The sequence below is a fragment of the Rhinoderma darwinii genome, chromosome 2 (genome assembly GCF_050947455.1).
Source record: "Rhinoderma darwinii isolate aRhiDar2 chromosome 2, aRhiDar2.hap1, whole genome shotgun sequence".
Lineage (NCBI taxonomy): Eukaryota > Metazoa > Chordata > Amphibia > Anura > Rhinodermatidae > Rhinoderma > Rhinoderma darwinii.
In genome coordinates this window covers 259,595,622-259,660,860 of record NC_134688.1, presented here as the reverse complement: position 1 = coordinate 259,660,860, position 65,239 = coordinate 259,595,622, and the positions used below count along the sequence as shown (strand labels likewise).

At 44.6% G+C, this 65,239-nt stretch overlaps 1 long non-coding RNA gene and 7 other non-coding genes across 8 annotated transcripts; all 8 read left to right on the top strand.

The window, feature by feature from the left end:
• The first annotated feature begins 39,680 nt into the window (after nt 1-39,680).
• LOC142742936 (uncharacterized) lies at nt 39,681-47,015 on the top strand. The gene is made up of 8 exons (XR_012881461.1): nt 39,681-39,820; nt 40,059-40,108; nt 41,999-42,037; nt 42,879-42,933; nt 45,029-45,061; nt 45,965-46,014; nt 46,605-46,629; nt 46,800-47,015. It is a non-coding gene; the product is annotated as an uncharacterized LOC142742936 (long non-coding RNA).
• Nucleotides 39,850-39,989, top strand: LOC142747805 (small nucleolar RNA SNORA16B/SNORA16A family). Its single transcript, XR_012882043.1, has one exon. It is a non-coding gene; the product is annotated as a small nucleolar RNA SNORA16B/SNORA16A family (small nucleolar RNA).
• LOC142747806 (small nucleolar RNA SNORA16B/SNORA16A family) lies at nt 40,148-40,278 on the top strand. The gene has a single exon (XR_012882044.1). It is a non-coding gene; the product is annotated as a small nucleolar RNA SNORA16B/SNORA16A family (small nucleolar RNA).
• Nucleotides 42,615-42,746, top strand: LOC142747823 (small nucleolar RNA SNORA44). Its single transcript, XR_012882059.1, has one exon. It is a non-coding gene; the product is annotated as a small nucleolar RNA SNORA44 (small nucleolar RNA).
• LOC142747843 (small nucleolar RNA SNORD99) lies at nt 42,993-43,061 on the top strand. The gene has a single exon (XR_012882076.1). It is a non-coding gene; the product is annotated as a small nucleolar RNA SNORD99 (small nucleolar RNA).
• LOC142747841 (small nucleolar RNA SNORD65) lies at nt 45,819-45,889 on the top strand. Its single transcript, XR_012882074.1, has one exon. It is a non-coding gene; the product is annotated as a small nucleolar RNA SNORD65 (small nucleolar RNA).
• On the top strand, nt 46,070-46,140 carry LOC142747814 (small nucleolar RNA SNORD49). The gene has a single exon (XR_012882051.1). It is a non-coding gene; the product is annotated as a small nucleolar RNA SNORD49 (small nucleolar RNA).
• Nucleotides 46,664-46,735, top strand: LOC142747842 (small nucleolar RNA SNORD99). The gene has a single exon (XR_012882075.1). It is a non-coding gene; the product is annotated as a small nucleolar RNA SNORD99 (small nucleolar RNA).
• Nucleotides 47,016-65,239: the final 18,224 nt, after the last annotated feature.

Below are 65,239 nucleotides of genomic sequence, written 5' to 3'. Positions count from 1 at the left end.
CAATGAGTTTTAGCTCAAGAACACATTTTAAGTCAGTCGATGTCAACAGCTACATTGATTTTAAGAGTGCACACTACCCCCCTTGGATTAAAAATTTACCCTTCGGGCAATTCAGAAGGGTGAGGAAAAATTGTACTAAAGATAGCAATTTCAACAAAGAATGCAACATCTTACAGAAGAGATTCAGAGAAAAAAACTTCCCCACTGACCTCGTAAAAGGGGCACGTTCCAAAGCTGCCAAGTTGTCCCAAGAGCTTTGCATCAACCATACTCACAAACAAACAGAACCTGTATGCTTCAACACTAACTTCATCACGACTTTTAATAGTGGTAACAAATCTATTAGAGCCATTTTATCCAAACATTGGAACATTCTGAAAAATGACCCCTACTTAGATAAGGAACTATCAGACAAGCCAATAATTACATTCAGATGCTCCCAAACACTTAAGAATATTCTTGCTCCAAGTAGAGTACGAAAGTTTAAGCCACCAAGTCCGAAAATGTTTCCTACTTTTTTTGATTCATTCAAATGTGGCCATTCACGCTGCCTATGTTGTAACAATATTACTCATAGAAAAGTTACTTACACATCTACAGTCACTAACAAATCTTTTCCGATTCAAATCTTTTCTCAATTGTGGCAGCTCTTACGTAGTATACCTATTAGAATGTTCATGCCACTTACAATACATTGGCAGGACGACACAATGTTTACGTACTAGAATCAATAAACACAGGTTTAACATCAATACGGGCTTTCTCAAACATAGTCTCTCTATGTAACTTTATATAAGGTCTCATTGATGGTCATCCTTTCTTTCAGCTTTTTATGAAAATTAACCTGTTTTAAAATTTCCCATCACAAATGTTTATGACGTCACGGTCACTCTTTGACCTTTCCCCTTTTGGCGGCTTTTCTTCTTCCTGTGAACCCAAATTACCAATGATATATAAGAACCCTTTTTTTTGTATGTAATGTTAACGGCCTGAGGAAGACGCTGGTACAGCGTTGAAACACGTAGCCACTATTGTTTTACAATAAACAGACACTTTTCATATTATTTTGTCTACCACCGTCAATATCTTCCAACAGCCACGCAGCAGCGCCTTGCAAGATCCTCCCTTTTCTACCTTTCTTTCCTTAGTGCCAGGAAGAAACCGAGGAGGCTCTCTTCTCCTTGTGTCAGCCTTCCGTTTCATGCGGTCCACTGCCATTAGGATGGAGGATCGAGTCTGCTGCCAGATCTGCAAAAAGTCTCTAAACGTGGAGTCAGCTGCAAGCACCTCGGAAGTATCAGGCATCGGGAGAGGAATTTGTGGGTGCTGGCCGTAGACAATGCAGAATGGTGTATTCCTAGTAGACTCGCTGGTGTGATTATTGTAGGAGAACTCCGCCCACGGAAGCAGCTGCACCCAGTCATCATGCTGCTTGGAGATGAAGTTGCGTAGGTAGTTCTCCAAAATCTGGTTGATCCTCTCGACCTGACCATTAGACTGAGGATGATAGGCTGAGGAAAAGTCCAACTTCACGCCAAGAAGTCCGCAGAGGGCTCTCCAGAACCTCGAGGTAAACTGAACCCCCCGATCAGACACAATATGCTGCGGCAAGCCGTGCAGGTGGAAGATGTGTTGGATAAATAACTTGGCCAACTGAGGAGCAGAAGGAAGACCGGTCAGAGGAACGAAGTGGGCCATCTTTGAAAATCGGTCCACCACCACCCGGACAGCACTGCATCCAGTAGAGAGAGGCAGGTCTGTGATAAAGTCCATAGCTATATGCTGCCAGGGAGCATTGGGCACAGGCAATGGCTGGAGCAGACCAGCAGGTCTGGAGTGGGTGGCCTTGTTGGCTGCACATACAGCACAGGAAGAAACAAAGTCCACAATATCCTTGGGCAGTGTGGGCCACCAGAAATTATGAGCAATCAAATCCGGGTCTTACGTAACCCCACGTGACCTGCCAGTCTAGAGGAGTGTCCCCAGCGGAGGATTCTTCCACGATCAGCCAGGCGCACAAAAGTCCTCCCTGGAGGAATGTCCCGAACTTGCAGGGGATTGACTGAGACAATGCAAGATGGATCAATAATGTTCTGTGGACTCTCTATGGTGCCTTCTGTCTCACATTCTTGTGGGCCGGGCGATAATGAAGCTCAAACTGGAACCTTGCAAAGAACAGTGACCACCTGGCCTGACGAGGGTTCAGCCGTTGGGCCGTCTGGAGGTAGGTCAGATTCTTGTGGTCCATAAAAATCAAGATCGGATGAGCTACGCCCTCTAGTAGATGTCTCCACTCCTCGAGAGCCAATTTGATGGCCAGTAACTCCCGATCCCCAATCGAGTAGTTGTGTTCTGCGGAAGAGAAGAGCTTGGAAAAGTATCCACATACCCTTGACTTGCACCAGCACCGACAGAGGTCGCTTCCACCTCCAACAAGAATTGCAGAGAGACATCCGGATGATGGAGGATAGAGGCTGACGTGAAGGCACTCTTCAGGCTATTGAATGCGGACTCTGCCTCGGGAGTCCACACCTTGGCGTTCATACCCTTCTTAGTAAGGTTAGAGATGGGAGAAGTCAGTGAGAAGTTCGGAATAAACTGCCTGTAAAAATTAGAGAATCCCAAAAAGCGCTGTATGGCCCTCAAGCCTTGAGGGCATGGCCACTCCAGGACAGACTTTACCTTTTCAGGATCCATCTCGAGACCTCGATTCGAGACGATGTAGCCCAGGAAGGGAAGAGCATCCTTGTCAAACACGCACTTCTCCAACTTGGCGTACAGACGATTCTCCCTCAACCGTAGCAGAACCTGACGGACATGTCTCTGGTGCGTCATAAGATCTGGAGAAAAAATCAATATGTCATCAAGGTAGACTACAACACAAACATAGAGGAGGTCACGGAAAATGTCATTCACAAACTCCTGGAAGACCGCGGGAGCATTACACAGGCCGAAGGGCATTACTAGATACTCATAGTGTCCATCACGGGTGTTAAATGCAGTCTTCCATTCATCACCCTGGCGAATCCGGACCCCACGCAGGTCTAGTTTAGAAAAAAAATGTGCACAACGTATACGATCAAACAGTTCAGAGATCAGTGGCAACGGATATTTATTCTTCACCGTCATCTGGTTGAGACCACGGTAGTCGATCCAAGGACGAAGAGAGCCATCTTTCTTTTTGACAAAGAAGAACCCGGCTCCTGCCGGGGAGGAAGACTATCGTATGAAGCCCCTTTCCAAGTTCTCTTTCACATAGGCGAACATGAACAGAGTCTCTGGCAAGTAGAGAGGATATACCCTACCACGGGGAAGGGATGCACCAGGAATCAGTTCAATTGGGCAGTTATACACCCAATGTGGGGGCAATGTCTCCACCTCCCTCTTGCTGAAGTCGTCCGAAAATGCAGCATAATGACTCGGCAATCCTGCCAAAGACCGAAGCAGCGAAGGCTGAACCGAACAAATCCGCACCAGGCAACGACCTTGACACTCAGGGCCCCATGGAGAACCTCTCCAGAATTCCAGTCCATAACTGGGGCATGCAGTCTGAGCCAAGGCATGCCCAGCAACACAGGGTTAACAGCTTTGGACAGGACAAAGAAAGACAGAAGTTCGGAGTGAAGGGCTCCCACTTGGTCACAGCAATAACTGGATCTGGCAGAGGTAGTCCATTCAGTGAGGAAACTGTCAACGGCCTCTCCAGAGGGGTGGTGGGCAATTGCAGAAGGTCCACCAGATCTCTGCGGATGAAATTAGCAGCGGAACCAGAGTCCAGATACGCAGAGACCTGATGCGTTCTCTCACCGGACACTATGGTTACCGGTATGGACAATTTAGAAGTCCATCTTTACCCAAGGTTGTCACTCCTAGAAACCCTAGGTTTTGGGATGTTTTGGGGGCACAGGCGCAAGATGGCCATCGAGACCGCAATAAAGATAGAGTCCAGATGTGCGTCTGCGTTGTCTCTACTCGGTGGATAACTTATATTGATCCATTATTACCGACTCCTTAGGAGGATCGACATCTGAGGACAGCAGGGGTTGCTGCAAAGTAGGGACCAGAGTAGGAAGGGCTCCCTCGCGTCGAACCTCTTGGAGGTGTTCACGGATCCGTATATCAATCCGGGCAGACAGAAGGATGAGGTCATCCAGGGTGGGCGGCAGATTCCGGGCGGCAAGTTCGTCCTTAATTCTGGAAGATAGTCCATGCCAGAATGCAGCCACCAGAGCCTCATTGTTCCATAACAGCTCTCCCGCCAGGGTGCGGAAGTGGATGGCGTACTCCCTCACGGAGGTGTCTCCTTGGCGCAGGTTAATCAAAGAGGCCGCTGCAGATGAGACCCGTCCAGGCTCCACAAACACCATGCTAAAAGTCCGAAGGAAGGCAGGGAAGTCACGGGTCTCTGGTCCCTGTATCTCCCAGATAGGGTTCGCCCATGCAAGAGCCTTTCTAGTGAGGAGAGAGATGATGAAAGTGACCCTGGCGCCATCAGATGAAAATGTCCTAGCATACAGAAAGAAGTGGATCTGGCATTGATTAAGAAAACCACGACAGGTACTTGCTTCTCCATCATAGCGGTCAGGAAGGGGCAAAGAAACATGTGGGTCAATACTGCCACGAGGTTTAGTCTGAGGATCAACATTGGCAGGAGGTGTAGTGGGGGAACAGCAGCTTGTGCCTCCTGCCGACGTGCAAGAATGTTCAACGTCTGGAGGAGTTGGTCCTTTTGAGACCGGAGGTCCAGCATATCCGCTCGCATCTCCTGTGACGTCGTCATAGTCTTGAATCGGCCAGCGGGGTCCATTGCCTGAGCGTACTGTCACGAAGGGTCTGTGGACCCACTGGGCCGTACCGCCTTGGCGGTAAGGCAGCTGGCCAACAAGGTGCAGGACAATGTCTATAGTTCGTATAGGGTACCTGTGGCAGCTCGGACAGTGGCAAGGCAGGATCGGCTTGGACTAGGCAGCAGGTAGACGTCAGGCGAGGTGAAGCAGGTCAGACGTGGAATACAGCACGACACGACTTTGGCACAACACAGTGCTAGACCAGGGTGGTATGGAAATGCAAGGAACAGGTAGAGGAACAGGAACTGGAACAGGTACAGGAACACACTAGGAGGCCATCACATAGACAAACTATAGGGAACAACAACGCTCAGGCATAGAAGCAGGGGGCTGGACCCCTCTTATAGTCCAGGGTACTCATGGGTCAAAGGTCGTCAGAATGTCCGGTGCGCGCTGCCCCTTTAAGAGCGGGATTCGGCTGAGGTGAGTGGACGCGAGCACTGGCGTCTCCTGAGGCTATCAGGGGGAGGTTGGAGCTGACGGCCCGCAGCCACGGACATTACTCCTGATATACATTTACCACAAGAACCTTACCTATCTCCAGTTGGTTTAACGGCTAAACCCCCGTCAACACAGGTGGTCGCTGTTCTTCACCCGTTTTCAATTTGTGCTCCACTACCGTCCCACTGGCAAAAAGTGAGGGCCGATGCCCTGTCTAGGTAGTTTGAAATAGAGGACAATGTGGACACCCCTCAATGTATCATGTATCCTGCATTGTCACTGGCAATCCCCTTAAAGTTAGAGACATCCCTCCGGGGAGGACTTTTGTGCGGTTGGCAGACAGGAGAAGAATTCTTTGCTGGGGACACAGCTCCAAACTGGCTGGGCATGCTTGTGTGCGTAAGACTCGAAACCTGATAGCTCGTCATTTCTGGTGGCCCACCCTGCCGAAAGATATTGTGGACTTTGTCACTTCCTGCACTGTGTGTGCTTCTAACACCGGTTGTCGTTGATGGCACATATTATCCCACTGACCGGCCTAACTTCTCCTCGACTGGCAAAGCTCTTCATCCAGCACATCTTCCGCTTGCATGGCTTGCCCCTTCATATCGTGTCTGATCGGGGGTTTCAGTTCACCTCAAAATTCTGGAGAACCCTCTGTAAACTTCTGGATGTGAAATTGGACTTTCCCTCCTTAGCCTACCATCCCCAGTCCAATGGTCAAGTCGAGAGGATTAACCAGATCATGGAGAATTATCTTCGTCACTTCATTTCCATGCAGCATGATGACTGGGTACAGCTTCTTCCATGGCTGAGTTCTCATATAACAGCCACACAAGTGAGTCCACTACTTCCACACCGTTCTACATTATCTACGGTGAACATCTACGAATCCCTCTTCCTGTTTCGGCTACATATCAGGTACTCGCAGCTGACTCTGCATTTGGGGACTTTCTACAAATCTGGCAGCAGACCCGGTCCTCTATTCTGCTGGCAGTCGATCGCATGAAGCGAAAAGCGGATACAAGAAGAAGAGAGCCGTCTTAGTTTCTTCCGGGTACCAAAGTCTGGCTGTCCTGAAGAAATATTTGCGTGAAGGTTCCTTCGTACAAATTTGCTCCCAGGTTCCTCTGTCCTTTTGAGATCCTACGACAGATTAAACCCTGTCTCCTATAAGCTTCGGCTGCCTCCTACCCTCAAAATCCCCAACTCCTTTCATGTGTCCCTCCTGAAACCTGTGGTACTGAACCGCTACAGTAAAACCCCTAGTCCTGTGGTTGCTCTCAGCCGTTCTTCCGATGTGTTCGAAGTAAAGAAAATCCTGGACTGCAAGAGGGTAGGAGGAAGGACTTTCTATTTAGTGGATTGGAGAGGGTTTTGTCCTGAGGAGAGGTCCTGGGAGCCAGAAGAAATTTTAATACCCCAACCCTCATTAAGAAATTCCTCTCTCGCTCTGGACCCAAGAAGAGGGCGCATAAGGCCTGCTACTGTAAAGGCCCCTCTCATCCTGCCAACGTCTTCCTCATGGAGACGCCAGCACATGCGGCCGTCCTGCCCTGCAGTGACCACTAGGGTGCGTGCACGAGCTCATTCCCGGCCTTAAAGGGCTGGTGCGCGCACATTTAAACAATTAAGTAATTATTCCCAGATCACCCTGGACTATAAGTAGGGCCCTGCCCTTTCATTCCTTGCCTGAGCTTTGTTTGTATTGCTGTTAGTCTTGCAAATGTCCCTTAGTCGTATCCTGTTCCCAGTGTTCCCGTGCCCTGCTACCTGTATCCCGTGCTGTATTTGTTCCTGCGCCCTCTCTAGTGTTGGAGTTGTGTTGTGGCGTCTGCTACGCCTGCTGTCTTACATCACGTCTGGTGTCATCTGTCACGCTTGGTACATCCTGCCACGTTTTGCATCACTTGTCTTGAAAGTACCATCTGTGCCTAAGCTGCTGCTACTTTCTGGACTATTGCAGGTATCCTTGTGCTTGGACTTTGTATAGACTTGGTACACTGGTGTTTGACCAGCTGCTACTCCGCTACAGTGGTGCGGCCTAGTGGGTCCACATACCCACAGATCGTGACAGTCCTCAATGCTAAGAAATACAGGCAGATACTTATCCACCATGCAATACCATCAGGGAGGCATCTGATTGGCTCCAAATTTAATCTGCAGCAGGACTACAACCCCAAACATACAGCCAATGTCATTAAGAACTATCTTCAGCGTAAAGAAGAACAAGGCGCTCAGAAAATTATGATATGTCCCCCATAGAGCCCTGATCTTAACATCATTGAGTCTGTCTGGGATTACATGGAGAGATGGAAGGATTTGAGGAAGCCTACATTAGTTCTCCAAGATGTTTGGAATAACCTCTCTGCCGAGTTCCTCCAAAAACTCTGTGCAAATGTACCTAGAAGAATTAATGCTGTTTTCAAGGCAAAGGGCGGTCACATTGATTTTGATTTCTCTTCTGGTCATTCACTTTGCATTTTCTTAATTGATAAAAACAAACTTTTTAACACTTCTATTTTTGAAAGCATTCTAACTTTGCAACATTTTTTCACAACTGCTTAAAAATTTTGGAGAGCAAGATTCTCCTCTTCTATGTGTGCTGTGTATAGAAGACATGATAGCCATTAGGATCCGTCCACTAGCTTTGAGATCACTGAGAATTAGAGAAAGAACCTGCAGAGGGGAAAACTGCAAAGTAATGCCACATACAAGTCATGTAGTTGCCAGAAATAGTATTATTCCTCATGTACACACATATTACAGCTTATTCCGAAAAGTCCCCTGAAAAAGTTAGGTACGCTCTAATATAACTTGCCTACACATAAGAAGCTACATTGCACAGATTAGGTCAATAATGATTTGGCTTCTCCCTGTTGTCGTCCACTTCTGTGAGTGACTTCACATGTAAAGTGGATTTTTATGTGTCCCAGTTTACCATCCTGACAAATACAGTTACACCCTGTGATGGATGGTCAATTTGCTTATATTCTCTCTATTAAATTACATTGTGAATTATCAAGCAGGCTGGATTCCATTCCACCTGTAATGAACCCCACCCCCCGCCCCCCGTCCCCCGCCGTCTATTTCAGAAATATATGTAATCTTTGAATGTTTCTCCTGTAACCTTGCAATTAACATTCTGGCTGAATGCCCAGACATAAAGTCATCACATTTACAACTATTTTCCTTTATCCCAGCATTCACATTTTATATGTGAATATAACTCCCAAAACTCCCACACATCTAGAAGAACAATTTATTGTATGTTTGACAAGAGAAATAGACCAGGTGTTAAGTGAGGTAAGCATCTAATGAAGAATTGTAGTTATACATTTGAAATGTATTGTATGTCTGTGATTGGCTCAATATGCAATATTCTCATTGTATGCTATTGGCTGAATCAGTGTTATTGTCACATTGCCTCTGATTGGTTAACCTCAAGCCTACACCCCTTTTGAATGATATTATTGTAATTAAATTTGGCAATAAACCTTAGAGGAGCATTTTTGAGCATACAAGCAATGTCTGTGTGTCTACTTCTCTAATATATATCAATATAAAATCTCTTGCTTAGGATCTGGATAATTTGGAACACTCGTCTAAATTTTAGTCTAATATATTTTGAGCCATGACTTCCTCCACAACCCTAAATGAACAGGTCAAAGGTAAGTCCTGCTAGGGTTTCAATGCATGAATGTCTTGATTATGTAAATATGGTGTAGGCAACATACCACAGGAAAAGCAGTCATCACTGGAGCCCTAGAAATGCCTAGAGTTTCTCCTTTAAAACTGCCCTTGAGATAACATTTTTGCACATGCATTCTTATTCCTGTAGTGATGTTCTTCCACAATTTCATTCTCTGTTTTGACTTTAAAGTGAATGACTACTCATAAAGACTATTTAAAAAAAAATCTGAATAGGTATTAAATTATGCATTGATTATTTTTATAATATAACTTTATAGGGTTCAGAGCGCCGGTTTGCTGATACAGAACTCGAAATCTAGCAAACCATAGTTTAATTATTTAAAACCACTATAGGGAGCTTACTGCAAATTACTTAAAGGCTGTGGACATCTTTGACATAGGAAAAATAATTTTTCCAGATGTTAGTGGTAACCTGGAGTTTTATTTTTTTTAAAAAGTTGCATTTAGTTTTAGGCTGCAATCTCCATTCCTTCATATGTACTCAGACCCCCTGATATGCAGTTTACAACCTGTTCCTAGTTTCAGACTTTTCTCATATGGACGTGTCTCAGTGATACATGCTGGAATTGAGAGCTGTGAATCCAGGATGCTACTGTCTTCACTATCTCTCAAGTATCAACACAGCTATATTGTTGTTCTGCTTGCTTTTTCTACAACCCATGAGGAATTTCTTCTCCCATGTGCTTACAGACACTGATGATGCCATGGGCGCTCCTCTTTCTACACTCAGCCTGTGTGATCTTCCTTCTCCCCCTGCAGACCACCTTGCTCTCCTCCCTATATTTACTCTGATACTGACAGCCCATGTGTTATTGCCTCACTGAAGACTTGGATGCTTCCCTCCCCCTCCACACATTGATTGGCCATTTACAACCCCCACCCTGATGCTATCTCTAACATTGAGAGAAATAAAGTCACTGCAAAGGCGTCCATAGCCTTTAATAATTCCTTTATCATAATCTCTCCCTAGTGGCAGCTGCTGGCAGTCAGAATTTTATCATTTCAATTCTATGATAATTCCTAGGGTTTGGAGCTCTGTATAAGAACAATGGAGCTGTATTAAGATATATTAATCAGCACAGACCTAAAAATTAAAAGGCAGTGTTAAAAGGTAGAGATTAATTTAAAGGCTATGTACACCTTTGAAATAGTTTTTTTGGCTATCAGTGTGATTGGTGCAGCTTTCAAATACTTAGTTTTAGTTACTTTTTGAAATACAGCTGCTTTGTATCCTGTATACTGAGCAGCTGTATCCAGCGCTGAAACCTGTATCGGTCCGGTCAGCGGCACTGACGGGTTCAGTGTCAGTGGGTCTGGCGTGCCTCTGATACTCAGGATCCACCTGTTATCGATTACATCTAAGTTATGAACAGACAAAACATAGACATTTTTATTTAAAAAACAAAACTGTTTCATAGGTGTACATAGCCTTTAAAGGACCAGTGTCACGAAAAAAAAAATTTTTATATCAATTTGCTTTTAGTGTTTTATTAAAAAATGTTTTATTTATTTGTGTGTTTGTGTTTTAAGTTTTTTGATTTTTTAACTTTTTCTTGTCTATGGGGGCTGCCATTTTTTTTTTCATCTCTGTATGTGTCGATTAACGACACATACAGATATGGAATACGGCACATACAGTCCCATAGTGAATGCGAACGAGGCCCGTTCCATCCACTATGCTGTACGCCGTCTGTGTGGGAACGGCGCATGCGCCGCTCCCACACAGTCCAAATTGAAGGTCTTCGGCCGAGCGACGTCTGGCGCCATTTTCTTGTGGACCGGAAGCCGCGGCCGGACAGTAAGATTACTACTTCCGGTCGCGGCTTCCGGACTTGTGCACTTGGAGCGGAGGGAACAGACGGAGCGGACGGACCGGAGGGAGCGGCGGCGGCAGGAGCAGGTAAGTTAGGTCTGTGTATGTACGTGTTTTACTGTGTGTGTACTACTGTATATAAACCTACTACACTGTGTGTTAGCTTAAAAAATGGCGACACACAGTGTAGGAGGTTTGACCGTTCAATCCCCTCCTTTCTCCTGGCACTAGCCAGGATAAGGGAGGGGGGATTCTGTGAGCTCACTAGAGCGAGTGAGTTTTCTCAAATTTTGCAGCATAAAGCAATGTGGTTGCTTTACCATATGCCAATGCTGCAATTTTGGGAATTGCTCCATCTAGTGACCAGCACTGGGAAATTTTATAAATTAGAATATAATTTATAATATTTCCTGACTCGTGAAAAAATTAAAAAAATTAGAACAATGTTTAATCACTTATACACTATCTGTTTAACTAAAAAAAAAAATTTTTCTAGCGACACATTCCCTTTAAAGGTATCTGAGGGACATATAGACTATAGTTATTGGCCCACATTTACTGCAGCAAAAAACATGCAATAAATTTCCGGTACAATTTAAGACTTTTGTCGTCACTTGCCAATTTGTAAAGTGACAAGAAAAGTTGGTGTGATCGCCGAAAAGAAAGCCTGAAAATAGCGTTGCATGGCCCATGTTTTCGGTTTTTTTCTGCCCCTCAGACCTTTTAATGAATTTGGCACAAACCACTCCAACAATCTGGCGTATCTATCTGTCTAGCCTTCTGTAGGTGGTTAGAAAGGGAAATATAAGATGTAGTTTGTGACTCTTGGAGCACATTAACACCCTAGTTGAGTTCTTATTTTTGCTACATTCCCAATTATGCATATTTTTTATCTGAAATCTGCACTGGGCTTTCCCTGGCAGTTTGCATTCCTGATGCCGTTTATGGGACCATATTCTTAAAGCTGCTTGCAGGGGTGAACACATTGCAATATAAAGCACTCAGTATCCAACCGTACTAACTGCTATACAGTTCCATATTGTGGACTGAAATGCAAACTTTGAGGGCATAAACCCTAACAGAACCCTTTAAAAATCCATAATAAATCTAAATGTATTAGCATGCGGCTTTTACATCTCACAATAAATTATGTTAAATCTCTGAAAAATCCAGAGCAATGTGGCACAATGATGTATATGCTAATAGTTTTGGCATCCCAAAATTTTATTTTTTGTTTCATTCAGGGGCGGCCTCAGCACCCGGCGAACCCGAGCAAGTGCCGGGGCCCACTACCCTCGGGGGGACCCACTCGGCTGCCGGGTGCTGACGCTGCCGTCATGGCTTTCCTCATGGCTGCTGTCCTGGCTTCCCCGGGGGTGTCCAGGGGTGGGCTGGGCCGGGGGGCATATGCCCCCACCCCGGGCCGGTCCCCCAGTAAAATATTGGTCCCCCCCATATTTTTCCCTACCCTACCCCCACCGCAGCCGTGCTATTCCTTTAGGATCTCTAATCCAGCAGACGTGCGGCGATAGGCACATCTGCTAGAACACGCCCCTCCTCTCCCCTGACGCTGCCCGCACCGCCAGAGCAGAGCAGGAGTGCCAGAGAGAAGACACTGAGGAGAGGCAGCCGGGCTGAGACTGCGGTGAGCGCTGCCTTAAAACAACTGAGCACCGCTCACTGCACTCAGCCTTCTGCCCCCCCTGCCCCTTATTAACTTAAAAAAGCAATCGCTGGCCGATGCTAGAAATTAGGGGGGATTTTGGCTGTTAGCAAGTGGAGGGGGTTGGCTGTTAGGAAGGAGGGGGTTTGGCTGTTAGCAAGGGGAGGTTGGCTGTTAGCAAGGGGGATTTTGGCTGTTAGCAAGAGGGGGGTTTGGCTGTTTGCAAGGGGGGAGTTTGGTTGTTTGCAAAAGGAGATTTTGGCTGTTTGCAAGGGAGGGGGTCTAAGCATCTCACTCACTGCAAAGGGCACTATGGGGGGATTATCTGCAAGGTGGGTGTCTGAGCATTTATGACTGCTCAGTGCTCAGGGCCCTCAGCAGTCAGTCAGACCCCACACTTGCAGTATACTTCTTCCCCATAGAGCCTTCAGCAGTTAGTCAGATGCTCAGACCCAGGGCCGGCATCAGCACCCGCTGACCTTTCGAGTTCACTCAGCCGCCCTGTGCTTCCTTATGCTGCCGTCATTGCTTCTCCAGGAGCAGCATCCCTGGCCAGAGCGTTGCCGGCACTCTTACTGGGGATTCTGCTTCATGAGGAGCCCCTAACATCACTGTCCATATATGGACTGTGACGTCAAGTGCTCCTCTGGGACCGAAATCCCCGGCCAGAGCGTTCGGCAATGCTCTGGCCGGGGATTCTGATGTTAGAGGGAGCACCAATGATGCTATCTACAGGGAGGGTTGTGTGTGGCACTATTTACAAGGAGGTGTGTGTTGCTTTATCTACAGGGGGGTGTGGCACTAGCTACAGGGGGCTGTGTGTGGCAATATCTACAGGGAGCCGTGTGTGGCAATATCTACAGGGAGCAGTGTGTTGCAATATCTACAGGGAAAAGTGTGTGGCAATATCTACAGGGACCGTATGTGGCAATATCTACAGGGAGCAGTGTGTGGTAATATCTACAGGGGGCAGTGGGTGGCGTTATCTACAGAGGGAAGTGTGTGGCCTTATCTACAGGGGGCTGGGTGTGGTATAATCTACAGGGGGCCGGGTGTGGCATTATCCACAGGGCGCTGTGTGGCATTATCTACAGAGGGCACTGTGTATGGGGGCACAAACTGGAGGCCTAACTTTTATATGGGGGCACAAACCGCCGTTTTCCTGCAGCTGTAAGTGAGTTCCCCCGCAAAGGGGCCTACTAAGTCTGTGTTGCCCAAGGGCCCACATAAACTTGGGGCTGGTCCTGGTTTCATTTATAAAAACTGTACATACCCCTCCTGTAATGACAGGGGGGTAGGGAAACAGACAGTGAGCCCTAATCTACCCACCACTCGGTCCCTGCCTACTTGCAACGACCCGCCCTAGGCGACGGGGTACAACTGGGCGACGGTCCCTACGCTCAGTAGGTGCACGACAGACAAACAGACAAGGGGACACAAGCAAAGGGAAATGGGGCAGTTGCCCACGGAAACACCGTGAGCAACAAGAGAGGTGAACGAGCCGAGTCAAACCAGGAATGTACGAGGTACCAAACGCAGAGCAGGAGAGTAGTCAGTAAGCCGGGGTCAGTATGAAGAAAGGTCAAATAGCTAGGAGCTGCAGCAAGGCCAGGAAACCACACGAGAAGAATCACAAGCAAAGGAGGAACAGGAAAGGCAGGTATAAATAGACAGAGGGCGGGAGCTAGCTCCGTCTGGCCAGGCTGCAATAGGCTCTCCCACTCCTAAGCCTGCCATCCTGAGTGGTGGAAGATGGAGTCAGTCTCAGAGACATAGAACCAGGTGCAGACTGATTACCCATGGGCGTATACACAGAAGTTGTGCCTGGCAGATCCTTTACACCTCCATTATATTTATGAATTGTGCATTGAAATTTTTATATATATATATATAAGGTGGGTGTCTGAGCAATATATATATATTTTTTTTTATCAAGTAGGCACTAACCACATCACATTTTTGCCCTACATTTAGGCCTGGTTTACACGAGCGTGTGCGTTTTGCGCACGCAAAAAACACTGCGTTTTGCGTGCGCAAAAGACACTTAACAGCTCCGTGTGTCATCAGTGTATGATGCGCGGCTGCGAGATTTTCTCGCAGCCGCCATCATTATGACACTCCGTTTGAATATTTGTAAACAGAAAAGCACGTGGTGCTTTTCTGTTTACATTCAGAGTTTGACAGCTGTTGCACGAATCACGGAGTTCGCACTGAAGTGCTTCCGTGTTACATGCGTGGTTTTCACGCACCCATTGACTTCAATGGGTGCGTGATGCGCGAACAGCGCACAAAGATAGGACATGTCGTGAGTTTTACGCAACGCACTCGCACTGCGCAAAATTCACGCACTGTCTGCACTGCCCCATAGACTAATATAGATGCGTACGACACGCGTGAAAAGCACGCGCGTCGCACGCGCGTATATTACGCTCGTGTAAATGATGCCATAGTGTGTATGCTCCATTAGACTTACAGAGGCCAAAATAATGTACTTTTGGCCTCTGTCAGGCTGATATACGTCAGTATCCTTTTTTTTCCGTTAGGTATGGAATCCAGAAAAAAAAGTACTGCACAATATACATTTATTTTAAACAGGGAACCTATGGGTGAGGTATGTCATTGTATGGCATACGTCACAGGAATCTGTTTAACCCCTTCCCGCATTTCATGTACATGCACGTCATGGAAAGTGTCACCTTCCCGCATTATGACATGTATGTACGTGATCGCGTGGGCACAGAAGCACGATCACCACGGGACCCCGGCTGTGACTGACAGCTACTACTGCAACGGCTGGGATTGAAGAAACCTTCAATCTCAGCAGTTTAACCCCTTAAATAGCGACCTCAGCATTTAAATCTTTTGACAGAAGAAGGGGGCTCCCTCTGTTACCCATCGGCGGCCCCCGAACGCGATCGTCGGCCGCCGACTGGTTGCCATGGCAGCTGGTGCCTAACAGAGGCCCCCAGGCCTGCCCTGGCTGTATGCCTATCAGGCCGACAGCCTATTTCACTGACAGGCAATAATGCTTAGGTATACTAAGTGTACCAAAACATTATATAACCGATCAGAAGATCGCAGGGTTAAGTCCCCTAGTGGGACTTAAAAAAAAAAGTTCAAAACTGTTTTTGAAATAATAAAAATAAGGTGAACAGTAAAAATAAAATAAAAAGATTTTTCCCATAAAAAGTGGTTTTAGTTAATAAAAGTGTAAGTAAAACGAAAAAAGTACACATAAATGGTAACACCGCATTTGTAACGACACGAAAATTAAAGTTAACACAATCACTTTTTTTCTTCATTCCCACCCAAAAAAATCTAATAACAGTTAATCAATAAGTCCCATGTACCCCAAAATAGTAGCGATGAAAACTACACCTCGTCCCGCAAAAATACAAGCCCTCATATTTTTATATCAATAGAAAAATAATAAAGTGACGGCTCTTGGAATGTGGTGATGCAAAAATGTATTGTTTTTATTTAAAAAAAAATTTTTTTGTGCAAACGTAAAAAACCTATACATATGTGGTATAGCTGTAATCGTACCAACCCATAGAATAAAGGTAACATGTTATTTATGCCACATAGTGAACGGCGTAAAATTAAAATGTGAAAATCAATGCTGGGATAGTGTTTTTTTTTCAATTTCCTCCACAAAAAAAGTTTATAAAAGTTAATCAATATAATACATGCACCCAAAAATGGTGTCATTGAAAAATACAACTCGTCCCGCAAAAAATAAGCCCTTGTACTGCTATGTCGATGGAAAAATAAAAAAGTTTTAACTCTTGGAATGTGAAGATGAGAAAAATAAAAAAAGAATGCTTGGTCATTAACCCCTTAAGGACGCAGCCTAGTTTGGGCCTTAAGGCTCAGAGCCCATTTTTCAAATCTGACATATTTCACTTTATGTGGTAATAACGTCGGAATGCTTAAACCTATCCAAGCGATTCTGAGATTGTTTTCTCGTGACACTTTGGGCTTCATGTTCGTGGTAAAATTTGGTCGATATATTCAGTGTTTATTGGTGAAAAATTGCAAAATTTAGAGAAAATTTTGAAAAAATTGCATTTTTCAGAATTTAAATGCATCTGCTTGTAAAACAGACGGTTATACCACCCAAAATAGTTACTAGTTCACATTTCCCATATGTCTACTTTAGATTGGCATCGTTTTTTTAACATTCTTTTATTTTTCTTGGACGTTACAAGGCTTAGAACATAAACAGCAATTTCTCATATTTTTAAGAAAATTTCAAAAGCCTTTTTTTTAAGGTACCTCTTGAGTTCTGAAGTGGCTTTGAGGGGCCTATGTATTAGAAACCCCCATAAAACACCCCATTTTAAAAACTAGACCCCTCAAAGTATTCAAAACAGCATTTAGAAAGTTTTTTAACCCTTCAGGCATTTCACAGGAATTAAAGCAATGTGGAGGTGAAATTTGCAAATTTCATTTTTCTTGCTGAATTTCAATATTATTCCATTTTTTTCTGTAACACAGAAGATTTTACCAGAGAAATACTACTAAATATGTATTGTCCAGATTCTGCAGTTTTTAGAAATGTCCCACATGTGGCTCTAGTGCGCTCGTGGAATAAAACACAAGCCTCAGAAACAAAGGAGCACCTAGTGCATTTTGAGGCCTCTTTTTTATTAGAATATATTTTAGGCAGCATGCCAGGTTTGAAGAGGTGTTGAGGTATGAAAGCAATGGAAACCCACCAGAAGTGACCCCATTTTGGAAACTAGACCCCTCAAGGAATTCATTTATGGTTGTTGTTATCATTTTGACCACACCGTTTTTTCACAGCACCTATTTGAATTGGGCTGTGAATTAAAAAAATGATATTTTTTTCCATTAAGATGTAATTTTTGTTCAAAATTTCTTATTTTCACAAGGAATAAAACACCCCATTTTGTTGCCCAATTTGTCCTGAGTGCGGCAATACCCCATTTGTGGTGATAAACTGATGTTTGGGCCCATGGCAGGACTCAGAAGGAAAGGACCACCATTTGGCCTACTGGAGCTTTTCTTGTGCTAAGTCATGTATGCAGAAGCCCCTGAGGTACCAGTACAGTTAAAACCCCCGAGAAGTGACCCCATTTTAAAAACTACACCCCTTAAGACATTCATCTAGTGGTGTAGTGAGCATTTTGACCCCACAGTTATTGTGTAAAAGGTAATGCGCAGCAGATGGTGCAAAGTGAGATTTGCAATTTCCTATGCATATATGCCATTTCAGTGTCTGATATATTGTGCCCAGCATGTGCCACTGGAGACATACACCCCATAAATTGTAATGTGGGTTCTCCCGGGTACGGCAATACCCTACATGTGGCTGTTATTAGCTGCCTGGGCACACGACAGGGCTCAGAAGGGAAGGACCACCATTTAGCCTACTGGAGCTTTTCTGGTGCTAAGTCATGTAGGCAGAACCCCTGAGGTACCAGTACAGTTGAAACCCCCGAGAAGTGACCCCATTTTAAAAACTACACCCCTTAAGACATTCATCTAGTGGTGTAGTGAGCATTTTGACCCCACAGTTATTGTGTAAAAGGTAATGCGCAGCAGATGGTGCAAAGTGAGATTTGCAATTTCCTATGCATATATGCCATTTCAGTGTCTGATATATTGTGCCCAGCATGTGCCACTGGAGACATACACCCCATAAATTGTAATGTGGGTTCTCCCGGGTACGGCAATACCCTACATGTGGCTGTTATTAGCTGCCTGGGCACACGACAGGGCTCAGAAGGGAAGGACCACCATTTAGCCTACTGGAGCTTTTCTGGTGCTAAGTCATGTAGGCAGAACCCCTGAGGTACCAGTACAGTTGAAACCCCCGAGAAGTGACCCCATTTTAAAAACTACACCCCTTAAGACATTCATCTAGTGGTGTAGTGAGCATTTTGACCCCACAGTTATTGTGTAAAAGGTAATGCGCAGCAGATGGTGCAAAGTGAGATTTGCAATTTCCTATGCATATATGCCATTTCAGTGTCTGATATATTGTGCCCAGCATGTGCCACTGGAGACATACACCCCATAAATTGTAATGTGGGTTCTCCCGGGTACGGCAATACCCTACATGTGGCTGTTATTAGCTGCCTGGGCACACGACAGGGCTCAGAAGGGAAGGACCACCATTTAGCCTACTGGAGCTTTTCTGGTGCTAAGTCATGTAGGCAGAACCCCTGAGGTACCAGTACAGTTGAAACCCCCGAGAAGTGACCCCATTTTAAAAACTACACCCCTTAAGACATTCATCTAGTGGTGTAGTGAGCATTTTGACCCCACAGTTATTGTGTAAAAGGTAATGCGCAGCAGATGGTGCAAAGTGAGATTTGCAATTTCCTATGCATATATGCCATTTCAGTGTCTGATATATTGTGCCCAGCATGTGCCACTGGAGACATACACCCCATAAATTGTAATGTGGGTTCTCCCGGGTACGGCAATACCCTACATGTGGCTGTTATTAGCTGCCTGGGCACACGACAGGGCTCAGAAGGGAAGGACCACCATTTAGCCTACTGGAGCTTTTCTGGTGCTAAGTCATGTAGGCAGAACCCCTGAGGTACCAGTACAGTTGAAACCCCCGAGAAGTGACCCCATTTTAAAAACTACACCCCTTAAGACATTCATCTAGTGGTGTAGTGAGCATTTTGACCCCACAGTTATTGTGTAAAAGGTAATGCGCAGCAGATGGTGCAAAGTGAGATTTGCAATTTCCTATGCATATATGCCATTTCAGTGTCTGATATATTGTGCCCAGCATGTGCCACTGGAGACATACACCCCATAAATTGTAATGTGGGTTCTCCCGGGTACGGCAATACCCTACATGTGGCTGTTATTAGCTGCCTGGGCACACGACAGGGCTCAGAAGGGAAGGACCACCATTTAGCCTACTGGAGCTTTTCTGGTGCTAAGTCATGTAGGCAGAACCCCTGAGGTACCAGTACAGTTGAAACCCCCGAGAAGTGACCCCATTTTAAAAACTACACCCCTTAAGACATTCATCTAGTGGTGTAGTGAGCATTTTGACCCCACAGTTATTGTGTAAAAGGTAATGCGCAGCAGATGGTGCAAAGTGAGATTTGCAATTTCCTATGCATATATGCCATTTCAGTGTCTGATATATTGTGCCCAGCATGTGCCACTGGAGACATACACCCCATAAATTGTAATGTGGGTTCTCCCGGGTACGGCAATACCCTACATGTGGCTGTTATTAGCTGCCTGGGCACACGACAGGGCTCAGAAGGGAAGGACCACCATTTAGCCTACTGGAGCTTTTCTGGTGCTAAGTCATGTAGGCAGAACCCCTGAGGTACCAGTACAGTTGAAACCCCCGAGAAGTGACCCCATTTTAAAAACTACACCCCTTAAGACATTCATCTAGTGGTGTAGTGAGCATTTTGACCCCACAGTTATTGTGTAAAAGGTAATGCGCAGCAGATGGTGCAAAGTGAGATTTGCAATTTCCTATGCATATATGCCATTTCAGTGTCTGATATATTGTGCCCAGCATGTGCCACTGGAGACATACACCCCATAAATTGTAATGTGGGTTCTCCCGGGTACGGCAATACCCTACATGTGGCTGTTATTAGCTGCCTGGGCACACGACAGGGCTCAGAAGGGAAGGACCACCATTTAGCCTACTGGAGCTTTTCTGGTGCTAAGTCATGTAGGCAGAACCCCTGAGGTACCAGTACAGTTGAAACCCCCGAGAAGTGACCCCATTTTAAAAACTACACCCCTTAAGACATTCATCTAGTGGTGTAGTGAGCATTTTGACCCCACAGTTATTGTGTAAAAGGTAATGCGCAGCAGATGGTGCAAAGTGAGATTTGCAATTTCCTATGCATATATGCCATTTCAGTGTCTGATATATTGTGCCCAGCATGTGCCACTGGAGACATACACCCCATAAATTGTAATGTGGGTTCTCCCGGGTACGGCAATACCCTACATGTGGCTGTTATTAGCTGCCTGGGCACACGACAGGGCTCAGAAGGGAAGGACCACCATTTAGCCTACTGGAGCTTTTCTGGTGCTAAGTCATGTAGGCAGAACCCCTGAGGTACCAGTACAGTTGAAACCCCCGAGAAGTGACCCCATTTTAAAAACTACACCCCTTAAGACATTCATCTAGTGGTGTAGTGAGCATTTTGACCCCACAGTTATTGTGTAAAAGGTAATGCGCAGCAGATGGTGCAAAGTGAGATTTGCAATTTCCTATGCATATATGCCATTTCAGTGTCTGATATATTGTGCCCAGCATGTGCCACTGGAGACATACACCCCATAAATTGTAATGTGGGTTCTCCCGGGTACGGCAATACCCTACATGTGGCTGTTATTAGCTGCCTGGGCACACGACAGGGCTCAGAAGGGAAGGACCACCATTTAGCCTACTGGAGCTTTTCTGGTGCTAAGTCATGTAGGCAGAACCCCTGAGGTACCAGTACAGTTGAAACCCCCGAGAAGTGACCCCATTTTAAAAACTACACCCCTTAAGACATTCATCTAGTGGTGTAGTGAGCATTTTGACCCCACAGTTATTGTGTAAAAGGTAATGCGCAGCAGATGGTGCAAAGTGAGATTTGCAATTTCCTATGCATATATGCCATTTCAGTGTCTGATATATTGTGCCCAGCATGTGCCACTGGAGACATACACCCCATAAATTGTAATGTGGGTTCTCCCGGGTACGGCAATACCCTACATGTGGCTGTTATTAGCTGCCTGGGCACACGACAGGGCTCAGAAGGGAAGGACCACCATTTAGCCTACTGGAGCTTTTCTGGTGCTAAGTCATGTAGGCAGAACCCCTGAGGTACCAGTACAGTTGAAACCCCCGAGAAGTGACCCCATTTTAAAAACTACACCCCTTAAGACATTCATCTAGTGGTGTAGTGAGCATTTTGACCCCACAGTTATTGTGTAAAAGGTAATGCGCAGCAGATGGTGCAAAGTGAGATTTGCAATTTCCTATGCATATATGCCATTTCAGTGTCTGATATATTGTGCCCAGCATGTGCCACTGGAGACATACACCCCATAAATTGTAATGTGGGTTCTCCCGGGTACGGCAATACCCTACATGTGGCTGTTATTAGCTGCCTGGGCACACGACAGGGCTCAGAAGGGAAGGACCACCATTTAGCCTACTGGAGCTTTTCTGGTGCTAAGTCATGTAGGCAGAACCCCTGAGGTACCAGTACAGTTGAAACCCCCGAGAAGTGACCCCATTTTAAAAACTACACCCCTTAAGACATTCATCTAGTGGTGTAGTGAGCATTTTGACCCCACAGTTATTGTGTAAAAGGTAATGCGCAGCAGATGGTGCAAAGTGAGATTTGCAATTTCCTATGCATATATGCCATTTCAGTGTCTGATATATTGTGCCCAGCATGTGCCACTGGAGACATACACCCCATAAATTGTAATGTGGGTTCTCCCGGGTACGGCAATACCCTACATGTGGCTGTTATTAGCTGCCTGGGCACACGACAGGGCTCAGAAGGGAAGGACCACCATTTAGCCTACTGGAGCTTTTCTGGTGCTAAGTCATGTAGGCAGAACCCCTGAGGTACCAGTACAGTTGAAACCCCCGAGAAGTGACCCCATTTTAAAAACTACACCCCTTAAGACATTCATCTAGTGGTGTAGTGAGCATTTTGACCCCACAGTTATTGTGTAAAAGGTAATGCGCAGCAGATGGTGCAAAGTGAGATTTGCAATTTCCTATGCATATATGCCATTTCAGTGTCTGATATATTGTGCCCAGCATGTGCCACTGGAGACATACACCCCATAAATTGTAATGTGGGTTCTCCCGGGTACGGCAATACCCTACATGTGGCTGTTATTAGCTGCCTGGGCACACGACAGGGCTCAGAAGGGAAGGACCACCATTTAGCCTACTGGAGCTTTTCTGGTGCTAAGTCATGTAGGCAGAACCCCTGAGGTACCAGTACAGTTGAAACCCCCGAGAAGTGACCCCATTTTAAAAACTACACCCCTTAAGACATTCATCTAGTGGTGTAGTGAGCATTTTGACCCCACAGTTATTGTGTAAAAGGTAATGCGCAGCAGATGGTGCAAAGTGAGATTTGCAATTTCCTATGCATATATGCCATTTCAGTGTCTGATATATTGTGCCCAGCATGTGCCACTGGAGACATACACCCCATAAATTGTAATGTGGGTTCTCCCGGGTACGGCAATACCCTACATGTGGCTGTTATTAGCTGCCTGGGCACACGACAGGGCTCAGAAGGGAAGGACCACCATTTAGCCTACTGGAGCTTTTCTGGTGCTAAGTCATGTAGGCAGAACCCCTGAGGTACCAGTACAGTTGAAACCCCCGAGAAGTGACCCCATTTTAAAAACTACACCCCTTAAGACATTCATCTAGAGTGTAGTGAGCATTTTGACCCAACAGTTATTGTGTAAAAGGTAATGCGCAGTAGATGGTGCAAAGTGAGATTTGCAATTTCCTATACATATATGCCATTTCAGTGTCCGATATATTGTGCCCAGCATGTGCCACCGGAGACATACACCCCATAAATTGTAATGTGGGTTCTCCCGGGTACGGCAATACCCTACATGTGGCTGTTATTTGCTGCTTGGGCACATGGCAGGGCTCAAAAGGGAAAGATGAGGGGGATAAGCTGTGCGGAGTGCATCAGGGTAAATTAAAAATCAATGGATGTATGGTAAATTTTAAAACAATCTTTCATACAGAGCCCTGGTTTTTCGGGACACGTGTCGCATTGGTATGTTGTGTCCTTCCTTATCCCCCTCTTATAGCACACTTTGCACCTCTTTTGACTTTTTCCCTTCTTGCCAGTTTGGGGAACTTCTCCTGGAAAGTGTTGCCCTGGTACGATGCGTGTGGCCTCGCTTCCAGAAGTACTGGGTGCCCCTCCTTCCTGGTCGCCAAAAATTAGGTTCTTTATAACCACCTCTTGAAATTCCAGGAAAGTTCCCCTCTGGCCTGCACATCGACGTAGCACGTACGCATTGTACAATGCCATCTGTATGATGTGCACGGCCAGCTTCTTATACCACACCCTCGATTTCCGCGTAGCGCTGTAGGGCTTCAGGACTTGATCTGACAAGTCCACCCCTCCCATGTACCTATTGTAGTCCAGGATGCAATCTGGTTTGGGGGTCTCTGTACTGGTACCTCGTACAGGTACATGGGTACTGGTGTGGCCATGTATTGTTGTCAATACAAGGACATCTCTCTTGTCCTTGTACTTGACACACAATATGTTGCTACTAGAATGTGCCCTGCTCTCACCCCTTCTGAGTGTTTGCCCAAGCAGTGTTTTAGGGAGGCCTCTAAGATTTTTTCTAGCAGTGCCGCATGCCGCAGTCCTTCTGGAAGCGAGGCACTTGAAGAGCGGGACGCTGGTATAAAAATTATCCAGGTAGAGGTGGTAACCCTGGTCCAGCAGTGGGTGCACCAAATCCCACACAATTTTTGCGTTAATTCCCAGTAAGGGGGGGCATTCTGGGGGCTGAATACTGCTGTCCTTCCCTTCATATATCCTGAATTTATATGTATACCCTGATGCACTCTCGCACAGCTTATACAACTTCACGCCATACCTTGCCCTCTTACTTGGCAGGTATTGGCGGGATTGAAGCCTCCCTTTAAAATGTACCAGGGACTCATCAATGGAAATACACTTCTCGGGGGTGTATGCTTGGGCAAACCGGGCACTGAAATGGTCTAATAGGGGTCTCAGTTTATATAAACGGTCAAAACTGGGGTCATCTCGGGGTGGGCACTGCTCATTATCGGCATAATGTAGGAAGCGAAGTATTGCCTCATAACGCATCCTGGACATGGCCATACGGTACATCGGGGTGTGGTATAGGATGTCCGTGCTCCAGTAGGTCCTAATGGATGGCTTTTTTAGAAGCCCCATGTTCAAGAGCAGTCCCCAGAACTTGCCCAACTCTGCTGCGTTTACAGGAGTCCACCTCTGGGATTGGGCATAAAATGAGTTGGGGTTCTTGGTGATATACTGTTGGGCATATAAATTAGTCTGGGTGACCATTAGCTCTATAAAGTTATCAGTGAAGAAGAACTTGAAAAAGTCCATCTCACTGAACCCTGCCGTGTTAAATTTGATGCCTGGGCTGCCCGTGTACTCAGGGATTTGGGGTTCATAATGGTCTGGTGTGGGTGTCCAAATGGGGTCACTTCGCTCAGGGGTATCACTTGTTGTGGGGTCACTTCTCTCAGGGATTTCTACTATGGTGGTGGTCCTGGGGCGTCTCCTAGGGGGTCCCTCCTCTTCATCGCTGGATGAGGAGGTAGACAAATAAAATACTGTATCGCCATCCGACGAGTCTGTGTCGGAGGCCAGAAATGCATACGCCTCTTCAGCAGTAAATGTCCGTTGGGACATGCTTGTTGTGCGAAGACAAAATTTATATACTGCAAAAAAATAAATCCCTAACTGGGAGCAATAGGATAGCACAACTAGCACAAATGTGTGTTTTGTTTTTAGAGAGCAAGTGGACTTCCCTGACACTAAAGCTAACTAGGGCGAGGGTTCCTAACACTAAACCTAACTAAATTTTATGTGGACTTCCCTAACGCTAAACCTAACTACGGCGACGATTCCCTGACACTAAACCTATCTAGATTATTTCAAGCTTCCCTGACACTAAACCTAACTACGGTGACGGGTGCCTGACACTAAACCTATCTAATTATTCCGAGCTTCCCTGACGCTAAACCTAACTACGGTGATGGATCCCTAACGCTAAGCCTATCTACGGTGACCGATTCCTGACGCTAAATTCCCTGACACTATACCTAACTACGCTTTTTGACGGTTCCCTGACACTAACTAACCCTAATACTAAACTAACCAGTTAAATTTTCAAAATTGGCTAAACTAACTATTTTTTTTTGTTTCTTTTTTTTCTTTTTATATTTTTTTTTTTGTTTTATGTTTTATATAGAAAAAAATGAAAAAAAAATCCCCAGGGACCAAGAAATGTGGTCCTGAAGACTGAAAAGTGGTCAGTGATAGGAGATCACTGACCAAAAAACGTGGGTAGAACTCAAAGAGGAAGGGAACAGGAGTGGGTAGTGGATGGGGTGGTGGGAAGCAAAAAAACCGTTGTTTTAGAAACTTTTTTTCACTTTTTTTCACTTCTTTTCTCTCTGACTCTCTGCTCACAACCGATCTCAACGCCTCGCTAACTCCAACAGGGCGTTCAGGGCGGTTGCAGCAGGATGTGAGGTCAGAGAGAGGAAGTGACGAGAATGATCGCTGCTATTGGCTAGTTACTCACTGACTAGCCAATAGCGGCGATCGGCGAGGCGGGACCATAGTAAATGGTCCCGGCCCATTATGCTGTGATAGCATGCTGTCAGAAACAGCAGCTATCACAGCTCAGGAACGCCGGGCTCGAGCACTGCTGTGCTGAATGAGACCGATCGCTGCTATTGGCTAGTTACTCACTGACTAGCCAATAGCGGCGATCGGCGAGGCGGGACCATAGTAAATGGTCCCGGCCCATTATGCTGTGATAGCATGCTGTCAGAAACAGCAGCTATCACAGCTCAGGAACGCCGGGCTCGAGCACTGCTGTGCTGAATGAGACCGATCGCTGCTATTGGCTAGTTACTCACTGACTAGCCAATAGCGGCGATCGGCGAGGCGGGACCATAGTAAATGGTCCCGTCCCATTATGCCGTGATAGCCTGCTGTCAGAAACAGCAGCTATCACAGCGCATGAACGCGCCGGGCGCGCGCACCGCTGTTCTAACTGCAAGACGTACTATTACGGCATGGAGCGCGAACGATAGAGCTGCCATGACGTAATAGTACGTCAAGGAGCGGGAAGGGGCTAATACTAAACTAACCAGTTAAATTTTCAAAATTGGCTAAACTAACAATTTTTTTTTGTTTCTTTTTTTTCTTTTTATATTTTTTTTTTTGTTTTATGTTTTATATAGAAAAAAATGAAAAAAAAATCCCCAGGGACCAAGAAATGTGGTCCTGAAGACTGAAAAGTGGTCAGTGATAGGAGATCACTGACCAAAAAACGTGGGTAGAACTCAAAGAGGAAGGGAACAGGAGTGGGTAGTGGATGGGGTGGTGGGAAGCAAAAAAAACGTTGTTTTAGAAACTTTTTTTCACTTTTTTTCACTTCTTTTCTCTCTGACTCTCTGCTCACAACCGATCTCAACGCCTCGCTAACTCCAACAGGGCGTTCAGGGCGGTTGCAGCAGGATGTGAGGTCAGAGAGAGGAAGTGACGAGAATGATCGCTGCTATTGGCTAGTTACTCACTGACTAGCCAATAGCGGCGATCGGCGAGGCGGGACCATAGTAAATGGTCCCGGCCCATTATGCTGTGATAGCATGCTGTCAGAAACAGCAGCTATCACAGCTCAGGAACGCCGGGCTCGAGCACTGCTGTGCTGAATGAGACCGATCGCTGCTATTGGCTAGTTACTCACTGACTAGCCAATAGCGGCGATCGGCGAGGCGGGACCATAGTAAATGGTCCCGGCCCATTATGCTGTGATAGCATGCTGTCAGAAACAGCAGCTATCACAGCTCAGGAACGCCGGGCTCGAGCACTGCTGTGCTGAATGAGACCGATCGCTGCTATTGGCTAGTTACTCACTGACTAGCCAATAGCGGCGATCGGCGAGGCGGGACCATAGTAAATGGTCCCGTCCCATTATGCCGTGATAGCCTGCTGTCAGAAACAGCAGCTATCACAGCGCATGAACGCGCCGGGCGCGCGCACCGCTGTTCTAACTGCAAGACGTACTATTACGGCATGGAGCGCGAACGATAGAGCTGCCATGACGTAATAGTACGTCAAGGAGCGGGAAGGGGCTAATACTAAACTAACCAGTTAAATTTTCAAAATTGGCTAAACTAACTATTTTTTTTTGTTTCTTTTTTTTCTTTTTATATTTTTTTTTTTGTTTTATGTTTTATATAGAAAAAAATGAAAAAAAAATCCCCAGGGACCAAGAAATGTGGTCCTGAAGACTGAAAAGTGGTCAGTGATAGGAGATCACTGACCAAAAAACGTGGGTAGAACTCAAAGAGGAAGGGAACAGGAGTGGGTAGTGGATGGGGTGGTGGGAAGCAAAAAAAACGTTGTTTTAGAAACTTTTTTTCACTTTTTTTCACTTCTTTTCTCTCTGACTCTCTGCTCACAACCGATCTCAACGCCTCGCTAACTCCAACAGGGCGTTCAGGGCGGTTGCAGCAGGATGTGAGGTCAGAGAGAGGAAGTGACGAGAATGATCGCTGCTATTGGCTAGTTACTCACTGACTAGCCAATAGCGGCGATCGGCGAGGCGGGACCATAGTAAATGGTCCCGGCCCATTATGCTGTGATAGCATGCTGTCAGAAACAGCAGCTATCACAGCTCAGGAACGCCGGGCTCGAGCACTGCTGTGCTGAATGAGACCGATCGCTGCTATTGGCTAGTTACTCACTGACTAGCCAATAGCGGCGATCGGCGAGGCGGGACCATAGTAAATGGTCCCGTCCCATTATGCCGTGATAGCCTGCTGTCAGAAACAGCAGCTATCACAGCGCATGAACGCGCCGGGCGCGCGCACCGCTGTTCTAACTGCAAGACGTACTATTACGGCATGGAGCGCGAACGATAGAGCTGCCATGACGTAATAGTACGTCAAGGAGCGGGAAGGGGTTAAGGCCAAAATAGGCCTGGTCGTTAAGCATTTCTGACGGAATCAATAGCGCAGTCGACTGCGTTATTGATTCCGTCGTTAAAACGGAAACCTGCCGGAATAGTGACGAACGGAAACCATTAGCAATGTTTCCGCCACCATTGATATCAATGGTGACGGAGACGGAAGCTGTGGTTTCAGTTTGACTTTCCGTTGTGGGGTTCACCCGAGGAAAACCTCCGACGGAAAGCCAACGCTGATGTGAACAGGCCCTTACTTATATTTTTCCATCACTTAAGCGGTGCGAGGGCTTATTTTTTGCGGGACGAGCTGTAGTTTTTATTAGCACCATTTTTTTGGTAAATACTATTTTTTTTATCACTTTTTATTTAATTCTTTTTAGCGCTATGGTGAGCAAAAGAAAACGATTCTGGGGTTTTACTTTTTTTTTTTTACACCGTTCACTGTGTGAGTCAAATAATTATAATTAGTAATAGTTTCAGACTTTTACAGACGCAGCGATACCATTTTTTTTAATGATTTTTTTTATTTTTACATTGTGCTTGGGGAAAATGTTTTTTTTTTTTACTTTTACATTTTTTTTACACTCCTGAATTATTATTTTTTTACACATTTCATTAGATCGCTGGTACAATGCACTGCAATACATGGATGAGTTACGGAAACAGCGTAACTCGCTGAGCTACGCTTTTTCCGTAACACCCATAGCAGTGAATGGCAGTTATAGAAGCAGCGTAGCATGCTACGCTGTTTCCGTAACTACTATTCAGTTCTATGGGAGTTACGGAAACTGTGTAGCTTAGCGAGTTACGCTGTTTCCGTAATTTGACCATGCATTGCAGTAGAACGGGGTTTAGGGGGTCCCAATCTAGAGATAGATGCAGGTCCCACTGTAGATATGTCCCACTGTGGATATATCATAAATGTCCTTTATGGGAAAACCACTATAAATGCCGTGGTCGCTATTGACCGCAGCATTTAACTAGTTAAACGGCCAGGAACAGCGCCATCGCTGTTACTGGCCGTTAGAGCAGTGTGTCAGAAGCTGACACCTGCAGTGTATGGAGCGGGCTCAGCGCGTTAGCCCGCTCCATACATCATCCCTTCCCCGCTCCATGATGTGCCGGCACATCACGGATCGGGAAGGGGTTAAGTAAGGAGCGGTCAGGGGGCCTGGCGCTGCCGGGTCCCTTGACTGCCGACTATAAGACGCAGGGACTTTTTAGCAAGATTTATTCTTTTATTTATCTGTCGATTGAGTGGTTTGAGGGCTTATTTTTTGAGTGACAAGCTGTAGTTTTTAATGGTACCATTTTAGGGTACAAGTGCGTTTTTGATCACTTTTTATTCTTTTTTTTGTGGGAGATGAGGTAACAAAAAAACAAGCGGTTCTGGCGTTTTACATTTTTTTTTTTCTTGCTGCGTTCACCGTGCAGGTTAAATAATGTTAACCCCTTCCCTCTTTAGCCACTTTTGACCTTCCTGACAGAGCCTCATTTTTCAAATCTGACATGTTTCACTTTGTGTGGTAATAACATCGGAATGCTTTCACCTATCCAAGCGATTCTGAGATTGTTTTCTCGTGACACATTGGTCTTTATGTTATTGGCAAAATTTGCTCGATACTTTCAGTATTTAATTGTGAAAAACACCAAATTGTAGCGAAAAATTGCAAAAATATGTATTTTTCTCAATTTAAATGTATCTGCTTGTAAGACAGGCAGTTATACCACACAAAATTGTTGCTAATTAATATCCCCCATATGTCTACTTTAGTTTGGCATCGTTTTTTGAACATCCTTTTATTTTTCTAGGATGTTACAAGGCTTAGAACTTTAGCAACAATTTCTCACATTTTCAAGAAAATTTCAAGAGGCTATTTTTTCAGGGGCCAGTTCAGTTGTGAAGTGGCTTTGAGGGCCTTATATATTAGAAACCCCTAATAAGTCCCCCCATTTTAAAAACTGCACCCCTCAAAGTATTCAAAACAGCATTTAGAAAATGTCTTAACTCTTTAGACGTTTCACAGGAATTAAAGCAAAGTAGAGGTGAAATTTACAAATTTGTTTTTTTTTGGCAGAAATTCTAATTTAATCTATTTTTTTGTAACACAGAAAGTTTTACCAGAAAAATGCAACTCAATAAATATCCCACATGTGGCCCTAGTGAACTGGACTGAAGCACCGGCCTCAGAAGCAAAGGAGTACCTAGTGGATTTTGAGGCCTTATTTTTATTAGAATATATATTAGGCACCATGTAGAAAAAAGAGGAGGGGAACCTCCAGCTCACCTTGTAAGTACAGGTTGGTGTACTATGGTCTCCGCACGGATCCTCGCGTCGGCACGCGTTGTGTGAGATACAGGAGGAACAGGTAGTTTGGATCCAGCGTAGCTGCAACTAAAAAGGAACTTGTTCCAAGTTTAATGAAAGTTGTTTTAAAAGAGGTCAATCGGAGTGATGTCCTCAAGTGCTGGGAGAGAAGTGAGAGGATTGAGGAAGCCTACGCGTTTCAAACGCTAGCTGTGTTCTTAGTCATGGCTGGGATAAACTGACTGACACGTCTGGTGTATTTATGTGTAACGTGTCTTAATTGCATTCCAGGTGTTGGCACTTTCTCTGGACGAGAGCCGGAAGTATGGAGATTCTACGTTCCTAAAACTTCTAGTATACGGTAAGTATGATTGTTATGGACTTTTATTAAGGAATCAAAGGTATAAGGTAGTTTAAACATAGGAGTTCTCTATCACTTTTGATTTTGTGTGTAGGGCGGGAGGAACTGCATAACAGTGTATCAGTTTGTGATTTTTGTCTCCTTGGAGATGGATGTCACTTCCAGTTTGATTTGTGTATTATTGTTTTGCGTTTCAGAGTCATGTGGGTCTGCTGGAACGCAAACCGGAAGTGGTGCCACTCGTAGACGCTGAGGCACAGACATCGCTCTACGCTGTAGCCAGGTTGTGAGTATGTTAGTTTTATTTTGATATATGTTCCTACAAGAATGTATACAAGGAAGTGTCTGTCCGATAGATGACTTTGGAAATGCAATTGTTTATAGATGTGTATAAAAATAGACACGGGTTCTAATATACTGTATTGCCCCTACAATAAAGAATAGAAAAAATGGAAAAAATAATAATAATGATAATAATAATGAATGGATTAGATTTTTACTTTCTATTATCTTGTGTTTTGTTAATAGTTATTTTTATATTTTTTTCTTAATATGTGAATTATATTTTTCCTATTTATTTTGTGAGTATCTCATGCTTCTGCTTTTTCTGGGCAATAGGTATGTTTATATTGATTGTCAGTTAGAGATTTTGATGGTTGAGCCATATGGAATTGAGAAATAAGAAAACGTTGGGATGGGTATTCGGTATGGGGAAATAACGGGGTTGTGAGCTAAAAACTTAAATCTAAGCAGAGATAATGTTACTGTCCTTAGGATCAAGGAAAAGACTGAGAAAATAATACATTTTATTTGCTAATTATTGTTGTAGTGAAAGTGAAAGTTAAAAAAGTTGGAGATCAGTTATTTAGACTGAATTGGTAATATCTTTATCAGTGGTTTGTATATGTAGATGCCTCTTGATGTAGCCTGAGGAAATGAACAGTAGAAGACATATTTGTGTACCAGGTATAGGGTTTGGAAGAATAGAGATGTGGCAATATTAACTTTGGGCTGAACCCTATCACTGAGAAGAGATCATGTTGTATTATATTATAGTTGGTTTGAGCTGATCGGGGGACAAGTGACTAGATAAGTTGGTGACTATCTTTCATCTGTTGCCATGTTTAAATTTAGGCTGGTGGTGGTCAGAAACTATCTATAGTACACCTATCTAGTATGGGGGATATTTTGTAGGGTCATTCTGAGCATGGTGCTTTTTATTGGTTAATAATGGAACATGAGTTCCTTTTTTAAGTTCAGGCCGTTGGGGACTCTAGTGTTAAGTCTATATATCCAGAAAGCCTCCCTCTGGTGGACTTTGTGTTGTAGATCACCACCTCTTTTTGGGGAATGTACTTTTTCTATAGCGTAGCAAATTAGTGATTTTATTGTTCTATTGTGACATGATATAAAGTGTTTGGCCACGGTTGATATATTACAAATATTAGGGTTCCTTATGTAGCCTAGATGTTCTAGGATACGAGTTTTGAATTTTCTGCTGGTGCAGCCTATATATTTCAAGCTGCATATGGTACATTCAATTGCATAGACTACCGAAGTAGTATTACAGTTGATGTAATTTTGTATTTTGAACATTTCAGAGTTGTTTGAGTTTGAAAAAGATTTGGTGGGCTGAACTAGAGTGTATGTTTTACAGGGGTGTTGACCACATCTGTAGAAGCCCTTACTTTCTAGCCAGGTTGTTGTGTTTTCCTCTGACACAAAGAGAGAAGGGGAGAGGATGTTACCCAATGTGGGTGCTTTTCGAGCCACTATTTTACAGCCTCCTTGTAGAATGGACCGAAGTCCATCGTCTTCCGTCAGGATAGGTAAATATTTGTTTATAATTTGTTTAATTTCCTTAAACTGGTTACTTTGTTGTAATACTAAAACTGGTATATTAGGGTCTAGTTTTTTCTTTTTGTGAGACTGTTCGAGGAGATCGGCTCTGGAAGTTCTTTGGGTGATATGATTTGCTCGGTTGAGAGACCATTTTGGGTATCCTCTATTTTTTAATCTTGATTGTATTTGTTTTTGTTCTTTTGTGTAGTGTTTTTCTGAGCTGCAGTTTCTTCTTGCTCTGTACATTTCGCCAACTGGGATGGCCATGATGGTTTTCTTTGAATGGTTACTATTGGCATGTAGTATTGTATTGGCAGTAGTAGGCTTACGAAAAGTTTTAGTTTGTATAATTGACCCTATTTTCCCCTCTAAGACTAGATCTAAAAATGTTATTGTAGTTCTGTCGTAATTATGAGTCTATCGGACAGACACTTCCTTGTATACATTCTTGTAGGAACATATATCAAAATAAAACTAACATACTCACAACCTGGCTACAGCGTAGAGCGATGTCTGTGCCTCAGCGTCTACGAGTGGCACCACTTCCGGTTTGCGTTCCAGCAGACCCACATGACTCTGAAACGCAAAACAATAATACACAAATCAAACCGGAAGTGACATCCATCTCCAAGGAGACAAAAATCACAAACTGATACACTGTTATGCAGTTCCTCCCGCCCTACACACAAAATCAAAAGTGATAGAGAACTCCTATGTTTAAACTACCTTATACCTTTGATTCCTTAATAAAAGTCCATAACAATCATACTTACCGTATACTAGAAGTTTTAGGAACGTAGAATCTCCATACTTCCGGCTCTCGTCCAGAGAAAGTGCCAACACCTGGAATGCAATTAAGACACGTTACACATAAATACACCAGACGTGTCAGTCAGTTTATCCCAGCCATGACTAAGAACGCAGCTAGCGTTTGAAACGCGTAGGCTTCCTCAATCCTCTCACTTCTCTCCCAGCACTTGAGGACATCACTCCGATTGACCTCTTTTAAAACAACTTTCATTAAACTTGGAACAAGTTCCTTTTTAGTTGCAGCTACGCTGGATCCAAACTACCTGTTCCTCCTGTATATTAGGCACCATGTCAGGTTTGAAGGGCTCTTGCGGTGCCAAAACAGTGGAAATCCCCCAAAAGTGACCCCATTTGGGAAACTACACACCTCAAGGAAATTATCTAGTGGTATAGTGAGCATTTTAACCGCACAGGTTTTTTACAGAAATTATTGGAAGTAGGCCGTGAAAATTAAAATCTACAGTTTTTTCAAAGAAAATGTAGGTTTAGCGATTTTTTTTTCTGATTTCCACAAGGACTAAAGGAGAAAAAGCACCACAAAATTTGTAAAGCAGTTTCTCCCGAGTAAAACAATACCCCATATGTGGTCATAAACGGCTGTTTGGACACACGGCAGGGCTTAAAAGGGATGGAGTGCCATTTGGCTTTCGGAGTTCAAATTTAGCAGGAGTGGTTTGCGGAGGCCATGTCACATTTACAAAGCCCCTGCGGGGACAAAACAATGAAAACGCCCAAAAAGTGATTCCATTTAGGAAACCACACCCCTTGAGGAATCCATCTAGTGGGGTAGTGAGCATTTTGACCCCACAGGTGTTTCATAGAATTTATTAGAATTGGGCAGTGAAAATAAAAACAATCCTTTTTCTTCAATAAGACGTAGCTTTAGCTCAACATTTTCATTTTGAAAAAAACAGAAACTCTTGTATAGTTTTTTACATTTTTTTTACGCTGTTCACCGCGTGCAATAAATAATATAATATTTTTATACCTCAGGTCGTTACGGTCGCGGCGATACCAAATACGTATGGTTTATTTTATTTTTTTCAATAATAAAGGACTTGATAAGGGAACAGGGTGATTGTGTTTTATTTTATTACTTGAAACTTTTATCATGTTTTCAAACTTATTTTTTTCACTATTTTTTTACACTTTTTTTAAGTCCCACTCGGGGACTTGAAGGTCCAACTGTCAGATTTTTTTTTCTAATACATTGCGCTACCTACGTAGCCGATTAGGCTTGAGCTGCAAAACAACTTAAATGCAGCGATCGCGTTTGAGCGCTGCATTTAAGGGGTTAATGGCGGGGATCGAAGCTAATTTCGGTCCCCACCATTAAAGCCGGATGTCAGCTCTAAGATACAGCTGACATCCGGCGATGATGATGATGACGATGATGGCACCGGTTCAGCTTCTGAGCTGGTGCCAAGCATTTGGCGTATGGATACAGCAAAATGCGGGAAGCACTAGCTTTCCATGCCGTTCCCATACGACAAATGTCGGGAAGGGGTTAAATTATAATAATTCAGACTTTTACAGACAGGGCCATACCAATTATGTTTATTATTTTTATTTTTTTTACAATGCTTTAGGCTACATGCACACGTTGGGTAATTTGATGCATTTTTTGTTGTGGTCTTTAAATTTTGATGTGGAAATAGGTGCGGTTTTATGCTGCATATTTTAGTGTATTTTTCTTTAAAACTAGTCAGATACAATGCGCAGGCGGAAACACAGGATCTGCACCGTGTAGATGAGATTTCTTGAAATCTTATTTACTTTGCTGGTACTATATTATGCTGCAGATTTGCCACATGAAAATACGAGCGGAAAATCCGCACATAATACGCAACGTGTGCATTCAGGCTTAGGCTGGATTCACACGAGCGTGCCGTTTTTGTGCACGCAAAAAACGCAGCGTTTTGCCTGCGCAAAAGGCACTTAACAGCTCCGTGTGACAGCCCCGTATGATGCCCGTGCAGCCGCCATCATTATGACACTCCGTTTGGATGTTTGTAAATAGAAAAGCACGTGGTGCTTTTCTGTTTTCATTCATCCTTTTCACAGCTGTTGCGCAAATCACGCTGGTCGCACAGAAGTGCTTCCGTGGGGCATGCGTGGTTTTCACGCACCCATTGACTTCAATGGGTGCATGATGCGCGAAAAACGCCCAAAGAACGGACATGTCGTGACTTTTTTTCAGCGGACTCACGCTGAGTAAAAATCACGCACATGTCTGCACGGCCCCATAGACTAATATAGGTCTGTGCGACACGCGTGAAAATCACGCGCTTTGCACTGACGTATATCCCGTTCGTCTGAATAAGCCCTTAGGGTGAAAGTACATAAAAAAACTTTATTTTACTTGTGTTTATAAGTCCCGCTAGGGGACTTGAACCAGCGATTTTGACTGCGACATCTAAGGCCTCATGCACACAATCGTAGCCATGTGCACGGCCGTGAAATTCGGGTCAGCCAGCCACGGAGTGTCACCCGCGAGTCACCTGCCAATCGCGGTCCGTGCACATGGCCGCGTGCATTATTTTCTATGAACCTGGACCGCATAACACGGCCGTAATAAGACATGCCCACTCTTTTTTGCGGTCCAGGCTCCTGGGTCATGCACAGAAGGTGGAAACCATGGTCTTGTGCATGGGCCCATTGAAATGAATGGGGCCGCAATCCACCCGTGGATTTTTGGGAGAATTGCAGCCGCAAAAGCACGTTCATGTGCATGGGGCCTATGAGATTAAACTAGAGGGATTCCGCTTGTTACAGTGAGGGCTTATTGAGATGAACGTATAATACGTCTGTGCTACGCGCGTGATTTTCACGCGCGTCGCACGGACCTATGTTAGTCAATGGGGCCGTTCAGACAGTCTGTGATTTTCACGCAGCGTGTGTCCGCTGCGTAAAACTCACGACATGTCCTATATTTGTGCGTTTTTCGCGCATCACGCACCCATTGAAGTCAATGGGTGCGTGAAAATCACGCGCAGCACACTGAAGCACTACCGTGTACCGCGCGTGATCCGCGCAACAGCAGTAAAAACTATGATTGAAATCAGAAAAGCACCACGTGCTTTTCTGTTTACAAACATAAAAACAGAGTGTCATAATGATGGCGGCTGCGCGAAAATCACGCAGCCACGTATCATATGCTGATGACACACGGAGCTTTTGCGCGTGCAAAACACCGTGTTTTTTGCGCGCGCAAAACGCACACTCGTGTGAATCTGGCCTGAAGTGTCAGCTGTATCATACAGCCGACACCCGCATAGTGTGTAGCAGGCTCAGCCTGTGAGCCGGCTCCATACTCCCCCTACCCGGCTATGACAGAAGTATATGTCAAACGTCGGGAAGGGGTGAACAGGGCCACCTCTATTAGGGAGGAGGGAGAACACATACACCTGTCCAAAGGACCGAAGAAGAAAAAGAAATGAGTTGGTTATTTTGTGTGCACCTTTTATAGGGAGCACGCAATTAATTGTTTTTAAAACAATTTGCATTATATATATATATTTTTTTTTATTTTTTTTTATTACTATTTAATTATTCAATTCTTCATTAACATTCTGCAATTTTTTTCATTATTTCATAATTTAATCATAAACAGAAACACAATTCTTTGTGGGGTGGAATTGGAAAAACATGTGATTCCTGTGTTGTTTTTTAGGTTTTTCTTTTTTGGCTTTCACCATCCAGTAAAAACAACAACTTAAGGCCTTATTCACATGAACGGTTATACGAAAATCACGCGCGTCGCACGGACCTATGTTAGTGAATGGGGCCGTTCAGACTGTCAGTGATTTTCACGCAGCGTATGTGCACTGCGTAAAACTCACGACATGTCCTATACTTGCCCATGTTTCGCGCAGCACGCACCCATTGAAGTCAATGGGTGCGTGAAGACCACGAATGGCACACGGAAGCACTTCCGGGTGCTGCGCGTGATTCGCGCAGCAGCAGTAAAAAGAATGAATGAAAACAGCAAAGCACCTCGTGCTTTTCTGTTTGTAAACATAAAACCAGAGTGTCATAATGATGCTGGCTGCGCGAAAATCACGCAGCAGCGCAGCATATGCTGATGCCACACGACCCTTTTGCGCGTGCAAAACGCAGCATTTTTTGCATGCGCGAAACGGACACGTCCGTGTGAATGAGGCCTAACTTTATTCTGCGGCTCAATGCGATTATAGTGATCCAAATCTATAAAGGTTTTTTTTTTATATTTTACTAACTTTTACAAAGAAAAAACTATTTGTTAAACATTTTTTTTTTTGTTTTACCACATTCTGAGAGCCATCAGTTTTTTCTACATCTTTTGGTCGATTGAGCGGTGTGAAGGCATATTTTTTGCGGAACAAGCTGCAGTTTTTATTGGTATTATTCTTTGGTACATACAATTTTTTGATCACTTTTCTTAAAAATTTTTTAGAGCTGGGGTGACCAAAAAAAAACAGCGATTCTGGAGTTTAAAATATTTTTTTTCTTATAGCATTCACCGTGCGAGTTAAATAATGTTATATTGTAAGGGTATGTTCACACGGCCTATTTACGGACGTAAATCGGGCGTTTTTGCCCCGAATTACGCCCGAAAATAGCGCCTCAATAGCGCTGACAAACATCTGCCCATTGAAAGCAATGGGCAGACGTTTGTCTGTTCACACGAGGCGTATATTTACGCGCCGCTGTCAAATGACGGCGCGCAAATAGACGCCCGCGTCAAAGAAGTGACCTGTCACTTCTTTGGCCGTAATTGGAGCCGCTATTCATTGACTCCAATGAATAGCAGCGCTAATTACGGCCGTAATTGACGCGGCGTTCAAGCGCCTGCACATGCCGGTACGGCTGAAATTACGGGGATGTTTTCAGGCTGAAACATCCCCGTAAATTCAGCCGTTACGGACCCCCGCCGTGTGAACATACCCTAATAGTTCAGACTTTTACAGATTCAGCGATACCAATTTTGTTTTATTTTTTACATTACTTTAGAGGAAAAATGGGAAAAAGTTTTTATTTTTTGAACTTTTAATATTTATTTATTTTTTATTTCACTACTAAAAACTTTATTAAACTTTTTTTTTCACATCTTATTAGCTCCCCTAGGGGACTTGAACCAGCGATCGTCAGTACAATACACTGCAATACTAATGTATTGAGGTATATTGTCATTTTACAGGCTTCTGTTATTGTGTCGCAGAGGGGGGGGGGGGATATGGGCTGCCCCCTCATTCTAACGCCTTAGATTACACGATCGCCCGCGGCATCTAATGGTTTAGAAAGAGGGGGCAACCCCCTTTGACAACTCAGCGATTGCGCTGTTCCTGGCCGCTAGTCCTGGGAGTCAGCTATAATACATAGCTGACACCCGCATAGCTGACACTCATGGGTTAAGCCCACTCCATACAACCCCCCCCAGGAAGTGCTATTATGTTGTGGTGCACAAAGGGGTTAAGGCCTGTGTTGTACTGATCTATAATATGGCGCCCATAGACTGCTGTGCGCCAATACTGGACCTCTGTGCATTTCCGATTTTATATGTAGAGACACAAAGAGGTTTTTTCACGGTTTCTATGTGAAATCTATGAAAAAAATTGTGCCATGCTCCATTGCATACCATATTAAAGATACCTTGTCCTCTAGCAGCGCCCCCTGCATTTATGATACATTGCTAGGATATGCCATAAATGTCTGATCAGCGGGGGACCCTAATGCAGCATTTGTCTAAGCTCAGTGCCCACTCTCCTCCTGGCAATGCTGGGCAGTCATCGGAGAGCCCACTGAGCGCAGTAGACATGACCTGATGGGGCATCATGCTTGGAAGAGTGTCACCATTGATTAATCATTGTCAGATTCTGAGCTGAAATGGGACTAAAGCATGCGGATCCATGGCCTACCAGCTGCAGAAATCCGAGTGTCAGCAGTGGATTTCTGCCACGGATTTTCTAAACAATGGCATATGGCAAATTCGTACCGCGTGAATATGGTTCATTGTTTGAAAGATTATTTCTTTCTCATGTCGCCCTAACCTTCTGACACTATTATATCCCATCATGCGTTGCTCTGATCCGCCCACTTAAGTCTCAACCAATCAGAGAGCACGTAGTGTCGGCTTCAGCTGTACAAAAGGCTGATGCGCGCTGCGAACATTCTCTTTCTGCTCGGACATGGCGGTGACAGGGTGTAGTGTGGTACAATCTGCGGCCATCCGCTTATGCTGGCTGCTGCTACACCCGCGTCCCCATACGGATCGGCCCCTTAGCGTCACATGGCGGTGATGAGGTGAATATTTATCGGTTTTATACATGTGCGCAGGCCCTGATCGAAGCCGGGTTAGAGGTCTCTGTATCTAACGCGGTCAAACAGAGGCCGACATGAAGGTTTTCTTCCGACGGTCGCTGCTCTGGCTCATCTGTGCCGGTGATCAGCAACTTTATGGGGAAATACAGCAGTAGTATGAATACTGCGGTTGTTCCCGACGCACCCTGTGTACAATGTTAATAGCTGATTTTCATTGCAGGTGGAGAGTGGGCGCCCTGCTCCTTAACACGCGGCTTTGAAGCTATGGCGGTAAGTGCGGTTTTCAGTGATTCCCTCAGTGTTGTGTGCAGCGGCTCTAATCCAAGCTGTGACCGGCCTGACTAATGGTTGTTGTGGCCATTATGAGCCCAGAAAGACAGTTCCTGACGGTCGCTGTTCAGGTTCTGTACCTAATAGCAACATTATGGGAGCTAACACGTGTCCCTCCCGAGTCTCCGGAATGGCACCCCCTCCCGAGTCTCCGGAATGGCGCCCCCTCCCGAGTCTCCGGAATGGCGCCCCCTCCCGTCCTTCAGTCAGGGCAGTCCTATCAATGATACCGATGTGATGTTCTGCAGTAGAGTAAATATAGCTAGTGGTGTGAAATCTGCTGAAGATGGTTTATACTGTGATTGTAAATGTAGCTGTCCTATTAAACGTCTGACATGTTGGCAGTTTTGGTCTGTGGGGGTCGAAGTACTGAGACTCCCACCGATTGCTGACACAAGAGCAGAAGTGCTCAGCTGTGTGGTGACTCTGGTTATGATGGGTTTACTTGTCCTGGCAAGATGGGGTTAGATACAGGCTCAGACATGAGTGTCTTCAGCTAGCCTTGCCTCCAAAAAAAATACCCCAAGGGGCGGGCACTGCAGCAGAAGTGCTTCTGCCTCTTTGTTTCAGTGTTTGGGGGGGGGGGGGGTGTTAGCAACTGGTGCCCCACAGGTCAAAGGTTACTTGCACAAAAGCATGTGACCAATTAATAGGTTAAGGGTGTTGACTTCTATTGACTGTCTTCAGAGGCTCTGTCACCTGATTATAAGTGTCCTATCTCCTACATAATCTGATTGGCGCTGTAATGTAGGTAACTGGTTTTTATTTTGAAAATCAAATTCATTTATTTTTAGCAATTTTAGATTTATGCTGATGAGTTTCTTAATGACCAACTGGGCGTTGTAACGAGAAGTGTATAATGCTGACCAATCAGCGTCATGCACTTCTCTCCATTAGCATAATCTCGTGAGATCATGCTGTCACATACGCACTCACTTTACCAAAGTGTCTTGAGAGTGCCTTCAGCCAGGATGCAACTTCTATTCACAATCCCAAAACTTCGGTAAAGTTTGTGTGGGACTTACTCGCAGATCACGCTGTTCTGTCATTCACAAACGTTACCGACGTGTCGGGCGTGTGAATAGACATTGCATCCTGGCTGGAGGTGTCTATTCACAAGACACTTTGGTAAAGTTAATGTGGGAGTATGTGACAGCAGTGCGTGATCTTGCTAGATCACAGGCATGAATGAAGTGTATGACACCTCTGTACAATGCCCACTTGGTCAAAAGGTAAACGCCCAGTTGTCTATTAAGTAACTAATTAGCATAAATCTAAAATTACTCAAATGATTGTTTTTCAAAATAAAATAACATCTATATTACAGTGCCGGTCATATGTAGGAGATAGGGCACCTATAATCTGGTGACAGAGCCGATTTAAAGAGTACTCTGGGCAAATCTGACATGGTTGTTTAATGGGTGCAGGGCATGATTCATTGTAGTTAACTCCCCATACTTGGGCATTAGTGTATCTGTTTTGGCTAGTGTTCCTTTAGGGCCTGTTCACATCAGCGTTGCCCTTCCATTGAGGAGTTCTGTTGGAGGCTTCTGTCTGGTTAACTCATCAACGGAAAGGCAAACGAAAGCCTTCGCTTCAGGTTCCATCACCATTGATTTCAATGGTGATGGAAACTTTGCTAATGGTTTCTGTTTGTCACTGTTGTGGATAAGTTTTGACTAAATCAATAGCAGTCGACTGCGCTATTGTCAAAACAACTTTAACCTGATGGAATCCCTGAACGGAAGGGCAACACTGATGTGAACAGGGCCTTGCGTATCTTTCTCCTGATTGTAGCTGGTTTCATTGTGTTCACTTTATATTTTTTAGGGTATATGATGTGTAGAAGCTTTTTGGACCCACTTTAAGGTATTTATTTATCTCTTCTTAGGTCAAGAACATAGTTACAGTAAGGGCCTGTACTAGTGAGGCTATGTTCCCACATCAAATGCACCAGTAATTCTGCAGGCAAAATCCACACTGCAGATACTTGTGTGGATTTGGTGCACAATTTATCATTTTCATGTAGCCTTAAAGGGGTTGTCCCACAAAACACATGTATGCCCTATCCTTAGGATAGGGGATGCATGTGATTAGGGGTTTGACCAATGGGACCCTTAGCAAAGTCCCCCGATGTGCTCTGTGAGAAGCTTGGGACTTCTGAGGTCTGTTTGGCTTGCGTGTCTGGAAGCTCCATAATAAATGCTTCTGGCGCTCCATTAATTTAGATGGAGCTTCTGGACACACCCTCGAAGTCCCAAGCATCTCATAGGTCACTGCGAGTGACTCTGTTCTTGCTGGGGGTCCTACCGGTTGGACCCTTAATAATCATGTAGCCCCTAACCACAGGGTAGGTGATGTCTACAATGTGAAGGACTTATCCCACAACACATTACTTTTGGGGGAAGTACGTGCCATTTGGCCTGTCCTTCATATGTAGATTTTGAAGCATGTTGACCATGGGCTGCAGCAAGCATTGTAGCAGCACCTCCAACAATATGCAAGAAAAAACGGAGGGGCTTTGACAGCTGGGGTTTGTAACTGGTGCCACAAGCTGTCACTCAACCCTCCTACAAAGCTGCATTGTACTACTATGCCCTGTCTAATGGGCTAAGCAGTTGGTAGTGCCGGGCATATAAATCTTTTGTGTTTATTACCATTTAGTTTTTGTGAACTCATGACTGATCTTATGATCTTTGTTTTATTTCAGGAGTGCTTCTAGAAGCATTGGTACCCAATGGCTAAATGACTTATGGTTATGACGGGTAAGGACCTTTTTTACAATTTTTTGCATTGAAAACAAGTTGGTGAAATGGTGTGCTTTGCTGGTTTGTGATGACTGACATTTGGAGACTGTTGGATGACTCCTGCGGATATGGGACTGAAGCCAGCAAGGTCCACCATGAAGACTGGCACTCCAGTCAAACTTAAAATGTTGTTTTTGGTCTGTCATGGCGCTCTGCAAGTCACTAAAGTTTTTGGTTTACCTGAATGGTGTTAGAGATCCCCTGACTAGGCCATGACTGAAGCCTGTGCTGGCTGTAACAATAGAGCAGTGCTGTCCTTAGGAGTACGGATAGGAAATCTACTTGAACAGAACACTATTTTAACCGTGACTACCCCCTGCAGGATACAAGGAACACCAGTTATGGGGCTTAAATTCCTCATGTTTTCAGACTGGCTCCATAATACATAGTTCCCAGCTGCCAGTATAATTGTCATAGTTGTGCCCACCTGCCCACTGAACTCTTTCCTTACATGGATAACATGCAGCAAACTTTTTTTTTTTTTTCATTTAAAGAGGCTCTGTCACCAGATTTTGCAACCCCTATCTGCTATTGCAGCAGATCGGCGCTGCAATGTAGATTACAGTAACGTTTTTATTTTTAAAAAACGAGCATTTTTGGCCAAGTTATGACCATTTTTGTAATTATGCAAATGAGTTTTGCAAAAGTCCAAGAGGGTGTGTTTAAAAGTCCAAGTGGGTGTGTATGTGCGTACATCGGGGCGTTTTTAATACTTTCACTAGCTGGGCGCTCTGAAGAGAAGTAACATCCTCTTCTCTTCAGAACGCCCAGCTTCTGACAGTGCAGATCTGTGACGTCACTCACAGGTCCTGCATCGTGACGGCCACATCGGCACCAGAGTCTACAGTTGATTCTGCAGCAGCATCAGTGTTTGCAGGTAAGATCGACTTACCTGCAAACGCTGATGCTGCTGCAGAATCAACTGTAGCCTCTGGTGCCGATGTGGCCGTCACGATGCAGGACCTGTGAGTGACGTCACAGATCTGCACTGTCAGAAGCTGGGCGTTCTGAAGAGAAGAGGATGTTACTTCTCTTCAGAGCGCCCAGCTAGTGAAAGTATTAAAAACGCCCCGATGTACGCACATAATACACGCCCACTTGGACTTTTACTTTTAAACACACCCTCTTGGACTTTTGCAAGCCTCATTTGCATAATTACAAAAATGGTCATAACTTGGCCAAAAATGCTCGTTTTTTAAAAATAAAAACGTTACTGTAATCTACATTGCAGCGCCTATCTGCTGCAATAGCAGATAGGGGTTGCAAAATCTGGTGACAGAGCCTCTAAGTACCAGCTGTGGTCCTTAAAGCGACCCTCCAGTCTTAAGGGGGGAGAAACTATAAATGTGGTGGGGGTACATGGAGTAATATTACCTAGTGCCCTTAAGTTGCCCTGCCCCCTCTAAAACTGCATATCCAGAGCAGAGTGCCCTGTCTCAGAAGCATTGTAGCCATTTTAATACACCCTCTGGTCAGATTTCCCAGAGCTGCTCACATGAACTGTTCTGTCAAGTCTGAGGTCTGAGAAACTACTTTCAGCAGCCATTTTTGGGACAGCACTTGGGGGACCTAAAACAGCAGATCCACTGCAGAGGGGCACAACTAGAGGGCACTAGGTAATACGCCATATACACATACTTAAAGCAACCCTCCAGTCCCAGGACTACATCTTAAGACTGCATGCAATGTATCACTCTCCATGCTGCTCAGGGTGTTTTGCTGACAAGCTCAGGAGTGACCTTTAAATGAAGTGGCACTAAAAGATCCACTTCTGATGGCCTCATAATGCAAAGCGTGAACATGTCAGAGCTGAAACCTATTCCAGGTTGGTTGTTTTGGTGGTGGTCTGGCATACCTTTGCTACTACAACGTTGCTAGGCTTGTTTTTGTAATTGGGTGGTGATCACAGTGATGGGGAAATGGGCACAATGGTATCTGGGGCTCTGTATTGTGGTTCTATTCAGAGCATATCTTCTTGTGCACTGACCAGGGGCATTTACTTGGATAAATTACTCAATTTGTCAAGATAACTTTAGTTTATTTTTTTTTTCAGGTGACCTGCACAATGTAGCCTGTAAGAAAGGTGGTAAGTTAAATTTATTTATTTTTTTTCTGTTTAAGAACGTCTGCCAGGCTTCTAGCTGAACTCTGGCACTAGAGGTGGCTAATTATTTTGAGATCTTAGCAACGTTTGTATGCTCGTCTGCAGATGTATCAAGGTGCTGCATGTAGATTCCAACTTTTGACATGTGACCATATATATCGGAGGTGGCTATACTCCATCTCCTCCAGAAGACACTAATAGTTAGCGGTATTCCTAAAATGCCTATCCACAGTATTAGTGATTGCTGGGACCCCCGCATATTACTAGAACAGGGGTCTCACACCCACAGATCCTCCTCAATGCACTGAGGAGCTTGAATGGCGCATGCACCCACTGCTCCAGCCAGTCTGAGAATGACCAGCAGCTGAGCTATGTACTCTAAAGGTCTATGGGAATGACAGACCGTAATCGCACTGCGGAGGCATGTGTCTGGGACACTTGTTACAAGCAATCGGAAAATTCAGTGGTGCCACCTCCCCATGATAAAATTATAACATCCTGTGGATGGGTTACATAATTTTGTGAATACCCCTTTAATTGTCAAATATCCATGAACTCCCAAACATTGCAGCTGCCATAAAGCACCTCACTGACTACATAGACATGAGAAATGCGGGTGCCTCATAGTCTTATTTATTTTTTTAAAGCTATTTTATGCAACAGGATGTGTCCTGTTTAACGAAGACTCACTAAACTCTAGGCCTGCCACTGCTAGAAGTCTCTGCCCTTCTACTGGGATACATGATGACATCTAAACAAAACAGCTGGAATTACCGGCAGATATTTTTTGTTGAGAAGTGTTTTCTGACTAAATCCTGGTTGTGGCTTGAGGCTTTGTGTAACTCAAACACCTGCACAACTAACCTGGGCTTTTTACTTTTCCAGGGACAATGTACACGGCTATTGGACGGAAGTCGAAGTCCCATCCAGACTAGGTATGTTTTGGGATATGAATCTATTTATACTACATGGGTGCAACAAACAAGACTGTAATATGATGAGACTATGCAATAGGAAGTGCCGTCAGATGCGAAAACTGATGATTATTTTCCACTCTGACTTGCAGTCTTTGTTTCACGCTTGCCCTATAGGCTCAATCTAGTAACTAGAGAAGCTCTGTTTAGCATAGTTGTACAGGACATGTTCTCAAATTTCCTGGAACGATCAGTTGCTAATTATCAGGGTAAACCCAATTAAATCTCTACCGCACCATGGGGTAAAACACTGGGTCTGGTCTAAGTAGTAGCAGGCCGGCTAAATGCTCAGCATCTTTCCACAGCAGACAATCTGGTAGAAAAACTGCACCAGCTTGGTGTAGTTTTTGCCTGAGGTTGCCAGGGGCAGATACCACAGCCCAGTACCAAATGATCTGCAGCCTAGTGGTTGGGGGATCACTGATCTGAAGGACTAAGACTCCATTGTTTAGTAGTTCCTGCAAACAGCAGCCTTATGTAGCCATAGCTCTAGTAATAAGCCACTGCTACAGTGTCAGATGTTAAACATATATATTTTTTTGTGTGCGCAGGTTTGACTGCCCAGGGACTGCAGAGGTGAGTAAAAGGCTGACTTTATAGGAGAACTTTAACTGGTCAGTGATGACCTAACTATTAGTGGACAGATTGAATGAGAGCTGCGGATATGGGACTGAGACCAGCATTCATTGTGGTCTTGACTTTTGCTTTATTCTTGCAAGTACTGAAACTTTTGTTTTTTTGTTTAGGTCTAGCTGGAAGATTCCTGCGATTGATGAATTACGATATGTAGAGTGCATTCAACAAATTGCTGTGCGTTGGTGGAATTAAGAACTCATGATAAAGCTTGTTATGCTGATAACATTATGTATAACAAGTTGTCTTTCCAAACTACTGTAAGCTTCATTATACTAACTCATGTGAGGGCAATAATTGTCTGGACTGTAATAAAATATATAGTTGTATTTGTTTAGTCTGTCATCACTTGCTACACAGAATAAATGCTTGTGAGGCTTGGCACTGGTGTCGAAGGGTCTGGCTTGCTACTAATGTTCCAATTCATACCAAAGGTGTTTGGTCAGGGGTCTTTGCAGGCCACTCAGGTCCCTATCTACCATGTCTAGCCCTTTGTGCACTGGGCACAGTTCTACGTTCCTGAAACTTGTTACAATTTGGCAATATAAAACTAGTCTAAAATGCAGCTGCATACTGTAGCCATAACAATGCCTGCTACTCTAAATAAGGAGTCTAACAAGGGCCAGGCTGGTGCCCTGAATGGCAATAGGGGGCCAGTGCTGCATCCCTCAGCCCAGTTGATTGAGGGCTTAGTTTGTCTTCATTGTCATAGAACCAGAGCCGTTAATCAACTGGGAGGGGTTGGAGCACTAGAAGCTGGACACTTCCTCTTTTGGCGGATACTCTTGCAGCAGAATAAAACTTGTTACCTTAATCTACTACCTGGTGGTGTTGGGTAGTGCAAAATCTCTTGTCAGACTCCTTTTAAAATGGCTTCAGCAGAATCAGGCAGGGCTTGTCCTTGTTACTACTTACGTCAGCCGTGTGTGTGTATATATATATTTATACACACACACATGTGCCAATGCAGAGAGGAAATAACCCTTTTAATATGGGAGTTGCATTGATCTGCTCCTTTAAAACAGATGCCAGGGAAAGGCACAGCCATCCAGACATGAAGTGTAGTAAAACATGGACAGCCTAAGTCTGCAAGAGCCCCTCCTTGGTAGTGGCTCAGAGGGAGGCCTTCTGACAGCTGTGTGACCTGTTAAAGGGGTTGTCCAGTCCCAAAAAATAGGCCTTTTCTCAGGATTGGACCTCAATCTGATGGGTGGGGGTCTGAATCCCAGCACCCACGCAGATCAGCTGTTTTGAAACAGTTTTATTAAAAGCACTGCTTCCCCCTTAGTTTCCTTTACTGCTCACCCTGAATCGCTGACACTGGTATAGATGTTTCACAGTATAAAAGCCTTCTCCCATTGAGGTGAATGGCAGAATGCTGTAATACTGTGAACCGCCGCTACAAGTGTCTGATTCATTTAGCAGTAAAGGGAATGAAGGGGAAGCAATGCTCGTACTAGCACTGGCCGCTTCAAAAGGCTTATAGTCAGGGGAGTGGAGTCAGACAATGACCAATCAGATATTGATGGCCTATCCCAGGTGTCTTTCTGATTGGATATGTCATCAGTGTGGGGTCAGTCACCTGGACCCTGCACCAATAAGCTGCTCCAGTGCCCTGCAGTCACCGGATGATGTTGCACAATGCTATGTATGGAGCAGGCTTTGTACATCGCATAGTGGCTGTGCTGCAGCTCTTCTATTCACTTTGAATAGGAGCAGAGCTGCAGCTCAGCCGTTATTCCGTGGCTGGAGTGAAGGGCTTCTGGCTTGTATGTCTGGTCCACGGAGGCACCAGACCAGCTGACCTGTGTGGGGCCCAGGTGTCAGACTACCAAAGATCATGTACTGATGACCTATCTGATGGATAGGTCAGAAGCTGGAAAACCCCTTTAAATTTGGCTGGGTAAATGGCCCGCACATAGAAAAAAATAAATGTGAAGTTGATGGGCTGCATTACTTCAAAATTTGATACACAATACAAAGGTATTGTTGGTCAATTTAGTTATTCCAACTATTATAACTATACTACATTACTATAATACTGCTAGGTTTAAATGTAACAAATTTGAAAGTTTACGCCACGTGCTTTATTTTAACCAGTTTAAGGGTTATGTGCACACCATAAAGTCTAAAAATACAGCGCTGGTTTCAAGGGAAAACAGCTCCTGGTTTTTAACGGCTGTTTTTCTATAGTCTATGAAACGGCTGAAGAAGTGACCTTCACTTTTTCATGGCAGTTTTGAAAAACGACCGTGAAAAAAAAACGTTGTGTCGGGACAGAATGCAGCTTTTCCCATTGAAATCAATGGACAGATGTTTGGAGGTGTTCTGCTTCCGGTTTTTCGGGACGTTTACAACCTGAAAAATGGCTGAAAACACTGAACATACCCTAAGTAACAATGGAGAGTAAGACCCAAATAGTTGACGGGCAAATTAACGATCAGTAGGAATGGATGCCTGCTGTCAAAAAGGCCCTTTTTAACAACTATAAGCAAAGTAAAATTTATTTCTCTATAAGCAGGAGACACTACATAGAAATTAAAAAGTTAATGTCCACTGCTAACATTGACCAGCGTAGTGCAATGTGTACCAGCAAAAAGTGTCAGCGGCTGCAGCACGCCGCACTCAGACCAAGGTTCAGTATCAGAGGTCAGCAGTTACAATTTCAAGAAAGCCCAACCCCGCCCCACTGTTTCACTGCAGATGCAGCGTATTCAGGGGTATCGGGGTTCCTTGAAACTGTGTATTGTAACTAATCTCTATCTCTTTGCTGGTACACATTTCACTACGCTGGTCAATGTTAGCAGTGGCCATTAACTGTTTAATTTATGTAGTGTCTCTTGCTTTAACCCCTTAATGACCGCCGATAAGCTTTTTCACGGCGGTCATTAATGGGCTTTATTCTACAGCGCCGCAATTCTACGGCGCTGCTGTAGAATAAAGTAAACAGCAGGGAGCCGTCAAATCTCCCTGCTCTCAGCTGCCAGAGGTAGCTGGGGGCGTCCCTGCTCTGCCGGGTGAGATCGATATTAGTATCGATCTCTCCCGTTTAACTCTTCAGATGCGGTGCACAATAGCGTGCACCGCATCTGAGTGGTTTTGGAGAGAGGGAGGGAGCTCCCTCTCCCCCACCGATACCCGGCAATAAAATCGCAGAGTGTCAGTGTCTTCTATGGCAGCCTGGGGTCTAATAAAGGCCCCCAGGTCTGCCTGGAGCGAATGCCTGTTAGATCATGCCGCAGGCATGACCTAGCAGATGCCTGTCCATTTTAAACGGACAGGCAGTAATACACTGCAATACAAAAGTATTGCAGTGTATTACAATAGCGATCGGAGGATAGTGAGTCCCCTAATGGGACTAGTATAAAAGTAAAAAAAGTTAAATAAAGTTAATTAAAAAAAGTGAAAAAAAAAGAAATGAAAAACCCACTTTTTCCCCTTACAAAATGCTTTACTATTAAAAAAAAAAAATACAATAAAGCAAAAAAGTTACACATATTTGGTATCGCCGCGTCCGTAACGACCCAGACTATAAAGCTGTTACATTATTTAACCCGCACTGTGAACGCCGTAAAAAATAAAATAAAAAACAATGGAAAAATTGCTGTTTTCTGTTAATCCTGACTTAAAAAAAATGTGATAAAAAGTGATCAAAAAGTCGCATCTACTCTCAAATAGTACCAATAAAAACTGCAAGTCGTCCCACAAAAAACAAGACCTTATACAGCTATGCCGACGCAAAAATAAAAAAGTTACAGCTCTTCGAATGTGACAATGGAAAAATGTAAAAAATGGCTTTGACATTAGGGCCCAGAATGCAAGCAGGGGGAAGGGGTTAATAGCCTAATAAAATTTTGTTATTTTACTTTGCTTATAGTTGTTAAAAAAGGGCCTACTGAGCATACCCTAAGGCCTTATTCACACGACAGTGAAAAAAAGTCCATTTAAAACTGATCAACTGTCAGTTTTTCATGGCCATTTTGCATCAGTGTGTCTCTAAATTTTCATCCGTTTCAAGTCCATCTGTCCGTTTTTAATGGCCGTTTGACATCCATTTTGCATCAGTTTTTCATGGCCGTTAAAAAAACTGATGAATTTCATTGGTCAGGCTTTTTTTGTCCCAGCCCCCTGAAAACAACCAAAGGAAGGTCACATGTTCACCTAGACAATATTTACAGCCTCCCTGTAGATGATGCCACACACCTCCCTGTAGATGATGCCACACACCTCCCTGTATATGATGCCACACACCTCCCTGTATATGATGCCACACACCTCCCTGTATATGATGCCACACACCTCCCTGTATATGATGCCACACAGCCTTCTTGTATATGCCACACCTGCCTCCCTGTAGATGATGCCACACCTGCCTCCCTGTAGATGATGCCACACCTGCCTCCCTGTAGATGATGCCACACCTGCCTCCCTGTAGATGATGCCACACCTGCCTCCCTGTAGATGATGCCACACCTGCCTCCCTGTAGATGATGCCACACCTGCCTCCCTGTAGATGATGCCACACCTGCCTCCCTGTAGATGATGCCACACCTGCCTCCCTGTAGATGATGCCACACGCCTCCCTGTAGATGATGCCACACCTGCCTCCCTGTAGATGATGCCACACCTGCCTCCCTGTAGATGATGCCACACCTGCCTCCCTGTACATGATGCCACACCAGCCTCCCTGTACATGATGCCACACCAGCCTCCCTGTACATGATGCCACACCAGCCTCCCTGTACATGATGCCACACCAGCCTCCCTGTACATGATGCCACACCAGCCTCCCTGTACATGATGCCACACCAGCCTCCCTGTACATGATGCCACACCAGCCTCCCTGTACATGATGCCACACCAGCCTCCCTGTACATGATGCCACACCAGCCTTCTTGTATATGCCACACGCCTCCCTGTATATGCCACACCAGCCTCCCTGTAGATGCCACACCAGCCTCCCTGTAGATGCCACACCAGCCTGCCTGTAGATGCCACACCAGCCTCCCTGTAGATGCCACACCAGCCTCCCTGTAGATGCCACACCAGCCTGCCTGTAGATGCCACACCAGCCTCCCTGTAGATGCCACACCAGCCTCCCTGTAGATGCCACACCAGCCTGCCTGTAGATGCCACACCAGCCTCCCTGTAGATGCCACACCAGCCTCCCTGTAGATTGTGCCACATACTCACGAGAGCAGCGCCGTCTCTCCTCTTCTTCACTTGTGGTCACTCGTCTGCACGGGATCTGGCAAGGCAGCGCGACGGGGCGATGATGTCATCGAGGCGCCTTCAAACCCATGAAGACGAGTGACCACACGTGAAGAAGCGCCGCAAACGTGAGTATGCCAACGATAGCCAGCAAGGGAACTAGTAGTTCCCTTGCCAGTCCCCATGTAACAGATCCGTTTTTAACGGTTGTTACATGTATTGACAGCCGTTAAAAACGGATCCATTGACTTCTATGGGGGCCGTCAGGCCGTTAAAACGGGCAAAAATAGGACATGTCCTATTTTTTGACGGCCATTATTCACGGGCCGTTAAAAAAACGGCCGTGTGAATGCACCCATAGAATATCATTGTTCTGAAAACGGCCATGTGAAAGCCGTTAAAAGGACGGCCATCACATGGCCGTTTTTCACTGTCGTGTGAATAAGGCCTAAGTGTCACTAAATGCAGCCTGGCAGCTAGTTTGGCAGACACGAATATCAAGATTGGGCAGCACCTCTGTAGATTGACACCCCTGCCCTCTCTGCAGCTAGCTCCATTGGGGCTCCCTCTAGGAGTGTAATCCCCAACCAGTGCATTGCCAATGCTTAGGACAGGGATGCCTCTCCTGGAGGAGCCCATGATGTCACTCTCCACAAACAGTGCTGTCAATGGATCCTCCTGGACCTGAAAGTTTTGTCGGGCAACCCCAAAACAGGAGTCCCAGAGCCCTAATATAGGCTCTGCTCTGGAGCTCTGAGGAATCTCCCTGACATCACTGTTAAGCACAGAGCCGGAGTCCAGGCATAGTGCTGCTAGTGCTCTGCCTGGGACTCCATTTCTACTCCGGACATCACTGTCCATATATAGGCAGTGATGTCAGGAGCAGAGCTGGAGTCCCAGCCAGAGCGCTAGCAGCGACAGTGATGTCGGGCTTGTCCAGAGTTCGGTAACAGAGGATATACTAGTGCTCTGGGAAGCCGGCTTGATGTCAGGGGCTTCCACAGGCAGAGTCCTGGAGTATAGCTACTTCTAGCACTCTGACTGGGACCCCAGCTCTGCTTCTGACATCACTGTCCATATATGGACAGTGATGTCAGGGGCTTCCTCAGAGCAGGAGTCCTGAATCAGAGCGCTAGTATAAGCTCCTCTTTGGGATGTCATGAAGGAGCGCTGGCGCATTCCTCCGGCCTGCTCTCTCCTGAGGGAGCTACGGTGCCCAGCGGGCTGCAGATGACATCCCCAGGGGCTGCATGCAGGCTGTGTCTTGGAGGCCCCAGGCCTATCCTGAGGATAGGCCATCAATTTTTTTGGGGCTGGACTACCCCTTTAAGGTGTATAGATAGGCGTTATCCTTATTCAAATCGTTGCATAGAGGTACACAAGGAGACTTACATGTCAAGATGCACAAAAATTCTAGCTGAAAGTACACTAAAAAAAACTGCATACATGTAGTGCAATGAATTTGCGTTTTAAACACTTTATACCTCACTAGACTGTTCTGAAAAGTGGCATTGGTAAGAGGAGTCTTTAAAATGCGTCAGATTTATTAATATTGTGCATTATTATTTTGGCACAACTATAAGAATTTGATCCTACCGGTAATTCGGTTTCCAATTCGTCCAATCATGACAACACAACTAGAGGATGCACCTTGACTGCTGTAGGGACAAGAACAGAGAAATTAAAACCCACACACCCACTCTTTAGTGTATTCCTGTCCCTACAGAGGACAGATGCGGAAAGTATCTTCGCTTATCCTCTGATGACTAGCAATGGATTGCATATGGAGTCTAACCTCAACCGGGGCATTCCACGCTGGTAGAATGACCAGCATCATCTTGAAGTTCCCCCTAGTTCATCCAATGTGTTGATCTGCAAGCTGCTATGCGTTATGGGATTCGTGGCTTTTATCTGCTGCGCAGGTCCCGCGCTGTTTCGTCCTATTGCCTGGTGGACTTTAATGACGTTAGACGCTCTCAAAGGCGCTTTTTGATGAAGCTCATGACCTGGGCCAAAGAAGTTCTGAGGACTCGGTGGCTGATTGGGGTAAGTTTCTATTTAAATTAAGGAAACGCAGGGGCGTGGCTTGGACGCTGCACGAGATGGACGTGCGAGAGAGGACACTGTTGCTTATAAAGAAATCCTAGCCCAGCCACAGGATTTTGAGGCACTGGGACCATCCTGCCTAATCCCAGACACTGGTGGAACACTGTGGCAGCAGATAGACCTTCTCTGGGGGCCGCTCACGCAATTTTTCGGCCGACGAGACTTGAGGCCTAGTACAGAGGGAAGCCGCGGCCTCGATTTCTGGTCTGAGCGCTGGCGGCTTTCATCAGCGGCGCAGTACGAGGAGGATACTCACTGGTTGTGTGGTGTCACCTGCCCTGGATCCTGGAGTGATCTGTTGTGAGGATAAAGGTACCAGGGGTCTGTGGGAGGATTAAAAGCACTGTCTAGTGGAGGCAGAGGTGCTCCATGTGTTGAAGCAGCCATCTTGCGTGGACGACACGGCCAGCGTTCCAGCGCTTCTCTGCAAGTGCCACACATCAGCCCCCCATTTACCCCTCAGCATTTCTAGTAATTTTTTGCTGCAATTGGCCCCTAATGTGCATGGCTTCATTGCTGAGGGATCTGTCAGTATAAGGACTAGCTTAGCACAATACTGCCTTTCCCTCCCCCCACCATAAGGAGACTCAAGGCTGCAAGAGCCCAGCTCTAATTTTTATTTTGGTCATTGTACCACAGATCCTGTCGCAACTGACGCTACTGCTACTTGTTGTCACATACATGTACTGCACCGTTATGGGTGAACTTCTGATATAATATGGACTGATATGTAGATCTCACCCTAACTGGTTGGCATTTTCAAGCACTTTGCACACCGAAGATGTATAAAAGTCAGCAAGATCTTGACAAATTCCTCCGGAAACAATCTGACCCCTCAATACTCAGCAAGGGGAAATATCTTTCAGATGATGCAGCAGGGCGAGATCAGGGAGCTGACTCTGATGATGAAAGCGCAGTATCGGATACAGCCACTTCTTCCGACACCTGCGAATTATCAAAAGTTTTCCTTCAAAAGTGCCTGGCTCGGGCCCTCTCCCCGGTTCTTAAGGCGTTGTCTGATATTAAAGCTGAAATGAAGCATATGGGGAGTAGGCTGGAAATTCTGTAAGCCACGCAATCTGCAATTGTGGTATACAGTGACGCCGTACGAACAAATTTGCTAGCACAACAAGAACATCTTAACTATGCTTTTCTCATGATCGAAGATCAGGAAAACCGCAGTCGCAGAAAGAATATAAGACTACGGGGCCTCCCGGAAAGTGTTGCCAATGAAGCCCTGCCAGCTGCTGCCATGTCTCTTTTCTCGGATCTTTTGGGAGAGGAGAGGGCACAGAAAATTGTGGTGTAACAGATACATAGAGCATTGCGCCCCTAACCAGCGACAACAGACCCGCCAAGAGATGTTATCTGTGGTCTACTAAGTTATGTCCATACTGCGGCAATACTGCGGAGAGCCAGGGAATGCTCTTCGGTCGCCTTTGAAGGTTCCCAGATTTAGTTTTTTCAGGACATTGCAGCCAGCACGCTTGCAAAACGTCTCCTGTTGAGACCACTTACAGATGAGCTAAAGGTGAAGATTCCTTTTCGCTGGCTTTTTCCGTTCGGTTTATCAGCCCTCTGTGATGGCAAACATATCACCATAAAACATCCAGACGACCTGAAACAGATATGGAGCACACTGGACATTCCGCCCAAGGAGATCACCTCTTGGCTCCCGATTCAACCACACGTGCCGTTCCCTTCTCTACCCTCGCAGGAAGACTGGCGAGTATACACTAAAGGGAAATCACCTAAACATAAATCTGTAGATTGTAACCTGCTGGTGACTTAAAAGAACTTCCATTAATCTCCTGTTTTTTGCCCGCCTTAGGTTTAAGGCCTGGAGATGTTCGTTGGTTTCTATCTGTTCCCTAGAGGAGGGGTTATTGACAATCTATGAGTCAAATAGGATTTTAGTTAGCTATGTTCTCATTTCTTTCTCAGGAAAGGACTATCTACCCCTTGTGACGTCTTAATATGAGAATAATATTATCATGTTACTGCATGCTACTTTAAATAATTGTTTTCATTTTATTTATTTTTCTACTAATGCGGGGTTACATAAATTACAAGATTAGACTTGATATATATCGCACTATGAAGATTTTATAGGCAAATGATATTAACAGGAATAAGTCTGTTATAGTTATAATGTCATTCTTGAGGTTTTGTCTACCCTGCTGTGGTTCCTTTTTTGTTTTCACAGGCCTCGGCTGTTTTGACTGCTTGTTATGGCACTTTAATAGGCTATTCCCACTTGGCAGATCTCCATATGTTTTCTTTTCAAAATGTTATGAACTGGTCTTTGACTCCTCTCTTAGGTTCTTTTTTGTGATTTCCGGGTGTGCCTAAATCCCACTATGTTGCTCTAGGATGTAAGATTAGTTGACTGAATGTAGTAGTTTACATTTGTAATCTCTTCTTCTGATTTTTTTCTATTACCTTATGATATACTGTTGTTCTAAATGTGTATAATTTCTTCCCTGAGAGTGCTGGCCAAATACTCAGGGTGTTTTTGTCTCAGATATTTGATTAATGCGTTCATTTGTTCACATGAACTTTCTCTCAGAAGTGTTCCATTACCCCTGTTGTTGCAATTTTCCCAGGGATCTCCCCTTCTCCCTTTTCTCCATCATTCCGAGGATGCTCCTAGCAGATGTACTAGATGGTAGCTATGCAATTTACAGTGACCAGAACATAATTGTTCTTGCCCTTTCCTTAACGCCTTCCCGCCGCAGCCCTTTTTCAGATTTTCATTTTCGTTTTTTCCTCCCCACCTTCCAAAAGCCATAACTTCTTTATTTTTCTGTCAATATAGTCCTATGAGTGCTTTATTTTTGCGGGACGAGTTGTAGTTTTTCGTAGCTACATTTATTTTTCCATATAATGTACTAGGAAACGGGGAAAAAAATATTTGTGGGGTAGAAAATTGAAAAAACAGCGATTCCTCCATGTTTTTTTGCGCGCCGTTTTTACGGAATTCACTGAGCAATTAAAACAACATGTTAACTTTATTCTGTGGGTCAATACGATTACGGCGATACCAAATATATATAGTTGTTTTCTATCTTTTACTACTTTTACAAGTAAAAACCTAAGTGTAAATAATACAATTTATTTTGTGTCACCAAATTCCGAGAGCCATAACTTTTTTATTTTTCCGTAGATTATGTGGTATGAGGGCTTATTTTTTGCGGGATAAGCTGTAGTTTTTAATAATACTATTTTGGTGTACATGCTACGTTTTCATCACTTTTTATTTCATTTTTTGTGGGAGATTAGGTGACCAAAAAAATAGAGATTCTGGCGTTTACAATTTTTTGTTTACGGCGTTCAACCGTGCGGGCTAAATATTGATATATTGGAATAGTTCAGACTTTTACGGACGCGCCGATACCAATATTTTTTATTTTTTTACTATGCTCTAGGGGGAAAATGGGAAAAGGTTTTTTTTTTAAACTTTTTCTTTTTTCTACATAAAAAATACAACAATATTTAACAAATTTTTACTTTTTTTATTAGTCCTCTTAGAGGACTTCAACCAGCGATCGTTAGATCGCTTGCAAGATATACTGCAATACTAATGTATTGCAGTATATCGTGATTCTGACAGGCAACTATTAAGCCCTGTCGGAGGGAGGGCTTAATAGGTGCACAAAGATGGCGGACCTGGGGGCCTTCATTAGGCCCCCAGGCAACCATAGCAACCATCGCCCCCCCCGCAATTGCATTGTGGGGAGCGCGATGAGCTGTTAGAGGGGGTCACCCCCCACTTTCTAACTATTTAAATGCTGCAGTCGCTATTGACCACAGCATTTAACGAGTTAAATAAGCGGGATCGCGATCGAGCGCAATGCCACTCGTTACTCTGAAGTGTCGGCTGTAATAAACAGCCGATACCGGCATCGTATGGAGCGGGTTCACTCCGTGAGCCCGTTCCATACTTCCCCTACCTGACTTTGGCGTATGGATACGTCAAATGTCCGGAAGGGGTTAATTTTGTTTTGGAATTTGATTCTATTTTTGTTTTGTGTCTGTCTCATGCGTACATCTTCATATACACTGAGTGTCTCATATATATGGGTGCTTTGCAGATCTATGCCCCTGTTAATGATTCTGTATTTATTTGACACACATGGCGACAGTTAAAATTATATCCCTCAATGCTAGAGGGTTAAATACCCCACAAAAAAGAAGTCAGGTCTTCTCAGTATTACCCAAGGACTGAGCAGATATACTGTTTTTACAAGAGACACATTTTCGACACTTCTACACGCCCCCTCTTTCGCACACTGTTTACCCCCATTGGTTCCACAGCACACATTCCTCAGCATCCAGAGGCACTAGTATAGGGATTGGCAAAAATTTGCCCTTTACTGTATTAGTCACTCAGTTAGATTTGAATGCGAGGTATACATTTGTGAAGGGATTGATTGGAACCTCTTTGGTCACACTAGCTAACTTCTATGTACCCAATGTGGATCAGACCAGGTGGCTGGCAACTACTTTCGAAACACTTTACCTCTTTGCTAAAGGCATGGTCGTCATAGGGGGAGATATGAATTGTGTCCTTGACCCCATTTTAGATACGACATCTCGTTCTCCCTCATTGTCACAGTGAGCCAGGAGGAGTATTGGGAAAATGTTAACGACCTATAATCTCACTGACCCTTGGAGGAATCTGCACCCCAATGTTAGGGACTACTCCTTCTATTCCCCAGTACATAACACCTATCACAGAATAGACTGCTTTTATATTACAGATAGATACTTACTTGAGGTTCAGGCAGCGGATATTGGAATCATGACAGTTTCGGACCATGCCCCGATTTCTATTACTCTTTCCATTAACTCCCTGCCTCTTAGGAGTGGGACTTGGGTTCTGAACGAGACGTTACTGGGGGAACAAGGGAATGTCGACCTATTGCAGGAACCTCTGAATGAATACTTTACTTTCAATTGTAATGGTGAGGTCTCGGTACCAATTGTGTGGGTGGCAGATAAATCGTATATAAGGGGGGAACTAATTTCACTGGGAGCGAGGCTCAATAAGGCTAGATCGCAAAACATAAACTCACTACTGACCCAAATTTCGTCACTAGAATGTGTAAGTAAGAGATCTGGGTTAGAGGACACGCAACCTGACCTTCTTCGCCTACGGAACGAATTGAAAGACCTATTAAATATAAAAGCAGCAAAAGCCTTACAGAGGTGCAAATATAAGTTTTATGCCCATGGGGATAAAGGGTCTAAGGTGATGTCAGCAGTTGTTAAGAAACAAAAAGAGAGTGCATATTTCATGCCTAAGTCTAGATGATGGCAAGGTGGTCTCAGACATCTCTGACATCGCCTCAGAGTTCCACCGGTTGTCTACTTCCCTGTACAACTTAGGAGATTCCCAGCCTAGGTGGAGCATATCGTATAAAACCAACCTAGTTTCGGCCTTTTTGGACTCGGTACAACTTCCCAGATTGTCTGAGACGGATAGAGCAGCTTTGCTTGGGCCTTTCACACTAGAAGAATTAACTAAAGTACTTTCATCTATTCCAATTGGCAAGAGCCCTGGACCTGATGGGTTACCGATTTATATATTATAAAAAGTTTTCTGATATTCTGGCTCCACATTTTCTCTCCCTCTGTAATTCACTCCTACTAGGACAGAGCCTCCCTAGACAAATGCTGGAAGCATTCATTACTCTAATACCTAAAGAGGGTAAGGACCAGACAAGGTTTGCCAATTATAGACCAATCTCCCTTTTAAATGCAGACACTAAGTGGTGGGCAAATCTTCTTGCTCAACGCTTACAGGTACTCCTCCCTAAACTTATATCACCGGAACAGACGGGGTTTGTTCCAGGACGAGAGGGTAGGTTCAATACTACTAGAATAATTAATGCAATTGCCTTTGCCAAAAAGTGTCGTATACCCTTGATTCTTCTCAGCACAGATGCTGAGAAGGCCTTTGATAGGGTCTCCTGGCATTTTATGGAGGCTGTGTAGCAGAGATTAGGCTTCCCAAGCATCTTTATTGGAGCAATTTTTTCTCTTTATAAAGACTCGCATGCTAGACTTAAGATTAATGACACACTCTCGCCGTTTTTTTAAATAAATAATGGAACTAGGCAGGGGTGCCCGCACTCTCCTTCACTCTTCATTGTGGTAATGGAGACTCTAATCCAGAAAATTTCACAGTCCCCTGAAATTCAGGGACTACTGGTTGGCTCCCAAATGCATTCTGTTGCGGCGTTCGCAGATGACCTCTTAGTTTTAATCACAAATCCATCGCAGGCCCTCTCTAAGCTATTGAATATCTTCGAGGAGTTTGGGAAAATATCCAACTTAAAGATAAATTTTGAAAAATCTGAAGTGCTTAATGTTAATGCTCCGTGATCAATTATGACGGCGTTGCAATCTTCGATCTCGTTTTCTTGGACCTCAGATACGATTAAATGTTTGGGGATTCACATTCCCTGTAACCTCCACGACTTATACTTACATAATAATAAACCCTTACTTTCAAAAATAGCAGACCAACTTTCTCACTCATATTCCATTTGTTTCCTGGCTGGGGAGAAAAAGTATTATTAAAACATATATCTTACCGGGGCGGAGCCTGACCGCTGAACGTGATGGCAGCATAATACAGTGCTCCTCACAAGCCGGCTCGGATCCATAGACAGAACGAGGCACAACTTATTCAAAATGGTTAAAACGGGAAAAGACAAAACCAGGGACACCTCTAGTACCCCGGGATCGCAAAAACAGCAGGCTGACCTGGGTAAATTTCTTCAGCAGAGGGTCTCGCAAACGGCTGCTGGAGCTTCCAAGATGGTGACGTATCCTGCATCTGAGGACTCAGATGCTGATAGCATGTGTGGAGCGATGGCGGCGTCCTCGGAAGCTGGTGTGATAACCAAATCGTTCCTGAGGAAAACTCTACAACAAGGCATAACACCGGTGATGAAGGAGATAACTGAATTCAGGTCAGATTTTAAACGTATGGGACATAGACTTGATGCCCTGGAATCTGCAGTGTCTGGCACAGTTTACCACGCTGACTCCGTGGGACATAAGTTACAGGCCCAAGAGTCGCAACTGAACAGAGCATTTACTCTGATTGAGGACATGGAGAATAGAAGCCTCAGAAAAAATATAAGGCTGAAAGGCCTTGCTGAATCCTATGCTAATGAGGCATTGCCATCAATTGCGCGGCAAATCTTTACCTCATTAGTGGGGGCAGAAAGGGCAGAAAAAGTTTTTATACAGTGAAGGAAATAAGTATTTGATCCCTTGCTGATTTTGTAAGTTTGCCCACTGTCAAAGACATGAACAGTCTAGAATTTTTAGGCTAGGTTAATTTTACCAGTGAGAGATAGATTATAAAAAAAAAAATAATCACATAGTCAAAATTATATATATTTATTTGCATTGTGCACAGAGAAATAAGTATTTGATCCCTTTGGCAAACAAGACTTAATACTTGGTGGCAAAACCCTTGTTGACAAGCACAGCAGTCAGACGTTTTTTGTAGGTTGATGATGAGGTTTGCACACATGTTAGATGGAATTTTGGCCCACTCCTCTTTGCAGATCATCTGTAAATCATTAAGATTTCGAAGCTGTCGCTTGGCAACTCGGATCTTCAGCTCCCTCCATAAGTTTTCGAAGGGATAAAGGTCTGGAGACTGGCTAGGCCACTCCATGACCTTAATGTGCTTCTTTTTGAGCCACTCCTTTGTTGCCTTGGCTGTATGTTTCGGGTCATTGTCGTGCTGGAAGACACAGCCACGAGCCATTTTTAATGTCCTGGTGGAGGGGTGGAGGTTGTCACTCAGGATTTGATGGTACATGGCTCCATCCATTCTCCCATTGATGCGGTGAAGTAGTCCTGTGCCCTTAGTAGAGAAACACCCCCAAAACATAATGTTTCCACCTCCATGCTTGACAGTGGGGACGGTGTTCTTTGGGTCATAGGCAGCATTTCTCTTCCTCCAAACACGGCGAGTTGAGTTAATGCCAAAGAGCTCAATTTTAGTCTCATCTGACCACAGCACCTTCTCCCAATCTCTCTCAAAATCATCCAGATGTTCATTTGCAAACTTCAGACGGGCCTGTACATGTGCCTTCTTGAGCAGGGGGACCTTGCGGGCACTGCAGGATTTTAATCCATTACGGCGTAATGTGTTACCAATGGTTTTCTTGGTGACTGTGGTCCCAGCTGCCTTGAGATCATTAACAAGTTCCCCCCGTGTAGTTTTCGGCTGAGCTCTCACCTTCCTCAGGATCAAGGATACCCCACGAGGTGAGATTTTGCATGGAGCCCCAGATCGATGTCGATTGACAGTCATTTTGTATGTCTTCCATTTTTTTACTATTGCACCAACAGTTGTCTCCTTCTCACCCAGCGTCTTACTTATGGTGTTGTAGCCCATTCCAGCCTTGTACAGGTCTATGATCTTGTCCCTGACATCCTTAGAAAGCTCTTTGGTCTTGCTCATGTTGTAGAGGTTAGAGTCAGACTGATTAATTGAGTCTGTGGACAGGTGACCATTTAAGACAGCTGTCTTTAATGCAGGCACCAAGTTGATTTGGAGCGTGTAACTGGTCTGGAGGAGGCTGAACTCTTAATGGTTGGTAGGGGATCAAATACTTATTTCTCTGTGCACAATGCAAATAAATATATGTAATTTTGACTATGTGATTTTCTTATTTTTTTAATTTATATAATCTATCTCTCACTGGTAAAATTAACCTAGCCTTAAAATTCTAGACTGTTCATGTCTTTGACAGTGGGCAAACTTACAAAATCAGCAAGGGATCAAATACTTATTTCCTTCACTGTAGAACGGATCCATCGGGCCTTAAGACCTAAACCCAAACCGACTGATACTCCGCGTGACGTAATCTGTGGACTTTTAAGTTACGTAGATACAGCAGCTATTTTAACGGCTAATCGAGAGCAGCAAAGTGTGACATTTGAAGGATCTACTTTTCAGCTTTACCAAGATATAGCGGCGTCCACGCTGGCAAAAAGACGCATGATTGCGAAACTCCGGGAAATTAAATTGCCCTACACTTGGCTCTTCCCCTTTAGGCTGGCTATCATTAAAGATGAAAGAAGGATCCTGATTCATACTCCGAATGATCTTGAGGAGGCTTGGGAACGTTTGGGAATTCACCCTATACAGATACCGAACTGGCTACCGGCTCAGACGGATATCACTCTGCCGAAGATGGAACCTTGGTCCGTGTATTCCAAACACGATCACCACGAGGGAAGAAGCAGCGTGCAGCAGCATTGGAAGAGGAAATAACTTGAACTTTCCGGTTTTGTATAGGGAATGGTTCTAAAATACCTCTGGTTCTCATGAGTACAGATGCAGAGAAAGCTTTTGATAGAGTAGCATGGGACTTCATGGCATCTACTCTAGCAAAATTTAAATTTCCGGAAAACTTTATTAAGGTGATTTTAACGCTGTATAGCAGACCTTCGGCTAAGATCAGGGTGAATGGTGTTTTGTCTCCCTCCTTCTCAATAGGTAATGGCACCAGACAAGGGTGTCCTCTTTCACCTTCTTTATTCATTTTAACCCTGGAAACACTTTTGCAAGCCTTGAGACAAGATGAGCGTATTGAGGGCATACATATAAATTCACAAAAACATTTGGTGCATGCCTTTGCTGATGATATGCTACTTACCATCACAAACCTGGTAAGCGCTCTTCCACATATTTTAGACACATTTCACAGCTATGGCTTGGTCTCTAATTTTAAAGTAAATTATACTAAGTCTGAAATTCTTAATGTTTCATTACCGCAGAGACAAGTGAGAGGTTTGGCAACTGCCTCTGAATTCAAATGGCCTTCAGCCTCGGTAAAATATTTAGGTATTCAATTGCCTGCAGACCTCAACTCTTTATACAATTTAAATTACTAGCCTCTCCTTCAGAAAATAAAAGATCTTCTCAATTCTTATAACATCCCCTACATTTCGTGGATAGGAAGGAAGAATTTGCTCCAGACATATATACTACCTGTGCTACTCTACACCATGACTATGGTTCCAATTTACTTGCCTAGATCTTTTTTCAGGATTGTGCAACAAATGTTTTCAAAATTTTTGTGGAAACAAAGAAGGCCGCGTATCTCGTACCGCATCCTCTCGAGGGGTAAACATCATGGAGGACTAGGTCTTCCTAGTGTAGAAGGATACTATAAGGCTATACACTTGCAGAGATGGTTAGAAATGGCTTCGGCATCTGAGGATCTGGGAGGGCTTGCTTTGGAGTCTCTACACTCAGTTGACAATTTTTCAGCAGTCCTTTGGGCGCCGACACAACATGACATAGGATTTATGGTGAATCCTTTATTGAAAGGCACTCTAGCGGTTTGGGCTAAATATGGTTTGACAGACGGGGTGCTTCCTCAGCCGTCGCCATTGATGCCGGTAGCGGTGTTACCAAAACTCATTTCACTTAATGTCAATTCCAGTTCAGATCTTTGGAAACTTTTTGCAGATGTTACGATTAGAGACTTTATGTCAGATAATAGGTCGCCTACAGCGGGGGATATCCAGTCTCTGATGCAGGGCTTTGCCCCAAAACTCAATTTTCTTCAGATATATCATATACAAATGGCATGTTAACATTTTTTGAAGGAACACAAGATAACTAGAGAGGTCACGTGGTTTGAGAAGTATCTAGTTACACATAAAAGGAGTAAACACAAAATTTCCAGCATTTACTCCCAACTTATAGCACTTGATATGACAGATCTGCCATCTTTCGTCTCATCGTGGGAGTCGGAGCTCGGGCTGCAGTTATCGGACCGAGATAGAAATTTGGTTCTGTGTCATTCCCATGGATTTTCAAGGTGCGTGAAATTACAAGAAAATCACTATAAGTTACTCACTAGATGGTACAAAACTCTGCTAGCTCTTTACCGCATGGGTTTGGCTGCAAATGATCTTTGTTGGAGATGTAAGTCTCACGTAGGATCTTTTTCTCACATTTGGTGGAGTTGTCCACTGATTAAAACCTTCTGGACACAGATTGAGCTAAATATCAACTTGGTATGTGATACATCTATTGCGTTGTCCATTGAGGTCATAGCTTTAGCGCTCCCTTCAATTAACCTGGCCATGTCCAAAAAATATTTACATACGCATTTACTAGCAGCAGCAAAAATGTTAATCCCTTTGCACTGGTTGCAAACTACAGCACCCACAGTGAGCAGCT